Genomic DNA, 71100 nt, shown 5'->3' on the forward strand with positions numbered 1-71100 from the left:
GTGTGTGTGTATGTGCCTGTGTGCGTGTGGGTCGGCTGCTGCTGGACGATACACTTAGACACTGCTGCTGGGCGATACACTGATACTGCTGCTGGCCCTGAGTCTGCTACTGCTGGACGATACACTGCCGATGCTGCTGGGTCCTGGGTGCGCTGCTGTCATTGCTGATGCTGCTGGGCCCTGGGTCAGCTACTGCTGGACGATACACTGCCGATGCTGCTGGGTCCTGGGTGCACTGCTGTCATTGCTGATGCTGCTGGGCCCTGGGTGCGCTGCTGTCATTGCTGATGCTGCTGGGCCCTGGGTCAGCTACTGCTGGATGATACACTGCCGATGCTGCTGGGCCCTGGGTCGGCTGCTGTCAGACGATCCCCCACCACTGCTAAACCCGCCACTGCTGAACCCGCCACTGCTGAACCGGCCGCTGCTGTCAGACGATACACCGCCACTGCTGAACCCGCCACTGCTGACAGACGATACACCACCACTGCTAAACCCGCCACTGCTGAACCCGCCACTGCTGACAGACGATACACCGCCACTGCTGCTGGGCTGTGGGTCCACTACTGCTGGACGATACACTGTCGATGCTGCTGGGCCCTGGGTCGACTGCTGTCAGACGATACACCGCCACTGCTGAACCCGCCACTGCTGACAGACGATACACCGCCACTGCTGCTGGGCTGTGGGTCAGCTACTGCTGGACGATACACTGTCGATGCTGCTGGGCCCTGGGTCGACTGCTGTCAGACGATACACCGCCACTGCTGCTGGGCTGTGGGTCAGCTACTGCTGGACGATACACTGTCGATGCTGCTGGGCCCTGGGTCGACTGCTGTCAGACTATACACCGCCACTGCTGCTGGGCTGTGGGTCCACTGCTGCTGGACGATACGTTGCCGATGCTGCTGGGTTCTGGGTCGACCCTGCTGAGCCCGTCTGCAGTGCCTGGTCAAGGTGCCACCACAGTCCTCTCTGTCTCCCTTTGTGTTCTGACGGACCTGTACAAATAATTAAATGTCACCATTTATGTACAGTCCTTAAAGCGGGTAACTGAATATGACCACAGCGTTGTGCTAAAACATTTGACCTACCATTGGGAGAGTATCCATTGATTTAGCTCACACAGCTGTATCGGCGCCCGACCCATCAGCCTGCGCACATCACGCTTTGGGGTCGCCTCCTTTCAGTGCCACTGTGTCCCTTGCCTCCATGCACACCCTGTCCACCCTCTTGATCTTCTAGGTAGTGGTCCCCTTCTGGCGGTACTCAAGGGCCAGTTCTGCTGCAGCGGAGAGCCACAGGGTCAGTTGGGAGGACGAGGACTCAAACCTAAAGGGGGACACAGACGCAACTTTCTATGAGGAAAAGACAAACAATTTAAATCACACCATATGGAATCCATTTTGAAGACACACACAGATCCCTGGAGTTGTAATAATAGGCTATCACTATTAGTTTGATAGTGGTGTAGTCATTAACACACATAAAAAAATCAGGTGTTCTGTTTACATATCGAAAGCATACTTAGACTTAGAATTTCGATTTCACAATGTAGTAAAAACATCTAGAGTGTCTAAACATGCTAGCCAGATTATCTGATGAGGGCTTAAATACATTTACAGAGACCCCCAGCCCTCGTAAAAGTAGTAAACAAAGATAGTCCATTCATTCATCACTGTTTTTAGCATGGAATTCCCGGTTGACATGTTTACACTTCAAAAGCATGTTTACACCTCAAATTCCAACTCCAAACTGTTGTAACACCATCTCTATGGTCTTAAGAAGTGAGCTAGGGTGTCTGATCACGTTTTTAAAGTATTTCCAGTGATCGTCAGGTCTTTACATTGGCGATTGGTAGCTCATTCATTTTCAATGCTTTTAGCTGCTAGCATGCTAATCGTGGTTGATATTCTAACGCATCTAAAGCATATTTGCACTTTACATTTCGAGTCCACACAGTAGCAGTACATTCTCCAAGGTCTCAACACGTAAAACCAATAGTCTGATCGCATTTTAAACGCATTTCAGAGAGATCGAACCTAGCTACTTGAATGTAAACAAGCGGTGCTAGCCTAGCCAATTGGTGGCAGAGAATTAGTGTCAGTACGGCGCTAACAAGATATTATCACGTAAAATCATGAATATCAGACAAAGTATCCAAAAATATACAGAGTTTCATTCATTGGATAGAACATAATTAGACCAAACTTACCTGAGAGTAAAAAGTCAGTCCGATAAATGTCATCGGTAACGCCGACCACAACAACCGATTCAAAGATGGCTGCCAATATTTTTTAAAAAGCAGCTCAACAGCGCAACAGCGCCAAAATGCGTAGTGGACAAAAGCATATTGCATCCGTAGTGTTAAGAACTACCATAGAGAATGAATGGGAAAAGTTAAGAAAGTTAAGCTTAACTATCCACGGCTCCCGCTGATTCTGTCAAAGCTCAGGAGCGATTGTGTTTTGGCGTGTCCCAGCAGTACATCATAGGTGTTCCTGCAACAAGGAAGCCGAGTGACTTCAAACTCTTCCTTGCAAATTATGAGAACAAGACACAACTCTGTAAACTGCTACTTGAGGTGTGGGTCAGCAAAGCATCTGCATCACGGCTGGAGAAATGTGGAACAGCAGTGGTAGTCGTTGAAGGCAAATTCTGTAGCATGTAATGGCAATTAATGCTGAACAGGTATTGATACATTGTGACTTTGTAATACTATAATTATTTATGTCCTCAGAAAACTTGGTGATCAGTGGTCTGTGGAGCCAGGAGGACATCGAGCAGGGTTGCCAACTTTGGGTGATTGGCTGGAGTGAGATTTTGTGAAGTCATAGTGCATGTGCGTTAAATTTTTCCCTAAACCTAATTTTAAAAATGTCTGTCCCCTGACTTTTTTGCTATGTACAGTATAATCCCTGATTTAAGTTTCTTCAAAATGTACAATTAAATTATTGATTGCACTTGAAAACAAGACCAGTGTTTTAACCCCGTGGCATGGAAGGATTATGAGCCACTGGGCCCCTGCACAGACATGAAAAGGGCCCCCCTGCCCACCTGAAAAAGGTAGTAGCTCAGTAGAAAAAAATGAAAAATAACCCCTTAAATGATTACTTCTGGCGAGTTTTGTGGAAAGAAATGGACAGATTGAGACTTATGAATGTGTGTATGAGTGTACGTATGTATCAGGGATGGAAATAGCCTAAAATCTTTTTTTCCACCTACCATTGTGGCTGGTGGATTCCAAAGTCTATAGTAGAGATACAGTATGAACATTTGATGAAAAATCATGACCAAAATGATTACGGTTATTGGTATTGCAATATGATTAAAATGTGCTGACTTTTCTTCTAAACCTACCATCAATGTTGGACAGAACTCATAATTGGCCTGCCCTTCATGCCCAGTAGCAACAAATCTAATATAGCTGTTCTGCTATAGTGTCATAAAAGTGGTGTGGCTCCTTTAAGACCCAATCCACTGGTGTGAGTTCTGGAGCCATCCAACTTCTAACTCTATACTATCCTACATCATCTGATTTTAATATTATGTCTAGGCTACAGTATATTTAACATTTAACATTCATTTTCTATTTGGCCTGTTATGAAATTATGCATTGACCAACTGCATTCTACGAAAACGTGCCATTTTGCATTCAATCTAATTTTCAAAGTACTGTTTTTAAAATCTTGAAGCACCTATTTGGATGAAGTAGATTCTTACCTCTCAAAAAAACATGCGGTGCCATCTCAGGCTATCTTATTTATGTATTTATTTACTTTAACAAAAAGTCAATGGAGGTATGTGTGCTATGTCAACCCTGTTACCAAAAAAACCCATATATTATTATAAAATAATATGAGTGCTCTTGTAACTATTCATGAATATTATACAAATAATTATGTGTTACATAAATAATTCTGGTGTTGAACACATTAATTATTCGATTTTAGGATTGACAGTAACAGGGTTGACAGTAACAGGGTTGATGAAATATTGTTATTGGCAGCCATTACTAGCCATGTGGTGGACACCATGACACCACATGGTGTGCATTCAAGAGAGGTTAAAATGCTGTTAAATATTTACATTTAAATTTTCAATCAAATTATTTTTTAATGCATGATTTTGTGGTAAGAGCGTTGACAAAACGAGCTTGTCCCCTTCTGTCAGACAGAGCAAAACCGTAATAAAAGTCATTAAAACACTGTCATTGACAGTGTCATTTAGAAACAATGCTGTGGGCTAGTCTAGTCATCAACAAAAAATGAACGGATTGCAAAAAAAAAAGAATGGATTTGGCGTGACATTTCTTGAGTGTGCGTGAGAGCGTGAGATTGGTGCTGAAAGCGTGAGTGTCACGCCAGATGCGTGAGAGTTGGCAACCCTGCATCGAGGCATTTAGATTGTGTAATGTATGGCCAGGCCCGTGAAATCTGTGAACAACGTGCGCAGCATCATGCTGAAAAAAAATGATTGGAGAGGATAAGATGCTTACCACCAGATCCAAGGTGGATCTGTCCCAGCTCCCGCACTGCAGAGACAACCTGGTCCCACAGATCAACCGTGTCAACCACCGTCTGGCCATCTACAAGAGAGCAGCCACACCGATATTCTGGTGTCCTAAGCCCCATGATCCTGGTCAAGGCTGGGAAAAGACTGAAGAGGGTACCCTGGAACCAGTGTGGTCTTGTGGACCTATCCTCCCCACTTCACTCACTGACTTGCTGGAAGAAACAGTCGAGGAGATGGATGGAGATGGTGAAGAAGACAAGGAGCAAGAGATTGATTATGAAGACCTGTCGTATTATGAATAGACATCATTGCCTTTGACCTTTTGACCTTTGATTAGAATCACTCTTTTCTATTTCAGTTTATTCTAATGGGGATTTGTTATACCCTATATACACACATATTTGACTATATGAGTGGTTTTCTGTTTTGTTTCAATAAATATAATAACGGTTTGAATAGTAACTCCTTACTATGGGAGATGTTAATTTGGACCAACATGTGACAATATTTCAAGTAGGGATCATCAACATTTGCTCATTAGACATCTTAAAGACTGTAAAAATACAAAAGTTAGAAAACATATATCAATAGGGTCCATAGGGGAGGAGTTCCAGTGATCCAATGTCACCGATTTTTTAAAATTTTTGGTGTTTATTTAAGTTTTAATACCACCATACATCAACTAATCATGACAATCCTAAAATCTATCAATTCCTCATGGAAAAACGAAAAGAAATTGGGGTGGATTGTGTCTGTAGGATGTATTGTTCAGATTCTATGTAGATTTAAAGTTTTCATTTTTTACAGCCGAAAATCAAGCACAAAAGATGATACAAAAAAACACATATGGGACAATAATTTGCGTGGGGAACATCACAATTCCTTTTCTAGACACCTTAAAGATTACAAAAAACTAGGTTATATAAAAATACCTTTCGGGTGCAGGTGACCCCCTCCTTCCTACCAGACTACTCAGCCTATGGAAATATAATTGCACCTTGGCTTGAACAACAGCAGCTCGCCTGGGCCTGTTTGCTTGCTACAGTTTTTTACAACTGTTACACACATTTTCAAAGCTCTGTCTTTTTTACGTCTTTTTTATGTAGGTCTACTGTTTGCCAAAACCTAAAACTCTTCTGTCTTTCATGGGCTTATATTTATGGTATGGGTATGTTATGGGTTATTCAAAACCCATGTTATGGGTTTTCAAAAGTTTGGTTTCTGTCCAACTACGTGTGCTGGTTGTTTCAGTGTGTTGCAGATCTTGTATATGGAAATACAAGTGTTTACAGTTTTGAATGCTGTGTTTCATTTTGCAGGAGATATGTGGCATTTTACATTTTGTGAGAGCATCAACTGGATTTGTGTATAGAGTTTTGAGGACACAGTGCTTTGAAAATATCTGTAAGCAGTTGTATATTTATTTATCAAAGAAAAAATGAAAAGTAAATGCACAGTGGTGGAAGTAGCCTAAATAAATTACATTAATATTTTAACTAATAGCCTACATTCAGTGTCAGTAGTTTTCACATTTTGGGTGACATTGTTTCGTTTGTATAAAAAATTATAAACAACAACAACAACAATAACAACAACAACCCTCTACCCCCCAAAAAAAATCCAGGAATCTCATCCAAGGTATTAAACCATTCTCTGTCATTTACTATAGACTAGCCAGCATTGAGAATAAGATATTTCCTTAGAGATTGTCCTGGAGTGGCAAGAAGAACATGCTTCTTAAGGAACAATGCAGCCTTCTACCCTTTTCAACCAGCTGGAATGGGGCATTTTAAAGGGACAGTTTGAAGGATTAGGCTACAGACCATCTATTAGCAGAAATGGAATGTATAAAATACACTGTCATTAGTGTAATACATACAAGTTGTGTTTTTATAAGCTTAGAAAAGGTCCCTCATATAGGGAGTGGGTCTCTGGAGTCTACTATGTACAGTATCTACAGCTCAGAATGAACAAAGCAAAAGCCTTTACATGTTTGGCTATCATTTCTCTCTCTGAAATCTAATTCAGTTGCTTGCCACTCAGAAACCTCACCACTAGATGTCCCTGTAGCCGTAACCAAATCAGAGCCATATCTACATCTATTGCTATGAACCAAATCCTCAAGATGAGCTTCCACAGCCATGGAGGGATTTGGAATACTTTTTATACTTTGTAGGCTGAACAAAGATATACAGTTAATATTTGCATTAATTTATATTTTGTTAAATGTATCTCAATCAATATCATTATATTTTATAACATTTAAGCTTTTAAATATTTTTATAATATTTTTAAATACTATGTCTTAATATTTTACTGCTATATTTCCCTGGTAGGGATGAACCGACTCTGGGACCCTATCATCTATATTGCTGTGATCAGTGGCAGGTTGTGTTTCGGTTATGGGCAGGAGTTCATTGATCCTGGCACTACCACTCTCTTGATATAGCTATAGGGTGGTGTCCTCTTGCATGTGCCAACCAACCCTACATTCTCATACCAGTCTGTCCAGATGGTCAGCTGCCTCATTTGCCATCCATACAATCCTAGTCGTCACCATTGATAATCTAGACAGACACCGTGGACAGTCCATAATTTAGATCTTGATCTCTAAGATGCCCTCCAAACAAATTAAGTCAACGGTCGTCTGGTCTGCCTATGACCACAACATGCTCTGGTTGGTGAGTTGGCAGTAGCGGTCAGATGGGCTGCTTTTCTTCAGTCTTGCTCCAATCCTAGTTAGCAGCTAAGCTAATACTGACAGTGCAGAAAAGAAACAACCTATAAGTGAATCTCACACATAGACAGCTTCGAAAGCTTTCAATCCATCTTTTCCCATAACATAAATCATGTTTCCTGCTGATTCATGCCGGTGAGACATCTTCCAAAGGCTTTCTTTGAGTAGCTTCTTTTTGCTACTTCTTAATGCGTTCCTTAAAAACATCTGGTAAAATAAAACAAAAAACATTTAGTATATCAGTTCAGTAGTAATACAGCTATACATTACTAATAAAGTAGTAGTGAAGCTATAGATGTTATACCATCTAGAACTTTACCGATGAGAAGAAATGTACAGAAGGAAGTACTTACGTAGCTTATGGTTAAAAGGAGCAGCGATGCTGAGAGCAGAGCAATGGCCCAGACTAACTCTGAAAGATCATAACTTGGGCAACCTGCATAAATAAATAAAAACATGGCATGAGATTTTCTCTCTCTCTCTCTCTCTCACACACACAAACAGAGACACACACAAACAGAGACACTCTCTCTCTCTCACACACACACAAACAGAGACACACACACACACTTGCTCTCTCTCACTCTCTCTCTTTCACTCACCTTCGACTCTAAGGAAGACCTCTCCCTCTTGATTTTGATGTCCCAAGGGTGCAGCCAGCAAACAGATATATCTTCCTCTGTCACTTGCTGTCACATTGGGTAAGACGAGGTTTGATGAGTTCTCTGAGACAAACTCCACATGGCGGATCAAACCCTTGTAATATTCAGCTGTATTGTTTTGTGGAGACAGACGCTTCCTTACAAGGCCTCTTAAATTATTTTCATTGTCAATCTATAAGTAAAAGAGATAAGATAAGACTTTGATGGGACAAAAATTTAACATATCAACATTTAACATCTAGATAACTATTTGGATCTAACCATTGTCCTCTTTATGCTAATATCTTTCTGTAATATGTTTTTGTACACAGAAGACATATCCATATTGTATACCTATTACAATGGTCAATATATATATTATGGATTACTGCACTCATTGTGAGAAGGAGAATCTAGTCAACAACACAGTTATTGCTTCAATTACTATGAAAATATACAAACATAATCAAATACATAATAATGAATCATTTGATATCCCTTGCCATGGCTGACACACTGAACTGTATGACATCATCATAACTCACCTTGTACCATCTGACAGACCGATAGCTGACTCCAGGCTCTGCTGGAGCCATACATGCCAGTTCTGTGACACTTCCACAGGTACAGGTCGTCTCAATTGTATTCCCTCTGCTTGTGCCAGCAAGCTGAGCTGCAAACACATAAAAAAGGGAATGAGTACACAATACAAATGTTCAGTGTTTTGGAGTTGATAACATACTTTCAAGATTCCAAGATTCACACTTGTGTAGATGTTCTAAATCAAGTTTACTTTACAGTCATCATCATTACATCATAAACATCACATCATTAATTCATTAACAGTATTTTTTTTCTAAAATCGTGACTTTAATGCCTCGTAAATTCAAAGAGCAAAGCTGCTGTTCTGAATGAATGTCATAACACAATTGTTAAAAAAAAAGCGTTGTGCTTTTATGAGGCTATATTGTTTGAACATAAGTAGACTAGTAATCTTGGATTCAGTACAGACAGGATTACAAACTCCCAAAACAATGACTCTGTGACTTACCCAACAGGAGAAGGAAACAGATTCTCGGTACGCTCATGGTAGTAGCCTTCAAAACTTCACTTTCACATGAGAGAATGCGCGTATGTCTTTATATAAGCTACAACTGAAAGGAGAACCATGGTAGGCTACAAAAAAAAAAAAAGTCACATGATGCATGATGTCGGTGCCGTTGTTGTTTGTTCACTGTCAAACCCACACAATCAGATTGTTTGCGTTTACCTGGCGGATAACACGTCTTGCACACAGTTTTGTACACCGCATTAGCCTACCGAGCTCTTTTTGAAAATGTTACTTATTTTTATCGTTCTAAGTCTGTTTGGCAATCGAGGTGAGTAGAAAATTGTTACTAAAATAGCTTATTTGCATAGAGTAAATTCACCCATTTACTTTAACTCTATAGACCTGGTCCACGCAGGCTTTGCTTTGCAGATTTGTATGTAACAGGAGGAAGAAAGTAGGCTACAAGCGAAAACAACAGCATTTTAAATAATCTCCTAAATATGGGCTTTGTTAGTTGCTTGCGTCTGCTAAATAAATACATGTTATGTAAATGTGTAGCCTATGATCGACCATGTTGTTTAAAACTTCAGAGGTAAGGTATCGGTGGTACATTGGTTTCCCCCTCCACTGGAAAGTACTATACCCTACCCAAGGGAAAGTACCCTTGGAGGAAATCCCCGTGCGTCATCCAGCGTAGTATCACCCACGTGCTCGCGAAGCTAGCAAAACGTTCAAAAGTACGGAGCCCGGGAGGTGTCATTAGAGTGTGTGTACATTTTAGTAAATTATGGTCACGTTTTATTAAATTGTGCGCTCAATTTAGTAAATCTTGTTCATAGGCTATTTGATCATATCATGCGCATGTTGTACGCTCATTATCAAACATTTAAATAGTAGGCCTACAATTTAGTCAAACCTGCGCACAATTTGATTAGCAATTCAGCAAATGATTTGTGGATATACACAAAAAATATCTTGCAATGACCCCTCCAGGGTTCCGTGCTAATTTAAAACATTTAAAAATCCTATCCATATGTCAGTCAAGTCAACTGAAGTGAAGTTTATTTATAGCGCATTTCATCCACATGGTTAAAACAAATAATAGTAGCCTCAATAGTATGTGTTTCTTCATCGAAGTCACAGCATTTCTCCTTGCTTGTGAGTGTGATGTGCAGACTCCACCTGGGGTCACGGTTGGGTTGGGGTTGTGCAAGTGGCTGCAGTGTCCACACCTTAACCGGGCACGGTATGAATCCGACCCGTGGGCATATCCGCAGCCACATCCTATCCCTCCCCCAACCTGTCCTTTGTTTTTTTTATTATAATTGTTTGTATTTACTTTCAGAGATTACATTGGAGTCCCAATATGCATATCAAAACAAAATATTAGATCTTTACCATCATAATCTCTATTTACACAAATCACTCAGTCACACAATATATACATAGGCTTCCACCCATATACACATAACACACATCTACACCCATATCCACATTCCATACAACTACTGTACACACCCCCACCCACATAAACACACTTAACATATCTAGACAAAACATCCCCATCTACAACCACACTCACAAACACAAAAAAACAAACACCATCAGTCCGCTCGTGAATTTTCTTTACTTGCATGCTAAACTTCCCAAATATCAAAGTCAAAGTCAAAGTCAAAGTCAGCTTTATTGTCAATTTCTTCACATGTTCCAGACATACAAAGAGATCGAAATTACGTTTCTCACTATCCCACGGTGGAGACAAGACATATTTTACCAATTTTAAGTCCACAGACAAACATAACATTCAAGTAAACAAAAAGTAAGTAAATAAGTAAATAAGAGGGCACATATAATGAAAAAATAAGAGCAGCAAAAAATGGTTGAAATTGTGCATAGACAGTCAATAAAATAAAATACTAGTGCAAAGTCAGGCCAATAAGAGGCTGAGGTAGTTCTGTTTGACCTAAGTAAGAAATAAAGTGGCATAGTGGTGCAAGTTATGTAAGAGCAGCAGAAGTGTTGTGTTTTCAGGACAACAACAACAAGTTGCAAAGTGTACAAGTGTGCAAGTGGAGTGGTGCAGGCGGCCATTGTGGGTCCAATGTCCAGGATGTTATGTAGCTGAGGGTGGAGGGGGGAGAGGAGGGAGAGAGTTCAGCATCCTAACAGCTTGGTGTATGAAGCTGTTGGTGAGTCTGGTAGTGCGGGAGCGCAGGCTTCTGTACCTCTTCCCAGAGGGCAGTAGATCAAACAGATTGTGAGCGGGGTGACTTGCATGACTCACAATTTTGGTCGCCTTGCGGGTGAGGTGGGTGGTGTAAATGTCCTTCAGGGAGGGGAGTGAAGCACCAATAATCCTTCCAGCTGTGTTCACTATGCGCTGCAGGGCTTTCCTGTTGTATTCAGTGCAGCTTCCGCCCCACACAGCGATACAGCTGGAGCACAGCAGATACAGCAGATATGGAGCTGTATTATCTTGCAGCACAGGCATACACTGCAAAAAATGAATTCTAACCAAGTGTTAGTATGAAAAGACTTACCTAGCACCCTCTCAAAAGATCATTTTGACTTAATTTACGAAGACTTTACCTTATTTTAAGGAGTCTTATCAAGACAAATTTGCTCAACGCACTGGCAGACAAAATTGCTTGTTTTTAGGACAAATTTGCTTAACGCACTGGCAGACAAATTTGCTTGTTTTCAAGATGAGATGTCTTAAAATAAGTCAAATTGTTTTTAAATTAAGTCAAATGATTTCACAAGAAAGCTCTAGGTAAGTCTCTTTATACTGAAAACAATACCAACTAGTTTTTTTTATCTTGATATAAGATTAATAACACTTGGTTAGATTTTGTTAGATAAGCAGTTTTTGCAGTGTACTACATCAAGCAAATACTCAATGGTTCAGATGAAAGTTGGATAAACATATAACCACCAATTTGTGGCGGGCCACTGGTTTTTAGCTCTCTTTTCTAAGAAAAACTAAACATGCAGGTTTTGTGATGAACAGTACATTAAAAGCATGGAGGGAATTAAATGATAGTTTAAAACCACCTTGGAAAAATCCCCATGTCTTTTGGGGAAATACCAATATGATGAGTTGCGTTCACTTTCACTTTCACTTTCATGTCATGTCTGCAGGAAAACACAACTCTTATAGGAAGCCACCCTGTAGATGGCTGGGATTAGAATAGTGTCTGGGCGTGATAAGCACAATGGGTGATACAAAGGGTGATAAGCACAATGATAGCAATGTTAGTCATGTTCTAAGTACTGTTCAGGGGACCCTCATAGAACATATTATTGTGCTTTTAGCCCAGAGAAAATTCTAATCCCATAGTTCATTATGCCAACCATATAACTCTATACATTACTATGGAGGATTCTTTAAGTGCTGTGTCTCCTTATTAGAAAGTCTCTGACCCCCCCCCCCCCCCAAAAAAAAACAAAAAAAAAGAAACAAAAAAAAAAGAGTACACAGATTTCTGATTTCTGCTCCATCTCACAGCTAGTGGAACACCTGTACACGAGACCTGCCTGGAGTATCCGTGTCACGAGGGCTTATCGCAATATGACATAGCTGCGGAGTTTCCTGCCAAAGAGACACGATGTGAAGAAGTCTGGTCACTGAATGGAATGGTAAGTAAAGCAACCGTCCCCGAACATGACGTGTGCCTGAGCCTGGGTAAACTCAAAGTCTGATGTGTGGCCCATCTACCCCCAGCCCTTTGCAACCTACACAGATGGTAAGGTGGAGTGTCACGAGCCATGTGTGAGTTTGCATTCAGGAAACGTCAGTCTGAGCACCTGCGTGAACGTCACACTGACCCGCCTGTGTAGTTCGCAGGTACGTAATGATTCTTAATAAATACGGTGCAGTACATAGGCTGAGTGTATGTATAAGTATAGGTATAAGTAAGTATATATACTCTTTTGATCCCTGCATTTATCCCAATCTGTGAATTAGTGATGCACAATGGCAGTCTTTGAAATATCTTTAGTGTGCAGTATGTTCAGTAATTTCCTGTGTATTAGCCGCATTGTGTATAAACCGCAGTGCAAGTTTAATGCAAGTAAAAAAATGACAAACCATAAACCCATATTAATGCCATATTAACTGTCCCCATGTATTAACCTCATAGCTGAAGACATTTTGCAAAATCAATGTATAAACCTCAGCTAATAGCTGGGAAATTATGTTAATTTATGTTTTGTATATTCTACTGAGTTTAAATTTGGTTTGTCCTTGCTATGCTGTCTAACAAGTACTATTTTTTCCTCTTTTTATGTAGTTTGTGGAGGAGAAGAGAATTCATTTCACAGGTAAGATTCAACATGATACCACCACTCAGTTTAGTAATGTAGCTTTTAAGCACATACTTTTGTTTCACAACGATTCACCTGCATATTTGATTTCTTAATCAGGAAGAACAGTCCAACATGACCCTACTACTGTCAAACCATCAGTTCTGCCACACCAGGAATGGCTAAAGAGTCATCATCACTTTGGTAAAAATTAACTGAGCATATAATAATAATTATTTACTCAATTTGTGGATTTTGTTTTTTGATTTTGTATCTTGGTGATGTAATTACAAGGTAGATTGCTTCGCTTCGCCTTTCTCCAGGGCTTCTGGGGGGTTCTGCTCTTGTGCTTAGTGTTGCAGCTGGGGTCCTCCTGTGGAAGAAGTTCTGTGGCCAAAGTCCTGGAGCCTCAGCCGGAGAATTGGTTTAACTTCCCATCTGAAAGCATCCTGAAAATATGGGCATTTTTTAAAAGTGTTAAAATTTGCCTGGTTTCACCAGACTCACTATTTCGTTTCACTTTGTGGGTCGCATCGTAATGGGTGTAGATTGTATTTACCTTTGCTGTATAAATGTACAATTTCTTCCAACTGCAATTTTTCCATATATATGTTGTTGCTGCTACCATTTTCCACAGCCACTTTCAATTTTATAGTTATATTTTTGTATTATTTTTTCTGCTACTGAGACCTTGAATTGCCCCTTGAGTATCTACAGTTAAAAAACAAAAATATTCATACCCCTGGCAAATATTGATTTAATGTTGATTTTCTCTTGACCAATATGTTTGTTCTGCCTTAAAATAACACTGCCACATGCCAATAGGTTGTAAGACAATGTGGTAGAACCATGGAATCAAAAAAATAAGCGTTTTTATCTTTTTTAACATTTTTATGAAAAATGGTATGTCCACAATTATATAAATATAAAAACAGCTGGTGAGGGGTCAGTTACATATAGGGAGCCTTTATACTGTTCTCAGAAAGCAGGCTTAGATAATGGTGCTAACGGTAGACCTGGTTAGACCTCACTGATAGTACGAGGGCCCAGGGGGGAATATTATAAGTATAATATATAAGAATAATATATAAGAGGGTATTAGGGTGCTTAGCATTAGGGTGTAAATCTTACCTGTGGGTGTCTTGAAAGGTGCTTTATGAATAAATATTATTATTATTGTAATTTTAATTTCCTTTTCCCATGCAACCATGGTTGCACTGCTGCTATCTTCCTTGCAAACATTGTTGCACTGCTGCTATCTGGAAATAATGATTGTTTTTTGTATTATGTATTTTTTTGTATTTTTGTATTAAGTATTTTGTGAACATTTAATATATTTTTAGCCTTATAGAGATTTATATGAACTGTTTACAAAGTCTGTTGAGAAAAGATGTTCTAGAGGCCTGTCATTTCAGTTCAGAGTACTGAAAAGCCCGGTACTGCACCTAACACAGTGTCGTTGTATCAATGCTGAGGAGATGACATGCCTGTGAAGCATCCAGCTTTCCTCATTATACCATGTAAACAGAAATGGGGATGTCAGTGGCTTTAGTTTCATGCTCCTTTTAAGGACTTATGTATTATGACCCCTATTTATCTACCCAGCAGGAAAAGAAACATGTTATGAGCTTTCCCATTAAAGAAAAAGAATGCCTTGTTTTTGTAATCCATCCATTATTATACGTCTATGCAATTATATCGATTTGGCATTAAACAACCTTGGAAAATTGTAAATTGTGTATACCGGTATATTTTAATATAAATGTTTTGAACTTCTTGAACTCCCCTGCAAACGATGCGTTATTTAGAAGGAGGAAACTGGAGGTGACGCATTCAGACCATGTCATTACTGGATTATTTCTGTGTTCACCATTTACTTGTCCATTGTAAACCTTTGTACTTTGTAGATTGTACTTGTGTTTCTTTACAACAAAAATAAAACATTTTTTAACATACTGTATTAATGGCATGAGTCATTAAGTCACCTTGAATTGGCAATACGGTGAACTACACAAGGGGAATGAAATTTTTTTTAAATAGTATCAAACAATACATTGCAACATCACTGTATTCCCTACTATGGTAGTTATATGATCAGACTGAACATGAAACCAAAATCAACATAATTAAACTTATAAGTGTTTCACCAATTGAAATTGGTTGCCTGAAAGGGTTGAATCCCGTTCTTAAAGACAATCACAAGACGGATTACTAAAAAAGTGAGGGGGCGATTTTTTGGAAAAGGTAAGACAATGTTTATCTTAAACATGTTATCTCGGAACACACAGTACATGTACATAAGATGCTTTACAAAATTATTTACACGTTTTTATTTTGGTGTACCCACAGCATTGTTTCACTGATAATAAAATTAAACAAAACTATAAAATATGAACATTAGGTACTGGCTGAAAAAAAAGACGATTAACTTTTGCAGTGTAAAACAATAAAATGAGTTCCACATATGTCTGAACTGAGAACCGTGACGCCTTCATAACAATAACTGCTCCGGTCCAGTAGTCTTCTGTTTCTGCTGTTATTTTCCTCTTGTTGGTCCAAGCCTCGCTTCAAGTGAGCTGAACCCCAGAGCAACTGTTTTCATGATGTCGCTGGACTCCTGGTGTTGAGAGTTTCCAGACTGACCTAAAGCCCACTCTCTACCACTGCGGTCTGCTCCACTGGGGCCTCACATCTTGGTGCTTAGAGGACCCTTCACCAGACCCTGTTCTTTGCGCATGACAGGCGCGTGGATACTGCAGTCCCGGGCCTCACAGAAGCCTGGCACACCCGCCACACCCGCCATGCCAGGCTGACCCACCGGCCCGGGGAACCCACGAGGCCCCTGAGGACCCTCAGCTCCGTCCTTGGGTATAGCCGGGTGTCCAGGCAACCCTGTGTGTGTGTGTGTGTGTGTGTGGGTGTGTGTGGGTGGGTGGGTGGGTGGATGGGTGTGTGTGTGTGTGTGTGGGTGGGTGTGTATATGTGTGGGTGGGTGGATGGGTGTGTGGGTGTGTGTGTGAGTGTGTGTGGGTGTGTGTGGGTGGGTGGACAGAAAAGCCATAATATGTCACACTGGAATCTTACCAAAAGAATCAAGGTAAAATACAAGATTGTATTCTATTCTAGAAAAAGATTCTATTCTACTAAAACTATACAGTATAAATAAAAGGGACTTGACTTGACTTTTAAACCTATAGCAGTGCCTAACCTTGTTTGCTTTAGGATTTAATGACCTTTGGTTTATACTTTTTAATATTTCTCACACTGAAAAACATTGATTCTATCATCATTCTACTATCATTCTATCATAAAAACATTGCATAAAATCATTGCATTGTTTGGTGCTCACAACAAATCTTTAGAATTAATTGTTTAGTATAAGTATATATAAGTATATATACTCTTTTGATCCCGCGAGGGAAATTTGGTCTCTGCATTTATCCCAATCCGTGAATTAGTGAAACACACTCAGCACACAGTGAACACACAGTGAGGTGAAGCACACACTAATCCCGGCGCAGTGAGCTGCCTGCAACAACAGCGGCACTCGGGGATCAGTGAGGGGTTAGGTGAGGGGTTAGGGCGCTTCAGCCGTGCCTACTGGTCGGGGTTTGGACCAGCAACCCTCCGGTTACAAGTCCGAAGCGCTAACCAGTAGGCCACGGCTGCCCATTAAGTTATGTGTTGTAGCTAGAGGCATGCTTACTGTATATTGTATATAGGTTATAAAACACTTTGCCCTTAAAACAAATTGCCCTTAAAAGAAGAAGGTCTATCACGTTGACGTGACAGTGTGACGTGACGTGACGTGGGTGCAGGTGTAACTCTCTACCTCTGATTCCTTGGGGTCCGTCATGACCACGCAGACCACTCCCTGTGTCCCCTCTGTCTCCTTTGCGACCCTTTGTACCTGTCACAAAATACAAGATCCATTTAAAAGATGCAAAGGGCATTCTGCAAAGTAAGATCATGAGGTAAGGTCTGAGATGGGATGCTGTTTCCAGAGATGCGTTCAAATTCGGCAAACATTCACAAACGTTTGTGGCATGTTTGCCGAATTTGAACGCAGGAACATGTTTTCTCTGAAATTTGAACGATTTGGTGTTAACATTCCATTGTAACGGTAATCGCATTGTTGCCTTCGTCAAACTCACGTCCAGTTCCACTGTATACTCACAGAGAACTACTTCCTCACTGTTCACAAACATTTGCCAAAACTCAAGGCTAACGGAAAACTGTTTGCAAACGTTCGCCTATGTTTGTGAATTTGAATCCACCTCGGGTCTACGAAAGGACAGATGTGTCTATAAAAGAACTGTTGACACATAGAACTACAACCAACTACGGTAATCTATGGTATGTCAAGTGAAACATAAACAAATATGAGATGCAATAAAACCTGATGCTGGTTTGCCGCTTAAAACTTCTGGTTTGGTGAGCAACCCCTTGACCGCTTCACTTGTCCACCTCTCATTTCAATGCCAGACGGCCCTGACACCCCCCTGATCAGAGGGTCTGATAATAAAATGATGTGAGGTGCACAGCTCTGTTTACCTTGATCTCCATCCACACCCTTGGCTCCATCCACCCCTGTGGGGCCTCGGACTCCGCGGCCTCCCTTGGCTCCGGTCTTGCCAGCTTTACCCTGGTGGTGATGACACGTGTGTGTGTGTGAGTTCAGAGACAGAAACAAGTTTGTAAACCCTCATGTGGTGATGCACACGATGATTGTGTGAAGGGTTTTGACCTGAAAGTGTAATCAGTGTATACATCTTGGAAACAGGGACACTTTTCACTTAAAAGGTTGATACCAATGCAACTGACCTAAAACCTATGACCTTATCTATGTGTGTGTGTGCGCGTGTGCGTGTGCGTGTGCGTGTGCGTGTGCGTGTGCGTGTGCGCGTGTGTGTGCGTGTGTGTGTGTGTGTGTGTGTGCGTGTGTGTGCGTGTGAGTGTGTGTGTGTATGTGTGTGCATGTGTGCGTGTGTGTGTGTGCGTGCGTGTGCGTGCGCGTGTGTGTGTGTGTGCGTGTGTGTGCGTGTGTATGTGTGCCACTCACAGGCTTGCCAGAAGATCCTGTGGGCCCGCGGGGTCCTGGGGGCCCGATGAGGGTGCGGTTGTTGATGGGGCATCCCTGGGCACACTTGGAGCGTATGGAGGCAGCGTACTGGGAGATCTGCGCAGTGACCACGCCCTGGCACAGCTGCAGGACCTGGTCGTCTGTCAGGCCGGGGCCCTGAGAGGAGACCAGCGTTCGTTAGTTAACATGGTGGGGATGTCAACACACCAAACATGCTGCACAGGTGCACTTAAACCATGCAAACTACCGGTGGACGTTCATCTCCTTGACAGACTGATCAGATCTGTCAGTCTCTGACTCAGTCAGATATAGTCAATCACTTGTACACTGAAATACGCACTCACCTATTCAGTTTAATCATAACTCACCAGTTCAGTTGATCACCAAACCAATCAATCAAACCAAGGTAAGTTGGATCAGATCAAGACAAGTTTGATCAGATTAAGTTATGTCAACTTGTTGTTTCTTTTTCAATTGAAAATAAATTGACTGTGTTTGGATACGCACAGGTTCACCTGCCACACCCTTTGGTCCTGAGCGACCTTTGACCCCTGCGTCTCCACTGGGGCCGGAATCTCCTCTTTCTCCGGGGATGCCTGGAGGTCCCACGCGCCCGACCTTCCCATCAGGCCCTTGGCGACCCCTCTCTCCTTGCTGGCTCGGGTCAGGTGACAAAGAAACGTCTCTTGAGTGTCACATTCACTTTCATTGTCCATCTGATAGATTTGTAATCATCCATCTCTTTCATATTTTGTTTACATTTTTAATTAATCTGATTAATCACTATGGCATCATCATCTTGTCATGAGGATCAAGGAAAGAGGAAAAGGCCAGTGTTGTCATAATGTCTGTTAGTCGTAAACAAACCTGTCCTTTATCTCCGCCTGCACCAGCACTTCCCTGTAGAAGAGAGGAAGTGAAATTGTGACGAGAGAAATCATGTGCAATGGAAACTACGTGATACGATCGAAAGAAAAATGAAATGTCAGCTGAGAACACATGATCGATCACTTTACCTTCTGACCTTTCACTCCCTTAATGCCGGTCCTTCCAGTTGCACCCTAAAACGGGTTAGAAATGGGTTAGAAAAAAATGTTGTTATTTAAAAGTTAAATATATGATATCAGAGTGTGTGTGTGTGTGTGTGTGTGTGTGTGTGTGTGTGTGTGTGTATTTTCATAAAAATGACCTTCAGTCCATCTGCTCCGGTTTCCCCTTTGGCTCCCTAAAAACAGAGTAAACAGAGGAGTTTTTGCTGATTATTTGCCTAGTGTAGTATAGTGTAGTATAGTGTAGTATAGTGTAGTATAGTGTCTGATTATTTGCCTAGTGTAGTATAGTGTAGTATAGTGTCTGTTTCACTTCTGCTCAATGGACATCCGAATAGTAGACTTCATTGCAGTTACATATGTGACATCATAACATGTCCTAAGACTGTTCCACTCATTGTTCCGCATTGTGCAGATTTCATAAGTGATATTAGTAAACAATGGTAATTTCATCACACACTATTTCACATCTATGATCAGCATATGATAACAGCCAGCTTCTAGGGGCCTTCATAGAGAGCATTACAGACACAATGGACAGGAATCTCTGTGTACATTAAATTTCACACCAGTGGAGATGATAGAGATCAGCGATGTACATACCAGCTGGCCAGGCAAGCCCTTGGGTCCAGGCTGTCCTGGAAGACCAGGCTCTCCACTCTCTCCCCCGGGGCCCTGGAATGTAAAACACACCGATAGCACTACACATCCAGCAGTGTTCTAACTGCTTTAAGCTGGACATGGTATGTGAGGACATGAAGGAGGACACAAAAAGGTGACACAAAAAGGTATGGAATTGTGAAATCTATTACAACTATGCAATAGGATAACGGGGCTAATTTTTCAATGCTAAATGCTAAATGTGTTTGGTCATTCAGTAATGTTTATGTCGTTCAGTTGTTTTCATATCAGCTATAAATAGATATCTGAACTATCAAGACTTCCTCAACAGTGCAGTGCTGGGGACTTCCCCGATAGTATTACTTCCTCAATCAAAAGGCCAGGCTACATTACAGCCACACACAGAATAGAATCTGGTGCCATCATGGAATCTGGGGTTTTTCAGGTCATAACAAGTCCTACTTGGCATTTCAAGTTTACCACAGTGTGTTTGTCTGGGGATAAAGGTGATTTCACTTGTTTATCACAGGTTCAATAGGACTTCCTCATTTCAAAGCTATAGGCCACAAATGAAGAAACAGCACGGCTCGACAGTGGTGAGATCACGGTGGAGTTAATGCAAACGGACAGCTCCTCACCCCAGCGCCCACTCTTCCACGTCGCCCCCTTGGACCACGGTCACCTTTCACACCCTGGGAAAAGACGCAGACCCATCAGATAAGTCCTGGGTTGGGAATTAGTGGTGCCATATAAGTCCTATACGTGTGACTCATCCAAGTCATATCAGTATGAATTAGAGGTATTTCAGATGCAGACACATCATATAGTCCTGGTCATATAGTCATATAGTATATGTCATATCTAATGAGTTCATATTGTAGTTCACTGTGCAGTCATGAAGCTACTGTAAAGGCTGAATGTGTGTGTCTGAAGTGAATACAATTAATTGTTATTAATAATAATAATAGTTCATATATAATAATAGTTATTACATTAGTATTATATAATAATTAATAATCATTTACTGCACCTTAGGTCCAAAAGCCCCTGGTACGCCCATGACCCCAGGAACACCAAGAGGACCCTACAACAAAGACCCCAAAACAAACCATGTTAAACAAATCTATACATGCATGAATAGATACACTTGTACTGTTATTTTATTCTAAAGTTACTTACATCCTCTCCAGGTTCCCCATCACTTCCTGGTAGACCTCCAAAACCCTGGTCTCCCTGTAACAGAATGAACAATTAACATCTATTCAGAGGGAGAGCATGCTACTAAATCTTAGACATATCATGCAACTGTTCAAGAAAACCACTATGCTTAGCCCTACTCTAAGAATGGCCACAGATTACACACAGTTATTAAAGCAACACAATGCTGTCCTTTCACCTTAAAATAAAGGCTTCCAACTCATTTTGATGCTATGACTTATAATACGGAAATTAAGTCTCTTACATAGCCAATGCATGCTTGGAATGCTTGATATTGCACTACGTAACGTTGTTGATCGGGTAGGATCATGTGTTAGTTGGGTTTTTGACAAACTGGGTACTGTCTTTGTACTAAATGGTGTTGAATATTGAGGCCAGGGGGCATTATTCCATGTTGTTGTTCTAATGCTTATAGAAAACAACTATTTAATTTGGCCCCTTGCACAAGCTCTTTGGAAAGTACTGTGCTCAACTCGGTTCACAGATCAGTTAGTAAAGTCCTCATCTCATGGCTGCATACCTTGGGACCCGGCTCTCCTTGGCTACCTGTTTCTCCAGGGTAACCCTAAAAAACAAATAACAGTCAGGTATTCATGATATATGTGAATGGGACACAACAACAGGAGTGGTGTGGGAGGATGAGGTCATCTCTTACGTTGTAGCCCTGCTCTCCATGGTCTCCTGAGAATCCAGGGGCTCCAATCTGGCCCTGTACAATCACCGAGGAGAAATCACAATTCAACTGGCAGAGTGGTTTCCAATTTGACAACAACAATAACATTTATATGTGATAATTTATAAATGATAAAGATTTCAAAATGTATATGAATGCTTCCAGTAACACTTTGCTTGGATAGTTCACCTACATAGATTTACAGCTGGTTTGTTGAAATTGAAGTTCAGTTTTTTAAATTATTGTTGAACAATTACTGAGCATCACTTTAACCAAAGCCAACCCCTAACTTTAACCATACATTATTGTTATCACAGATAGTTTGTTTGATGAGCTGGGCATCCGTTTATAGTCTTTAAGAGACCATCCAAGTAGAGTGTGAGCGGCTTGTGGCCTCTGTACATTCTCAACAGTCATGTGTGGAGGGGTTTGAGTTTGTGGTCCAATTTCATGCCCAAAGCCTCCCCTCTTTGATGGGCTGTGCAGTGACACATTTAGCATGCATACTAGTCAGCCAGTGCTATGATCATATCACATTTTGAAATGGCATTTCCAAAGAGTCATGCAAGAGATGCAAAATCTACAAAGTCGTCCCCTCATTTGTAACATGCAAAAAAGTACAAGGGACACACATACCAGGCATTACTGCACAATGTGCACAACGCTCACACAGACTCATCTCAGGGCAGCCCACTCATTTCATGGGCTTGCTTTGAGCAGGTGCTCTGAACATGTAGTCAGTTACACTAAGCTCTTCGTCTCACCTTGAATCCTTCTCTCCCCTCTGGACCCTGCTTGCCAGTTTTACCAATGGATCCCTGTGGACAGAAAAGTGTCTAATAAGCTTTTCATTCTAGTTAATCAGGTTGTTGTCTACAGTAAATCCAATCAGTAGTTTTACACTTAAAAAAAAACTTAAAAGTGGACATTTGAATTTATAACTGACAATAGTCAAGAAATTCTATCCCATATGTATAAAAGGCTGAGGGGTAACTAGCACAAAGACTCATCTTAAAGACCTCACATGTTAAAATGTCACCGTTCTGTGGGGAGGATGAAGTGTACTGATCAGATTAACTATATGTTGAGAATAGTTGATGTATGTGTATACCACGACCACCATGACACTGACCTTAACACCTTTAGCTCCTCTACTTCCAGTGGTTCCAGGTGGACCAATTGGGCCCTAAAATCAGAAGAAGAGAAACTAGTGAATCACTTCATGACACGTTAGTATGGCAAAGCGTGCACCTGTTGTTACAAAATAACAAACTTCAACTACACTTTCTACATTAAATGGAAGTAGTCTTGAATTTGAGTCATCCTACCATGCCTCTCTGTCAGGGATATATATCAATTTAAAAGGCTGTAGTGCTTACCACATCCCCGGGATCACCAACACCTCCCCGCGGGCCTTCTATTCCGATGTCACCCTACAGACCAGAGGAAACGTGCCGACAACACAATTATGGCTTCCAAATGCTTAACTGTTATGTAATTCCGGCTTTTATGGTCACTGGACTGGAAACTGTTGATTGAGAAACTCCAGAAATACAATATACTGTGAGATGAGAGATGGCTGAAAAGGCTGTTTTGGCTGTATAGTAGAATTCCTTACCTTCAGGCCAAAGATCCCAGACTCGCCCCTGTCACCTGGTGGACCAGGCAGACCCTGTGACATAGCAGAGGACAAGGTGAGAAAGCATTATAAATACTGGCAGAAGATTAAATACATTTAGTCCTCTGAGTAAAGGTTTGCTATATGACTATCTGGTTTGCTCACCATTGCTCCAGAGAATCCAGACTCCCCGTCATCACCATCAGGCCCGGAATCACCCTAGAGGAAGGTCAAAGGGTCACCAGAGATTGTCTAATAAGACACTCAAATATTCAGATACATACACACACAAACATAGAAGCTCATGTATTGGATTTTAGAGTGTGCAATTTAAACTCAAATGTGCGGTGAGTGACCTACCACAGGGCCAGGGTCACCTCCTCTTCCTCTCACTCCTTTGGTTCCCTTGTAACCCTGGCAACACAGTAATGGAGCATGTCAATAAACAAGAGAGGAATGTCACCTAAAAACCAACGAGCGCTGTCAAATTAGCACACTGACCTGACGTCCTTGAGCTCCTGGGAATCCTGTCTTTCCTTGCAGGCCTCTGGAGCCCTGTGAGAAGAACCTACAGTTAGGCAGGTAAACTGGGAGGAGGGCTATAGAGGTGATCAACATCTTGTGGCCTCTTGGGAAGAATTCAAGCCAGCTATCAAACCTGGACTGCCAGACAGTTGTGTTATAGATGCATGGCTAATGGTCAGTTGTACAGTTGTATTAAAGATGCATGGCTAATGGTCAGTTGTACAGTTGTATTATAGATGCATGGCTAATGGTCAGTTGTACAGTTGTATTATAGATGCATGGCTAATGGTCAGTTGTACAGTTGTATTATAGATGCATGGCTAATGGTCAGTTGTACAGTTGTATTAAAGATGCATGGCTAATGGTCAGTTGTACAGTTAGTATGGTCTGAACACTTGTATGAGATCATCCATAACAAAGAGGTCTTGGACCCTGTGACTGTGGAATAGCTTCTTTTATTCGTTATCCAAGCAGCACTACACTGTGCAACTGTGCATGCATCATGGTTCATGTTCCATCCTCTGCGATCTTACCTTTGGTCCAGCGAACCCAGCGAATCCTGGCTCCCCGGGCAGACAGTCGCACTCCGTGGGCCCCTCCTCTTCCAGCGTCTCTTCGCTTGATCCGTCGTTGTCGTAGGGCACCTGGGACGTCTCGATTTTGTCCTCTTTTGCGTAGTCGTAGGTTTCGGTGGTGGTGCCATAAGGGTAAGGCTCCTCGGTCATCATGGTGACCACGGAGGGCCCAGGGGCGTAGGGGTCATATGCTGAAGCTGTGTTCTCCTCCTCATAGGTGTGGGTCGGTTCTGGGGGATATTCTTTATACAGGTATCAGACCGAAATGATACAGAACTTGCCAAAGAACAAAGCTAACAAAACTAATTTTGCTTTTGTGTAAACATTGTGATGTTCTGTCATGATTTAACATCAACAAAAACTGTCAACAAAATTGTTGCTTTTTCTCCTAATGGTTTTCTCAACAGCACAATACATGTAAGAGATGTTTGTTCAAACTGAAGAAAGATATGACCCTTTCATCACCGAAACCTGTTTATATTAATACATAGAATAATTCAGCAGATGTTAACATATGATTCTGGACACTTAAAAATCATGGTAGACAATCAGCTCATTACAATGAAAGTGTAAATTTTATTTCATTCAGACTATATGTGAGAGTAGTTGTTGTGTTTTACCTTGGCTTGGGTATGTGGAGCGATCATCGTATCGGTCAACCAACGAGCCTTCATAACCATTTTCCTCACCTTGGTAAGAGAGGAATAAACAGGGCAATTGAACAATGTTTTTGACAATAATGGATAAACCTGATATTAGTGCTCAAAATGTATCCAGTTGGTCAGTCAATGTTATCAGTCAGTATATATACTATTTTGATCCCGTGAAGGAAGTAGCCTGGATGAGCCAGTAGCATAGCATAGGATGAATTTTGAATTTAGTTGATTTGCATTTTCAAATAGTGAATATACTACAAATGAAAAGTATCGCTGACATTTGTTGTAAGTAGGGGAATCCTGTTGTGTATATTTAATTTTTTTGTGATTCAGTGCTTTGCCATTTTTTCCCTCTTTTGAATTTGAAAATGTGAATAGTGATAGAATATCAAATGCAATTTGTTGTGCAGCACTGTACATTTCTAATTGTATCTGCTTACCTTTTTTGCAATAGACACAGCACCACTTTGAACAAACATGTTATTAAAATCTGTAAGTGTATGTAGCAAGTTCAGTATGTCGCCTGTTTATACGGCTTGGAAAAGCTGCATCAGACCTGTACCAGTGATCCTGTGCCTAAGCCCTAATTCACATCTCCAGGATAAGAAGTCAATGCAGTGCTAAAATGTCAAATGTGAATCCAACAGTGGTCTGATTCTGTTGTGCAATGCAATTCTAACTCCCGTACCTGAGTTGTACCCAGAGTACTCGTCCTGAGCGTGGCAGTGGAGGACGCACAGCAGGAGAACACACACCCACGATGCAGTGGACACCTGCTATGAACCACAAACAAACAAACAAACACACACAACTCTCAGATAAGACAGTAAGTATCCTTTTTGCAGAAGGTAGAACAGTTCAAGAGAGTTGCACTTGGAGCCCAGTGTGGACAATATGTGTGTTTGTATAAAAATGTAATACATTGAACAAAAACAAACATCCTCCATGTGTAATTGAGGTTGTATCTCAATGGGTTCAGGAACAAGAGAGCATTGTCTCCCCCTAGTGACAGGGGGAGACAATGTGGTGCAGTCATTATGGTGCAGGCCTGATTATTATTCAGAAACTCTCCACTACTTTATAATAGCACACTTACACTACTTTATAATAGCACACTCACACTAAAATTTGATGACACTGACGATGATAGACTTGCTCATGGAAAGAATAACATTTCATTTTAACATTTCACCTTTGGAAGATATACTGTACAGAGACAGATTACAGCCAGTTATGTTATACAGGTGTGCCACATGGGGGGTAGTTATGTAGCTAGGTGTGCCACATGGGGTGGGGTGGGTAGATAGGACAATCCCAAGGACCCTGCACTGAGGGGGATCCTCAAAGAACACTAGAAGCACCATCATTTCATAACTACTAGAACTGTTATTAAGCAGTTATTTTCACCCTTAGATTTTAAACTCTATATATTCAGCCAGCAAGACTGTATTTTTTCCTTAAACAAAGTAATTTTTACATCCAACTTTTTAAATGGTCAAAGTGACCGCCGCTGCAGTTCTAGTGTTAATGATTAATATTATTATTGGGAGGGTCTGATATTACATTTAGCCCAAACCCTTCATTTGGGACCAAGAAGCTATGAATATTTGGACTCAACAGCCAATCAAGATACACCCCTTCCTTCCTTCCTTCCTTCCTTCCTGTTTGGCTTCACTAGTGTATGACTGCATCTGAGCCCCTTTGCTTTGTTTCCATTTATTTACACACAGACTGGATTGATAACGTGAGGAATGTTGTGATTTCTTAGCTGAATTCGACAGCATGTATAATGGAACATATAATCAAAGGCCCCACCTTGGCATGAGGCTCCCTGAGCGTGACCTCTGACCTGTGACTGACTGGAAGATAGAACTAATGATGGGAGAAACCATGCTGACATAACCTCTCTGCAGAATCACGCCACACACTATGATTACTTTATTACTGTGAGATATCTTCAGTTCAGAAGAATTTCTGACAATACTGTTAATGTGGAACTTGAACATGAAATAATCATTCAGTACAGTAATCTGGGTTGACATGACAATGGAATAAACTCCAGGGAACAGTTGGGAGATAAGATATCACCCTCCCTCCACCATAGCTGAGCTGTTGAGAACTGAAACATAAGGTAAAACATGGGGGAAAACCCTATTTTCCTGAGATGAGCTGAGTAACCACTGTCTGAGTTGGAGTACTTCAGTTTTTACTGCAGATGTCAGACTGTGAGTCAGTCAGTGGTTTGAGTTGACCTCAGCTTCCACTTTCCTTTTCTCTTTCAGTTCATCTCACTGGGGAAAACCCACTCCCTCAGAATGGACTGGGAGGCTAGTGGGGATGAGTCATACTGTGGTGATAGGCTTCAATCAGGCCTTTGTGTGAGAGCCAGGCATGTACAGGCCTTCCTGAAATATAGCACTTCTCAGGCTGGTCCCACATTCCGGAATGATCCAAAATTCTCTCCTCCTGCTCGCTTTGAGGTCTTTGGAGGAATAGCTTCTTCCTTCTCTTTCGCTCAAAAGCCCTCTGTGCTGACTTGTGTGTGAAACAGAGAAATTCCTTGACCTTAGTTTCACAGAAGAGAAATCCGGAGTACCCAAGTTTTCCCTTGAAGGAGGAACAGGTTTTGGAATAGTCCCATATTTACAGAATGGGAAGTGGTTGCAAACAAATGATCTTCCATTTAAGCGTTCCTGATCAGCTCCTCAGTAATGGAGAAGTCACTCTTTGATTTCTGGCTTAATGTGCGGTGGGTTTTTGGAAGCTTTGATATAGTGAGGGCGGAGCTATGCTTGATAGACAGTAGGGGGGAGGATCTTTACAAACCCACAGGCCCCCAGGGCCAGCGAGGTGCACCATGGCATTACAGTTGCTAGGATACACCTGAGTAGCATTCAGATACACCAATCAGCACTGTATTGCCATTCACTGAATCAAATGAGTAGAATGTTTGTAGCAATAAGAAAGAACTGTCACTATTAGGAAATGAGTTAGCTGTAGATTTGCTAAAAGGAACAATGGAGAATTCCGCCAGAGCATTCAATGTCATATACAGCCATAACAACAATGTAGAAAATAATTCAGAGGCATAGTCCAACTGAAAAGCCCTGTATTTGCCGTAAGCATCATGCTGTTTACGTGTGAACCGCTAATGATCGATGTCTCGGTGATTACCTTCTAACTGTCATCTGGTTAACAAGAGAGGTCAAACACTGGCAGGGGGATTACAACCAACAGAGGCTAGTTTGGGGATCACATAAGCAGCCTTGCTTCGATGTCACATCAGCAGCATTGCTTCGATGTCACATGAGTGACATTGAGACAAAAACTACCCTTATTCTCAAGGCAGTCAATATATCCTCCATACCATATATAAACAATATCAGTATATCATTAACTTGACACAATGCCAAAGAGAACACTCAATATACAACTGCACACACCATTAAAAAGCAAATATGTCTCAATCTCGACAGAAAGCCAAAGCAACCCCTGTAATGGCATTAGTGTCCCCTGCTGAGCACAAGCCCCTGAGCCCTGTTGCATTTTGCAGCCAGTGTCCCAAATCTGCGCTAACTCTCCCAGAAGCACCAGCACCCAGTGGCACAGCCCCACTTACCTTAGTCCTGTGGACTCCCATGGCTGCCGTTTCTGCTTTGTCCAGTCCAAACCTGACGGGCCTCCACTAGCCCTGTGTTGAGGGAGCCCAAAAGCTTCAAGCGGGGCAAAGCTGTCTTTTTTTTCAGTAAATCTTTTTGTTGGCTCCCCCCGGTGTGTGTGCTAGTGTGTGTGTGTGTGCGAGTGTGCATGTGTGTGTGTGTGTGTGTGTGCGTGCGTGCGTGTCCCTCAATGCAGTGGCTTCTCACAGCGTTCTCCCTGCCCACCGTGCTCGGCCTTACTCTCGTCAACACCCCATACGCGCACCAGGGCTGGGCTACCACCCTCTGCTCCCACCAGCTCCGAGGGCCATCGCAGAGCTGGGGCTCCAACCCCTCCCCTCCCCTCCACAGCCAGGTGAGAAATACCTGAGCCCACCCCAAACAAACACACCAGCAGCAGAGGGAGGTGCAGAAGCAAGAGAATACTGGATTAACCATGGAGAAAGATTGGGTCAAATGGGAACTTTAATCCTGTTCCTGTTTTTTAATCCTGTTTATTCTGTTGGAAGCCAATGCCCATCAAGATCATCATAATTTAAGATGATTGAATCATACTAGTTCATCTTTACTGAATTCTGTACCCAAAGTATAGTCTCAGAGACATCAATAGACAATACACATTAGACATCGATAAAAATACTGAGCTCTAATAAGTGGGTTAAAGAGATTTTATGACCAGATGACACTCAATGACTTGCAAATTCACAACACATTCAAAATGATAGAGAGGTAATGGATAATGGCCAGCTCATATCCAGTCCTTTGGACTAATTGGTTTGGGTAAGTTGGTGTTCTGAATGCAAACAGGAATCCACCAGCTCATTCTTGACAAAGCAAAAGCAGGCATTTTATCAGTCATTTGTGACCTTTTGGCCTACTGGTAAAAACGTGCAAGGTGTGACACTACAGCTACAGATTCTTCCCAATCAGAGATCTGGAATGGGAGGAGTTCAGGACTACAGCTACAGATTCTTCCCAATCACAGATCAGGAATGGGAGGAGCCCAGGCCAACCTGTCTCCTTGCTTCACCATGCTACTCCCAAAGATTGATTATGGCGGAGCAAGAAGAGCAAGCTATGTACGTATTGATGAGCGTACGTAGCAACCGGCCAACAGCAGCAGAATAAATAACAGGCGCACACCTGATATAAGGTCGATTTTCTCCAGATTGGAATGCTCAAAATGCTAAAAATGTACCTGAAATGGTCAACAGGGTTAAAGGATCATGAAAACGTGCCCAAAATTCACATTCCTACTAACAAAGACCTTAGCGTATGTGGTGAACAGTTGCTGCCTCTGGACTGCATAAAGGGGGATTTTGCGAGATCCGGGATCCCGGAAGTGGCTCCTGATGAAATATCTTGCTCCGCCATATACAATCTTTGCTACTCCCGAGCATGTAAGGAGGAGCCTAACTTAACTCATTAACATGATGCTTTCTAACCCTTCACCAGGGCTGATCAGACAATCACATTTTATTTTCATACCTGTTTCATGTTGCCAGCGTTGGGGTGCACACTCAGAGAAATAATAATTCTTCTAGGGAAAACAAGTAGGCTGGTTTCTTTGTCATTCAATTGTTGCAGGCGTGATAAGACAGACATGTTTTGACAATTTGTCATCCTCACTGTAAGAGTGATACACACATGAGAAGGAGAAGGTTACACTTGTAGAAATCACAGTGAATGCTGAAGACACAATACTTAGATCAAAGCAGTGCACTTTATTTTATTTGTGAACACATACGTAGATGTCCTCATAGATATCCTCAGACTCAAAGCTAAAACAAAAAAAAGACATTGGCAAAAGAACATGTTTACAAGACTTTTGTAATATGGCATATGGCCAACAGGAGGCACTGTACACACACCCAGGGACTACTCTTTCTTTTTCTTCTTCTTCTTCTTCTTTTTCTTATGATGACGTCTCTCCTCTGGAGAGTTTGAATCCCTAAAAAAGACAAAGGCACTAAGAATGAGACTTAAATTATGATAAACATTAGAACATTTTTGCAAAGAGTTTATAATAGTATTTATCAATAGTTTGTCCTTTGTCTTTTCGCCAAATAGAAGAACCATAACAGGAATCTCCAGACACACAAAAGCCCATTGATCCTGCCTTTACCTCTTCTACTGGACATTTCCGGAATGAAACCATTCCACCATTGGACTCTTTGTTTGCAGAGAAAACAATGCACAATGCAATCGCTTTATGTGGCATTTTGTCCGTGTTGAGCAATTTAAGTGTGAGTGACTTGCACATAAATTCACACAAACGCCACTGTGTTAAAGTTTTCCAGATCATTAGTGGCATCAGATCTGGGTCATTATACTCGCACAGCGAACCAAATAGCGACTCAGTGCAACATCACCATTCACCTCTACAGAGCATCATCCAAAGAAACTCCGTGCAATATCACCATTAATCGAAAGACAAAAGACAACTTACTGTCATTATGTGACAGACAATTAAGTTTTTTGAACTCTTTAACTCTCCATCCCAGGTACATCTCCCTTCAGAGCACCATCGCAGGTACATCTCCCTTCAGAGCACCATCGCAGGTACATCTCCCTTCAGAGCACCATCGCAGGTACATCTCCCTTCAGAGCACCATCCCAGGTACATCTCCCTTCAGAGCACCATCCCAGGTACATCTCCCTTCAGAGCACCATCCCAGGTACATCTCCCTTCAGAGCACCATCGCAGGTACATCTCCCTTCAGAGCACCATCCCAGGTACATCTCCCTTCAGAGCACCATCGCAGGTACATCAGCCTCACCTCCTTCCTCTGCCGTCATCATCTTCATCTCGGCTGCGCTCTCGGCTGCGCTTGCGTTTGTGGCGAGAGCTGTGGCTGTGGCCGTCTTGGGCGCTGACAAGAGACTGGTGGGACTGGCGCGACTCCACCGACTCCACGGAGGCCGAACGCCGATCCTTAGAGTGCCTCCTGACAGACAGACAGACAGACAGACAGACAGACAGAGCAGGTCTAAGTCATCACTAATATACCGGCTATTAAACACATCGTGAAATAGATCAATGTTGGATGCCTCTTTTTTTAATGTGTCTTTGAGTGTCTTGAAAAGAACTATGTAATTTAAATGTATTATTATTATGTCAGAAACTCTCAAGAAGTCAATCAGATACTTAGCCCTCCTTAACTCTGTCCCACATACCAACAAGTGAAGACAGATACCTGCTAAAACACCTGTAAAACTGTTGCTAAAAGAAAATTGCATTCCTGTTGCATCTAAAAGTAGAGCAAACTTGCCCTTTTAATATTTGCTGTGGATAAGTTGGCAGTTAAGTCACCTGTGAGAGGAGTGTTTGGATGCTGTCGCCTCCTCCACCTCCTGCTGCTCCTCCTCCCACAGTTTAGCAAGCTCTCCAGAGTGAACATCAATCACCTCCCGGATCACCTGGGCAACAGACAGGAACACAAGGGCATGAAGTCAAGTACAAGCAATTGTTTCCAATCTGATGAGGGCCCATTCAAACTCGTATAAAAGACATACATGCAGTGACAAACAGTAGTCTAACCTCAGTGTAAGACTTCTTAGTGATGTGGACGTTTTTAGCACGGTATGACTGGCGTCGCCGCTTGTAGTCCCTCATCTCTGCCAGGACCTCCAGGTGAGACTTTGGACCATTCTGACCGTCATCTGTACACAGCCAAACTGCATTACTTATCAGGTAGCAGACATTGTGATTCAACAGTCTTGCCATATTTGCACAACAGTTAATTAGTTAAGAATTAAGCAAATTTTTCCAGTATGAAGTTTGCTAAAATATGATAATCCAAGAAGAAAAATACATTATAGATCCTGAAACCTTATCTATCCACGTCAAACCAGACTATAAGCAGTATCATAAGAACACCTTTATTGAGCTTGGCAACCAGATCCACATAGAGGTCCTCATTGTTGGTAGCGTCTTTTTTGGCCTTCTGCTGGCTTTCTGTCTCTTGGATCACATGATCATAAAGAGCCAATCGGTCAGCCGCTGTGAGGTCACATATAGCTCTCTTATGATTCTGAGGGACATCCGTGGCATCCTTAGAATAGTCACCTGGGAATAACAGAATAACATAAATGCTCACCCACACTAACACACGCAGACGTGAATCTGCTCAAAGTCAAATTTAATTTAAGACTAAATTGTACCCCTGTCACATTCAAAGTAAATGATTAGTTGTTTGTGTGGAGATATTACCGTATTACAAATTAGACTAAGTTAAAAACAAAAAGGTTAGAGCAATTCCCTTATTCACACGGCGGACATTCTAAACCAAAACAAGGCTGTGGCTGGTAAACAAACCAGAAGACTGTTGTGTTCTATGCATTCACCAGTAGGTGGTGAGAACGCGTATGATATAGTCAGTGTACCCCACAGCTTAGTTTTTGTTAACAATGGCCGCCGTGTGAATAAGGCAAATTAGGCAACATGGAATATTTTTGAGGATGAGGATAACAATGATTTCAAAGCACATTTCGTAAACGTTCCCCGACAGAGAGGTAAATCAATTCCCAATACGTAATGGGAATCCTGAGATCCTAAGAAAAAGAGAAGTGCCGATCTGAGGAAAAACAACACCTGCTCCTTTGAAAGGATATCATAAAAAAGGATACTGCAAGTAATCAGGCAAGCCTGAGAAAGAATTGTCTATATCAGACCTCCCCTCATACTCACCCCTGTTACAGGAAAGAAATAAACACAAGCATATTTTTAGGAATTGAATTTTAGCTGTGTATTTTGTACTAAATGCACTTGCAAATGAGCAAGTGTATTAATCCGCAGTGCAACTAATAATCTTGTTTCATCTCACATACTTTGGACATCTGTGGTGGTCTTACCTTGGCTGTACTGTCCCTCCAATCTCAGAAGAGGAGCCTTTGCTCTTGCTTGTCGGAGGACTTGCTGTTGTGACTTTTTATCTGGGAAGGCAAAATTGACAGTTAAGGGAAAAGACAACACAGTGGGAATATATCTGGCTATCCCAAATCATCTAGAACTCACCCATAATTACACAAGGAATGCTGGCTCTCTCATAACAACCTGATGGGTCATACATCTCTACCTGATACAGGGGGGAAAAAACAACAATACTTAACAGACTCACATTATTCATGCTTTTATTTTAGATTCATTTTGAAACAGTGTAGAGTTACCTGTTCGTCTTGGGAATAACCCATCTGATTAAGCAGACATTTCATTTTGTGTTTTTCCATGCTTCTGCGAGAAACCCGATGGTTTGGGTCGTAGGGGCATGTTTCCATCGCCTCCTAGGTTACCAAAGAAAAACGAAATCAAGTCTACACAACAATAATTTAAACAGCAATCGGTCCTTTTTTCCTCGTTAATCGGTCTAATCGTTAATTGTAAGTTAGCACGTCTAACGATTGGGTATCCAAATTCAAAGCAGATTAGAACAATAGGGCAACCATTTGCGAGCTTTGATAAGGGAACGATAACCGAGACACATGCTTTTAATCGTCAACAAACCAAACAGGTCGGCACAAGATAAGTTACCTTGCTGATACTTTCGTCCCATTCTTTGTCCCATTCAAGCGAGTCGAATAATTCTTGTAGCTTCGTTTCACAGTTTTCTGTGAATTCAGTGAGTTCCTGTAAAGTTTGCAGTCGATCTTGGAGGGGTTCAGTGTCGAAGGTCTCCGACATTGTAAATCATAACCAAACATATATTACAATTCCTTCATACAATTATTTTGGTGTACATTAGGATGCTGTTAGAAACGTTCAATCTGTGGGCTTGTAGTAATGACGTATACGTCGCACATTGATGGCGACATCATCAGCTTTAAAGGGCGCGTCCTTTACTTTCTATGGGTGCGTCCCTATGGTGCGTCCAGGGTCTGGCAATATAATAATAATGACACTGCATGAATCCAAATGCACCCTATGTTAAAAGTGCAAAGAGCGAAGTAAGATATACAGATGATGTAACTAAAGGGGCTAGAGGGAAAACAGTAACTTATAAAAAAAAAAATACTGTAAATAATAACATTGGGGTGTGGGTGTTGTTCCAATCTTTTGGATTGTGTAGCCTAGACTCTGGTGTGTGTGTGTGTGTGTGTGTGTGTGTGTGTGTTTGTGTGTGTGCGACTTGTGTTTGCGTCTGTGCGTGTGTTTGTGTGTGTGTGTGTGTGTGTCTGATGTCTGGGCCTGCGCAGAAAGACACACGCTGCTGTTGCAGGTACAATTCACTTTAATATCACCTTACATTGTGTACATAAGAAACAATTGGCAAACAGACAATGCTTTTAAAAATCTATGAAAGTGATGATACAGATAAAGCAGTTAAAGAAGCAACTGATCTTCATGAGTCAGTGTAGGCCCACTCTCAGTCAAAACCTGCTGGGACAACATGTCCGGCCTGAAATACAGAAGTCTATGGGTGATTCATGTTCATGATCAAATAATATCACAACACATGAAATCCAGAACATTTGTGCTAATCATTATTTGAAGACTTACATGACTGGCTCTTCTAATACCTCAGTGTCTTCAAATTCCAATTCTTCAACAATGTCCACTTCAACTCCAACCAGCAGTGTCTTGCTCACTATGTAAAAAAAGAAACAACACCACATGAAAACAACAATAACAACAACAAAACAACACCTAATGTAACAGGGTTGATAAGGTGTTCCATGCCCTGAAATCTTGCATAAAGCTGGAAGAATGATAATTGCTGTAGGCAGACCAGGGGAGTATTCCAAGTATGTAGTTTAGTGACAAACTTGGGTAAGTGGTAAACCTCCTAATAGAAGAGCTGTATGGCTTAATTCTCCAACCTGTTGTAGGTTTACCACTTACTCTGAGTTAACTTACCCGGGTTTGTCACTAAACCACGTACTTGGAATGCACCCCAGGTGTTCATTGCATCCCTGTTTGTATTTGCTGACCCATACAGCGGGCAAAGACACTGTTTTCTCCACCATCCGGAGTCCTCCAGTCCATCAGTGCAGTCACACACAAGGCAGGTTAGACTAATACAGTGTTTTTCAACCTTTTTTGTGCCACGGCACACTTTTGACACTTAAAATGTCCCACGGCACACTAACATCCTGTGTGAAGAAAAAAATAAACATAGCCTACCATAGCCTAAAACTTCAAATAATACACAGATATGGCCTTATTATGGCTTCTATGCAAGACCTGCTCAATACAACAAGTGCCCTCTGTTTCATTTGTAGGTGATTATATCTAATTTAATTGTTGTTATGAACTGGATATGTGATGATTCTGTGAATACTGGATATGGGGCCCCCGTTGTACAATGCCTGGATACCACAAATAGTGCAATCATACAATCAATGAGAGCATGTGGTTATACATTCTTTGATGCAACAGTTGCTTTTCTGGACCAGTGAGTGACATTTGGGTAATTTTCTGCGGCACACCTGATGATCTCTCACGGCACACTAGTGTGCCCCGGCACAGTGGTTGAAAAACACTGGACTAATACCTCTCGCCATAATAATGGTAATGATAATGAGGTTCTATACACGATCACAATTAAGGGCCCCTTGTATTTTAATACCAAACTAAGTTTGGTAAAAAGGTTTAGTATATTAAATAATTGTCTTAAATTCTTACCACCAAGACAAGGGAAAGGTGAACAGGTCCACTGTTCCGAGACACCTTCACAGCTTTCCGTTGGCCTATAAAGACATGAACAACCATTTCCCTCACTTCTATGGGAATAGCCATGAGGGTGGTGTACATCATGGCTGGTAGTGTGGTCGCAGTAGGGGAATATGTGCCCAGTCCATAGTTCAGGAGCATTTCGATCTTCATCCAAGGTCCCGTGAATGTAGAAATCTGACGGGTCTGTGATGACTGACCCAAATACATCTCCACTGCCTTCACAAGGACAGCCTCGTGGTCTGTATAGATGTGTGGCTTCATCACCATCTGTTCAGGGAGGGAAAACAACAGTGGGTGTGGTAGTTGTGTGTGAGTGTATTTTAAAGAAACTCAAGGATGATTGTGAAATATAGGCATCAAAAGTGACCTCTGATGTACATCAACATCAACATTCAACAGCATCTACCCCCTTTTCCACCTAAAATAGATACAAATCCTCATGCAGCATTTCCCACTGAAAGCCAGACAAATGTCTGAACAGTTTAAAGCCTAACACTGTTTAGTGGATCATTTTGTGGAAAAAAAACAACCTCACTATCAACCTCTAACACCATGGGTAGATGTTCATGCATGTTGTCATATCTTTGTATGGTGTGTGTATTTACGTGTGTATGTGGGGTACATGTGTGTGTATGTGATCATGTGATGGTGTATGTATGTGTGTGTGTGTGTTTGTGTGTGTGTGTGTGTGTGTGTGTGTGTGTAGGTGGGGCATCTCTGACTATTATGACATCATGTGGCTCCTACTCTGCTATGAGCCAGGAGGCCTGCTGTGTTGGAATATGGCTCTGTGCAACAGGACATCTGCTAACGTTGGCAAGCCTTAAGCTGGGTGCAGAGAGACAGAGAGACCTTACACCACAGGAGTCTGGTGTTGAGCTAAAACGTATATTCATACGTATTCAAACGTATATTTCTATTTCAAAGCGAGACAACTAGGAACGACAAAAAAGGTGAAAACTATGAGTAAGGTTGGAGCCTGTCTGCCAATTCACTACACTAAAAAAACAGGATTTTCCGTTCAAATTCTTCTTCTGTACTGTCATGGTATAAATATATTTATTACTTATGGAACAAAGATTTCTATTATGCAGTATTTCTTACCTGTGAAGTAAGAGCCATTTGGATTCTCCTCAGCCCCCAACACATTGTCATCCTCATCTTCGTGCCTCAGGGGACGACAGGTGAAGCTGTTCTGATCTCTTCTACACTGCCGACAACACAGAAGAGCTGCGCTGGACATCGAACAGCCAAGGTTCCGTTGATCCATCCTCGAAACACATCAGAATGAGAAGTCACACAGAAAAGCCATTAGTGTCAAGTGCTTTATACACTCTGTGACTGCGTGTTGGGTGGTGGTGTGGGCGTAGTACCTTTGCTGCGGACCATGGGCACCCCCAGACTGAGCTCCAGATCAGGACTTCCTGGGCAGATATGGGAGGAGGCACCTCCCATCCCTCCGCCCCACCCTTACCTGGTGGCTTGCCCTTCTATTTATATGTCATCATTATTTTATTTATAGTTTCCCTGACCTCTTAACATCTTAGTTGCCTGGTTGAAATATCAGGGAAATGGAGGACAAAAAACAACAGACATGAGGTTTGAGAGAAAGTGGAATAGAACATTATGTCCAATATTCCAATATATGGTTTAATGTTCTGCATTATACCCAATATTCCAATATGTGGTTTAATGTTCTGCATTTCTCATTAGTAGGTCACTTTGATACTAAAAGTATGATTCTATGTAATGACTGTATATCTGTACTGTCCCTGTGTATATCTGTGTGTGACTGTATTTAGAGATTTTTTATTTTTCAAATGTCGGCTAAGCCTTATACCCAGCACCTGTTTACATTTTGTAGATGTGCGTGCACTCCACTCATTGACCATGTAGGCTATTCAGTTTTCATAATAGGCAAAAAACAAAGACTTGATTCTAAAGCCAAGCTATCGGGAAAATGATTCACCTTTGGTCTGTGACAGTGGAAGTCTATGAGTGATTAAAGGAAAGGATTCACGCCACCTTGTGTACAAATTATAAAAACGTCAAAACATCGAAGGACGTAGCCTAGTAACGCAATCTTCATAGCCTACCGGTGTGTGCGTCTTTAACCAGGAGACACGCCCATAGGAGGGCAGGTTGTTAAGTAGGAAGGGCGTCCGGCATAGATCAGTTGTGTTGGTAGGCTACATTATACTTCAACAGGAATTTTCAACTATGAGCTACCCAGGAGGACATCCCGGAGGGGTATGTATAAAACATATTTTTCCGACCACTTTTAGATTACACATTGCTTTGTCATATTTTAAGGAGCAGCATAGCATAGGCCTACCCTAGGCTGATTTTTGTTGTCAACAGAAAACATCGAATGGGGAAAACGAAACGCGCTAATGTTCATAGTTTACTGTATTTCCTGAACCGAGCCCCATTTTGCACTAACCTTCATTTGCACTACCTTCGTTCACAAAGTAATTTCTTGTAGTAGGATTATGCAGAAAACTAGACATAGGCTACACAGCTCTTTTACACACGATAGCAAAGTCCTACTACACATTTAATTAGATCGGTGTGTGTTGGGATGGGCACGTAGGTCTCAAATTGCGTGAATGACTGACGCCGGTTTTTTTCCTCATCTCATCGTCTCGTTTAGGCTAATTGAGCGAAATTACTTCCCTCACTGTTGTGTTGGCTTTACACATAATAGGCCTAGCCTAGGCTACTGCACTTTTACATGTCCAAAACTTCATTAAATTACTAAACAGATTTGATATAAAGGCAAAAATAGGCTATTTTGTGAAAAATAACATCGTAGCCTAAGGTGATTGTGGTGTTTCAGGCTATATTTCTTGCTCAGTTTTCCCCTTGGTGTTTAAGCTTACATTCCGTTTCCATAATTACAATGTTATGCTTTGGACAGGATTCAGACATAGTTTAGTACTGCACAGTTTTACTGGTAAACTGGTTAACCTCTCATTGAACTGTTAGGCCTAGTAATAATCTAATGCTGATTTCTAGAAAACTCAGAAGTGATAGATGGGGTGGTCTCCCAATTTCATTCCAGACAGATTTAGGGCTCTATTTTGATGATCAGAAACTTATTTTTATTGCAACCCGCTGCTTATTCTTATCTTACATTCAGTCAGTGGCGAATTTTGGCCATGCTCTTCACTTTTAGTAAGCCTTGCGCCCAGGGGTGTAGCAGAAGGTGTGGTCAGACGCATGATCCAAAAATCGCTATCTCACACCCTCTAAAAAACATTACACCACTGACCAAGAAAAACCTGGGGCCGTTCACTCTTAGCGAGCTACGAAGACTCCAAAGGTAAACCTTTATAGTCGTGGTTCCCAAACTGTCCCTTAGGAGTCTTCTTATGAAAAGCTCCTTATGCCCAACGTACAAGGCACTGTCCACCCTGAAGGTACTGAATTGATTGATATCGATTGCCCAGAAAATTGATTTTTCACTTCACGGGGAGGCATGACACCAGCTATATAACCCCCTAACACCTTTACCCGTTATGCCATCCTTCATCACTCCATATATAGAACTTATTTGAATTAATAGAATTTTTATTGTTTTTTAATCACAGCTGATTGACCAGCAGCCTCATTTAATTCAGAATTCTGTGCCATTGGTTAGCAATAAACATAAAAGCAACCCCCCACATGTAGAAGATGGTGGGGGGGAAAGCAAGACATAAGATAATAAAGCTTTTAATTATTTTCAAATGCGTGCACATTTTATTATTTGTGTGAAAACATTTCCAGAAACAATTTTCTTAATTAGCCTACTTACATAAAATCATTGGCGAATCAAAACAGTGATATTGTGCCATATGAGTTGCATGAACAACAGATATGTCTAAAGATTGCTGTAGGCTACAGTGGTGGTGACTAGCGTCGCGAGCCGAAACATTGCTAAGGTGCAGCTAAGAGAGTTCTAAGAGTGCTCTAGAGTCCAGACCACTTTTACCAATGAACGACGTACAGAAGACATTCGTACCTTTCGGGAAATATGTAAAATGTTAAGGTTACGAACTACATAGCGTTAAGAAGGCTTTGGGAAGGGGGCGCTGTGGCGCAGCAGGCTATAGCGCCCGTACCATGTACGGGTCCGAGCGCCCATGGGGACCCAGGTTCGAATCCGACCTGCGGATCCCGATTCCCACCCCATCTCTCTCTCCCACTTACTTCCTGTCACTCTTCACTGTCCTATCCAAATAAAGGCAAAAAGCCCAAAAAATCAGCCCCAGCCCCTGGCGAAAGGCGCATGTAAAGCACACGGTTACGAGATGTAAGCAGCCCTTAGCAAGCAGTCCCAAACAGCTTCTCTGCAGGATAAATAGCCTTCAAACATTCATTCAAACATTACTGTATTGGGGTAAGGGTTGCTTTTTCAGGCTTGTAACCCCTTGTCAATCAATAGTGAAAGTAAATAACTGTGTAGAACTGTTTTGCCTATGAGAACACGGTGATGATGGTGTCACTTTGCCTTTTGTGTTAAAAAAAGCGATTGTAGAATGCATGTAGTCACAAACAGGTTTCAGTAAAGCAAGGTTTAGTGGAATCCCTGTGTTCTATACACTGTCTCGCATGCAAACAGATTCCTTCAAATGTGCCGCTGACTGGCAAAATACAGATGCGCTGTTTGAAGTTGCGCTGCTTGCTGTTAAAGGGAACATGTCACTCTCATTGCTTGAAAGGATGTTATGCCAAAAATACACCTATGACTGATTAAGAAACAGAAGAAAAAACTTTTTGAACAATGTGCTCGACGTTTAATAACTAAACCGTCCCAAATGTGAATTGGACACACCACTAAATGTATTTAAGCTTTTCGCCACTGACCATTCATTTCAGATCGTCAAAATAGGCCCCTTGGAGTTCAAGAAGTTTGACCCCAATGAAATGCCACTCCAAGTCAGAGTTCCCACTTCCAAATTTGGAACAAGTCGGAACTGAAGTCCGACGCCCAAGTTGTCTGGAATGCAGCACAATAAATGACTGTCCACTCTGAGATAAGTGCAATCAACAACGCCAGTTATGCAACAGTGGTGCTGACCTTTGCATTCTAAGCATCTTATTGTGCATTGCACCTGAAGCACAGAATGGAAAGCTTGCTTGGGCAAATTCATTCTCTGGACAGTCCCATAAGTGGTTGGTGTTTGTATTGGCCACCATCAGTGTTGTAGCATACTGTGGGTCCTATTTTCCCGACGCAAAACCTGGCGCAAAGCGGATTATTATTCCAATGCAAAGTTTATTTATCTTACTGTCGGAGTTTTCGCCATGCGCTGTACTTTTATTAAGCTTTACGCCCAGGGGTGTGGCAGAAGGTGTGTTCTGGCGCATGATCCAAAATTGCTATCTTACACCCTTTAAAAATCATTATTGACCAAGAAAAACCTGGTCAGAAATCCTTGGCGAGTTGTTTATATGTTATTTTAAGAGCGCATAATCAACAGTGATATGGGTGGGTGCACAACGCACCCTGCTTCTCTCATCCACAGGAACGCGCACCAGCGCACATTCATGCAAATTACACGATTACAATGGGAAACATAATGAGTAGTTATTCACCATCATTTGCAAATTGGTAATGACGGATAAAAGTGATTAGGCGAGAGGCACATATGAAGCACAGCAACTTCTCTGCAGGATAAATGTCCTTAGGTTTCTTATTCAGTCATTCGAACATTATTGGGGTAAGCGTTGCTTTTTCCAGGCTATGTTTTCGATGGTAACCCTTTGTCAGTTAATAGTGAAAGTAATTAACTGTGTATAACTGTTTTGTCATTGACTATGACACCACGGTGAAGTTAGTTTCACTTTTCTAATGAGTTCAAATAAGAGTACAGATGCGTGTATACTCTGCTAAGTTTTAGTGAAGCATGGTTTTTTTGGAATACCTGTTCCTAGGGTTGCCAACCGTTCCGTAAAATATGGAATCGTCCCATATTTGAAAGGAAAAAGATGTGTTCCGTATTGAACTGATAAGGAACACATTTTGTTCCGTATTATTGAGAATTAACTCAGTGCAAATCCATGACAGATCAGTATAATAAGTTAGACTATGAACGAAGAATGCACGATTGGTATGAGATAAAGGGAAACCTTGTTGCAAGTCTATTGGGAGTTTGATCTCTTCACATAGACAACATCAATACAGTAGCTCCAGAGCAACTACAGTCTAGCAGCTTTGGATAATGTAAAGGTGACACCTGTTAAACTCACCTCAGCATGACATTTACTGAAGGCAGAAAATGTATATAAACCCAAAGCTGAAAACCCATTATAGGATGGGACATGAAACTACCTGTAAGAGCTACGTGACTACATGCACAGACTATGTGACAGTATACACAAAATGAAAGCAGCCATAGAACCACAGCCTTCCAATTTGTGTGTGTGTGTGGCTTCCCACAGCCAGAACCACAGCCTTCCTATTTGTGTGTGAGTGTGTGTGTGTGTGAGAGAGAGAGAGAGAGAGAGAGAGAGAGAGAGACTGTATATCTTGTCACTAGTCCTCTAACTCCTCTAACTTACAACTGCGTGACTACATACAGAGACTGTGACCGCATGCACAAATTCAAATGAAAGTAGACATAGAACCACAGCCTTCCTATTTGTGTGGAAATAAGTACATTATATATAATCCTCACCACATTTACATTTAATAATTTTGCAGATGTTTTTATCAAAAGCGATTTACAAGGACAATTCTCATCAGAGCAAAGTACGATGGCTAACCAGTGCAAACGACCTGCAATTTATGACAACACATGCAAATAGACAAAACGCTAGACAAAACACAAGCAACTTAAGAAAATATATCAATACCCCCCTCTACTAACTGAAGTCACTATCCCGGTGTACTGACTGAAGTGTAACCCCCCTGTTCCTTATTTTCATATCAGAAAGTTGGCAACCATACCTGTTCCATACGGTCTCACGTGCTAGCAGATTCCTTCAAATTCGCCAGTGACCATCAAAATACTGATGCGCTGTCTGAAGTCGCGCTGCTTGCTGTTAAAGGGTATGACAGATGCCACTCTCATTGGTTTAAAGGATGTTACGCCCAAAACACACCCAGGACTGAATAAGAAACATAAGACCTACCTTTTTAAAAAAAAATCTAGTTCTAAAAATACGGTACGGTATGTACTTTAGCCTATGCTTTATGAAGTGTTTTTGTTTGTTTGTTTTTTTACACACTATTAAAAGCATTAAACAGTGCAATAGTAACAGGTTACAACAGCATTAAACAGTGCAATATATGTTGCATGACTGGAAAGGAAAATTGCATAATGTAAGAACATGCCCTATCATGACATTCTAAAGTGCATCGTCACTCGTCAAAAGTCTATTCAAATTTAGTAGGATATCCAGTTCACATTGGGAGGGGTTTCATTATCAAACGTGGAGCGCATGGCGCAACAAGGTGTTCCTAGGTTTTTTAATCAGTCATATGGGTGTGTTTGGGGCGTAACATCATTTAAACCAATGAGAATGACATCTGCCATTCCCTTTAACGGCGCAAAGCGCGATATGTCAAATAAATGCATCGCTATTTTGCCATTCAACGTCGCATTTGAAGGAGACCGTATGGAATAGTCATTCCTAAACCATGCTTTACTAAAACCTAGCATAGCCTTCACACATTTGCACTCGTCTATTATTTGAACTCAGGCATAAAAAAAACATTTCTTGGGTTCCGGTTTCCGACCGACCCCGTCAATTTATGTGCGACCCAAATTTATTTTATGAGCTTGGGGAAGAAATAACACTAAATAGTCTAGGCTACATTAAATAAATCCACAAATAAAAGGCGAACTATAATTACATTAATTACCCCTTGCCTTATGTATAGGGATGAGCGTATTCTCTCTGTTACAAAGTAGCCTATGCACAGCTGTTCACAAAGACGATTGTTTTCGTCACTTACCAAGGCACTCGCAATTTTGTCCAAACACCGCAATTTTTTCGCAAATTTGACCAATCATCGTAGTTTCACTGTGAAATGTCACCTACCGCAACAGTCGCGCAGAATATTGAGCCAGATGGCACACTTACTTCTGCACCTTCTGCATATGACACCAAAGACTGCCCTAAGTGTTCATTCCTCTGCAGTTTTGATGACAATAAATAGAAGGCTAACGTTAATGATCTGCTTACTTGCATCTCAACCTGGTGTTGCTAACCTACCTAGGCTATGAAAGTAAGTTAATTAAGGCCTACTTGGTTTACTGACATTTGAGTAGGCTATGCAACCCATTGGCAAACGTTTACCTGGATATGTCCTTAGCTTATGTCATGTTTATGTCAAGCTTATGTTTGCTAGCTTGTGGGCTTAGTTTGAGTAGTGCTACCAAAATCATAGAAATTAATAAAATTGCAAGACATTTACCTCTTCTATGATCCAAGAATGATTTCATTCGAGTTGTTTTTTTTAACATTTATTTTAACTAATGACATAGAAGACATTCCCAATTGCATCCACATATGGTAATGCACTATGCAAAAAGTGATTTACACTCGTAGCCGAACACAGTGAGATGCAAGCCTTCCAATCCACTCAGAAATGTAATTAGGCTACTCTCACGACCTTAAAGGGGCAGGCAGTCAATTAGACGTACACCACCAATGTAATGACATTAAACAGAAGTGTAGTCAAATAGTTTAAATCAATATGAAATTACTAGATACTTACTTGGATATTAGTAATTATGCAGGCCACAGACTATGAATTATTAAATATATGAACTTAATATGAATTACAAAATATATAAATGTATTGAAACATATGACATGATGCCATCTCTTTAGGTGACTGTCTTTTTTGGATAGTTCTACTATACTGCTTTGTGAATTACCTCAGTCAAAGCATTTTTACAAATAAAGTAGGCCTACTTTGATTTTCTGTAATCCTTACTGTTTACCTTTGATTATCCTTTTTAATAAGCATCAAGATTATCAGTGTGATTTTGGTCTTACTACTGTAACCTTAATTGCCCTAAATTTAAACTATTTTTGCCATTTTCACTTCCTCCCGCAATTTCTCCACAAGAAACAGCTAAAATCACCGCAACTTCCATCCAGGCATTTTAGGTCACAACAGTCTCAAAAAACCTCGCGAAATCCTGGAGGGATTGATTTTCTACCTATCCCTTACTGCCACTGAAAAAAAATAAAAATAATAAAAAAAAACAATTCCCTACCGACCCATGGCCTCAACTGACAACCAACAGGAACCAAACCTTTTTTTTTATGCCTCATTGGCAAAGTGAAACTAACTTCACCAAGGTGTCAGTCAACGACAAGACAGTTATATGCAGTTACTTTCACTATTGACTGACAATGGGTTACCATCGAAAACATAGGCTGGAAAAAGCAACACTTACTCTATTGCTCAAATGACTGAATAAAACAACATTTATCCTGCAGAGGAGTTGCTTATATCTCGTGACCGTGCGTCTTCAGCTGTGCTCCATACGTGTCTCTCGCCTCTCCCCTAATCACTTTTAACCGTCATTACCAATTTGCAAATGATGGTGAATAACTACTCATCATGAGATGTACAGTATTTCGTAATATCTTTATTCTAATTATGTTTCCCATTGTAATCGTGCAATTTGTAATGTTTTGCATGGACGTGTGCTGGTGTGCATTCATGAATGATAGAAGGATGGTGCGTGCACCTGCCAATATGACTGTTGACAATGCGCTCTTAAAATAACATATAAACAACTCGCCATAGACTTCTGACCAGGTGTACTATAACTTTTTAGACAATGCGCCAGGCCCCTCCCTAGGTTGTTAATTGCCACACCCCTGGGCGCAATGTTTAAAAAAGAAACGTGCAAAATACCGAATTAAACTTTGTGCGGGTGGAAAACGAGTTTTACGCCATGCGCTGGTGTGCAAAATACAGCCCCCATACTCTCATATGACTTCAGGCTTGAACATATTGCCTGCGTTGCAACTGCGGAACAGCTCCATTTCAGCTCAATTCGGTAACCGTGTTTATGTTTCACAAATACACAGACAATCAAGTTAGCCTCCACCACTCAACCAATGTTGATGCATGATCCATTATTTTACTGTTTGGCGTCATGTTAAGCTGGAAAGAGAATACTGGAACTGTAGATGATGGATCAGTATTAAGCTGGAAAGAGAATACTGAATCTGTAGATGATGGATCAGTATTTGGCTGGCTGTCCTTTACTTAATTTATAAACTGCAATACTGATATCGGCCGGTAATATTGGCACACTGATATATCGGTCAGGCTCTAGTGTTGATGTGTGCACTGATCCTGATGAAGTTGATATCCTCTGTGTGTCAGTACGGAGGTGCTCCTGGAGCCCCAGGCTATGGAGGCTTTCCCGGCCAGCAGCAAGACCCTCTCTATGGATACTTCACTGCTGTTGCCGGCCAGGTAAGTTGAAGGTCTGTGTGCTTCTGTGTGTTTTTTCCTGTTTAGTTGCCAGTGTAGTTTGGAGTTGATGAGGTGTGGACTTTGAGTTTCACCTCTGATTAGAATGCTTATTATCATTTCCCCTTTGCTTAGATGTTGTGTTTGCATTTGTTACTGTATGCATTGAGATGTGTATCTTTGGTTACATAGGATGGCCAGATATCAGCAGAGGAGCTTCAACAATGTCTAACCCAGGCCAATTTCTCTGGGGGATATAAACGTAAGTGTTTACGTCGACTTCTTTTATGACAGAAAGAACAGATTTGATTTGTACAGAAGCAGTTTAGCTGAATCAGACCAAGGTTTGAGAACCTAATGATTCTGTGAAAATGTGAAATAATTTTCTCTGTTTACAAGTCAAAGAAGGACTATTTAGTAAATGAATGGATTTTTAGAACAACTATCTTGCTTTGATTGTCAGCAGTAATGTGAACCTTTCCTAAGATCTATGTTTGTATTATCATGATGTATTGTATTATCATGATTATCATGATGCTTACTATTGTTCGTCTGACTTCCAGCTTTTAACCTGGAAACATGTCGACTGATGATCAGCATGCTGGACGTATCTTTTGTAGCACCTCCACACAAACACAAGAGAGTGCACAGACCACATGAAAACAGTGCACCTCCACACGAACACAAGACAGTGCACAGACCACATGAAAACAGTGCACCTCCACTCGAACACAAGAGTGTGCACAGACCACATGAAAACAGTGCTGGTCATTGTCTTCCACTCACGCCATGTTTAACACTAGAAATGCTGTGCTGTTTTTAAAAAAAAATGACTTTCTTAAAAAAGGAAAATAGTTCTGCTGGTGACATTTTGAGTTTAAAATGCCTTGGTAGTTGTAGTAGTTTTGAAATTCTTGGCAGTTCTGGTTTTAACTAATACACGTCAACCACCATCGCTGCTGCCAATCAGCAGTGTTGGGACTGCTTAGAGTTTCCTACTCCTGGGAAGGGACTTATTTTGCCCTTGTGAAAGTGATCGCACAGTCCTGGGTCAGCAGGGTGTGATGCTAGTACTGTCAATTTCCTTGGTTCCCACTTCTGCATGCACAGAAACTGTTTAGATGCCCTCGCTTCTACTTGTCCAAATGTCCAAAATGGGAAAGATGATTCTCAGTCTGTGAGTATGCTCCTTAACAGCGCTTTGCTCTAGAGAGACATGTCCTGCACCATGGGCTTCAACGAGTTCAAAGAGCTGTGGATGGTTCTCAACGGATGGAAGCAGCACTTTACGTCCATCGACAGAGACCAAAGTGGGACAGTGGATTCTCAGGAGATGAATCAGGCGGTCACCTCTATGGGTATGGGCCACCTCCACCTGTTTGGCTAGATAACATGTTATGGTAATGCTATGGCTTATGGTGTTTGGCTAGATAACATGTTATGGTAATGGTATGGCTCTGGTGTTTGGCTAGATAACATGTTATGGTAATGGTATGGCTCTGGTGTTTGGCTAGATAACATGTTATGGTAATGGTATGGCTCTGGTGTTTGGCAGATGCTTTTGTCCAAAGTTAACAACAGTGTATGAACATCACATTATCTAAAAATAATAGCATAGTTTCAAATAAAGTTGAAAAGGCCTACATTAAGCATAATAGTAATAATAACAACAATATCAATAAACAATGGAAACAATGAGTTTTTATATTAACAAAAAACATAAACATACAAACCATAATTCTGTAACGTAATTAAATTATGTTCTGTGATGCTGAGGTTCACTATAGAGGACAAATCTATAATATGTGGAGGTTATTTTAAACCATATATTGAATGTTTTATACCATATGGTGTATGTTTTATGTCACATGGATGGCTCTGGTAGACGCCGGTGTTGTTTGTTGACACCAGTGTTGGTTGTTGTGTCTAGGCTACAGACTGAGCCCTCAAGCCATGAACAGCATCGTGAAGCGTTACAGCTCACATGGGAAGATCACCTTTGATGATTATGTGGCGTGCTGTGTGAGACTCCGATCCCTGACAGGTGAATATGACCTATGCTTTAATTATTCTGTGATGAATTGGCTTACTGCATAATCTGAAATGGCTTAGGTCTACTGTAGCACTTTTAGTAATGTTTCACAATAGCTGGTAAAATACCCATGAAAGCCCACATTGATATTTAAAGGTACACAAAAAATGCCTGAGCCTGCGTAGTGTACCGTTAACCAATCTGCGTTTCACATAGATCTGTTCCGGAGGAGGGACCAGGCTGGTCAAGGGGCGGCTACATTTCAATATGATGACGTAAGATTCCATATCAACTCCAATTTCTTATTTCTTTATTTGAAATGTGGGTAAGGATATAAACTGTAAGTGTTGTTTTATTTCTCTTTTTCTGCAGTTCATCCAGTGCACCATGACTTGCTGAAGAGGCTAAGCATAGGACTTTTTGTGGCATTCCGTGGTTACGGCATGCTATAATACCACTGACCAATATACTAAGAATATTAATCATGCATGGGAAAGCAAGGTGCCTGCTAAATGAATGATGTGTTTTTTATGTTTTTTAACCTTTCCATTAACACAAATTACTTTTGTAAACAACTCAGTTTTTTATGTCTTCCATCACTTCCGGTGTCTATAACTGGATTTAATGCTGCAGTGCAGTGAATTGCCACTCTGACATGCCTTCAACAATGAATCTAACCCAAAGCATATGGGAAACGTATGAAAAAAATGTATGAAGTATATTAAAGTAATTCTAAATAGAATTCTGTTTGCCTAATCCATGCACACTCCACTTTGTGGACTTGTTTGGGTCTACAGTGGCTTTTGTAGCCATTCGCAGTATCTCACAGTGTATTTTAGTGCTCAAAAGAGAAACTAGAGAAACACCCAACATTTGTTGCCAAAGAAACTAGTCGGGTATGATGCAACTGATAACGTTTTGTAATTTGTAGGTTATGTTTAGTTTTTTTCATGGGCTATTTACATTGTTCATTTTAAATCGGATTATGCTCAAAGTAGTGTATTCTGTGAAACCGTGTATATTATTTAGGATATTAGATGACATAACTGTAGTGGTTCATTTATAGCCACTTTACAGACTTCTATTCAGAAAGTCAAAAGTAAAAGTAAGAGAAACTTTTTCACATGTAAATTGGGAAATTAGTTCATAACATTCCACACTTTGAAAGGAGGGAAACTGACTGTTGATCAAATGATACTTTTACCTCTGAAGGGTTTTTATATGGAGTATCCAGATGGGTAAGGTCTTGTCACATGGGGAGTCTCACCCCACAAAGCCCTTTCTTGACGAGTATCCAGAACTGCTGATGTATCTCTCCACTCCACCCTAAGACTACAGTTCACTCAATGCTGGATGTCAGGTCTTCATGAACACTCCACTTTTGTGAAAATTCTGGAGGATCGTGGTAAGAAATGGGAGACCTTTTCAGGGAAGTGGATGGTCATATCGAGTCAGCCTTATGATGGGAAATCTGGCATAAAATGGTTGGTATAATGCTTTTTAGGCAATCAGTAGACTTGTAAACGCAAAATAGACTGGCTGTAAGGTGAGATGTGAAATGGTGGCAAAGCTGTAATATTTAAACCCCCATCTACAGGCTTAATTCTCCTTATTCACGCAGCAGCCATTGTGTAAACCAAAAGGAGGCAATGAGGTACACTGACTATGGGCCCTATTTTGACCATCAGAAACGCAGCGCATAGCGTATTCTTATCATGACTCAAAGTTTATTCTTATTTTACACTCAAATTTTTTGCCATGCACTTCTCTTTTGTTACACATTGCACAAAAAAGTATTACGCCACTGACCAAGAAAAAGCTGGTCTATAGCGAAAAGTAATATAATAATGAATTATGACTTTATGAAGAATAACACTTTCTTTTAAACTCGTTCATTGTCTCTATTTAGTTCATCCTGAGTTCTGTACTGTGAACTTTCATAATTGCCATGGAATAGAGAGCTACCGGTAGTTTTGTAGTTAATGATCAACAATTCAGCTTTACTCATTGGATCAGATCTTTGGAGTAAAGTAGACAGATTTCTTTTCTTTTTTGCTTTTTCCTGTGATTGCTATGGCAACAGTAGGAGGAATTAATTGTGTACATAATATTGAAGCACCGGTTCCATACAGTCACCAGTAGGTGGTAGCAGTAGATAGCGAAAGAGTCCACATGTTGCTTTGGAAAACAACTCTAAATATCTCATTGTTTATAGATGGATTAAAGAAAAACTCACCACACTGATGTTGTAATAATGTTTATTCAATGACAATACAACAATAATAATGTAATAATTGAAAGAAAAATATAATAGTAATGATGGTTGTTAATAAAAAAAATAGAAATTAAATAAAGTAAAATAAAATAAAAAATCCTGTCTGAAGTTGAGCCTTGGTCTTTCTGCTCACTGAAATATGAAAAAGGCTAATGTTAGTATACAAGCACACCAACTGGCATGACCATGAAATAAACATCTCAAAAAACAAAACAAACAAAAAAAACACATTACTGAATACAGACCTGACTAGTACTTTGCTAAATAACGGAGATGCTCTTCTATATCCTTTCATTTCTGCAGATTTTCTTGCTTTTTAGCCCTCGCCTTCTCCTTCTTCTTAGCGATCTTAGCCTCCCAATTTTGCCAGGAGGCCTCAATTCGTTGTCGTGTGGCCTCTTTCTTTAACAGCTCCTCTCTTTTCTGCAGCTCTCTCTCTGCACGAGAAATTGGGCAATCAAAATACCCTAAACAAACAAACAAATGGAACCGGTTAGTTACACAAAAGACAAACTTTGTTCTAGAGATATTAGATTTTTTGGGAAACTGGTTAATCTGATATGCATGAGTGAAATAACATGAACATGTTGAATATCTTACATGGGTGGTAATCTTGGTCTCCTTCCTCCTCTTCTCTCACATGTGTCCGTTCAATTTTCTTCTGGTAGTAGTTTTTTACGCGTTTGTTCACCCACCCAAAAACCCTCCTTGGCACACTTTTGGCCTGTCTGGTCCCACTGTCTGCGTTTGCTGCGCTACTGAAGTCTGTGGCACCTGGAGTTCTGTCGTCCTCAGCTGAGGTCAGGAGAATGCTCCCAGACAGCTCCTCCACCTCGTCATCACTCACACCTGCCAGACTCAGGGGATTTCCGCTCAGGGCATGCACTTGCTCTTCTGAGCAAACCTGGGGCTCTTCGTGCTTAATTTCTCCTCTCCATTCTTTACCTCTGTCCATCTTTCTCTCTGGTTCTGTTGTCCTGGGCGTCTCCACCACAACCGTTCTTTTTTCTTCCATCTCAATTTCTCTCTCTTTTTCAATTTGTATCTGTTCTGTTGCTTTTTCCTGCTCTTCTCTCTTTTGTTCCTGCTGCTGAGCCACCTCTCTTTCTGCCTCCAATGTTCTCTCAGATGACATGATGTCCTTGTTGTTTCCATTAAGAGTATCATCAGAGTCCCTCTGCCGGAAAGGTGTTGAATCAGGCAGAGTCTCCACTGGGGCAGGTGTTTGGTCGACAGTGTTCTGTAAGGATGACTTAATGCGGCGTGGTGTTGGCCGGTGATTACCAGTAGCTTGGACCACTGGCTGATACAATCCTCTTGGACGTTTCCTTCTTGCAGCGTAATGGATTGCTACTTTGTCTGTACTGTTTTGGCATTCAGACCTTTGCATGCTAACCTCCACAGGTTTATGTTTTTTCTGGATTGGAGTTTTTGCTGCCATATTTGGTTGGTCTAATTCCTGATTTTTCACATCATTCTGTTTATATATTGCATTCTGCTTGTCTCTCTCAATAAACCTTTGGCTTTCAATCTCTTTTCGCTTTTGAATTCCAGGCAGTTTTTCTTTCTCCGTTTGCCACTCTCTCTCTCGTCCTCTCTGCCTTTCAAGCTCTTTATCTCTCTCCATCTCCTTTTGCTGCCTTTGCTCTGGGTCCTTTTCCATTTCATCCTGCACTTCCTTCTGTTGTGCGTTCTCTCTCTTGTGCTGTTGTCTCTGCCTCAGCTCTTTCTGTTGTGCGTTCTCTCTCTGTTGGTTTTCCTCCAACATCTCCTCGGTTTCCTTCACTGTAAGGTGTGCGTCACATAAAGTTAATGAGCTGTTGTTGTTGTTGTCATTTTTGTTGTCCTGCTTTTCTTCTCCTTCTCCCCTTCGTTCCTGGGTGAATAGTTCTTTATCCCTAATTTGCTGCCCCTCTTGCAAACTCCCTCTCCTCCCTTTCACCACTCTCTGCTGCGGTCCACCCAGGCAGTCCATGCCCTCGTTTCCGCACTTCTTGACCTCTTTTCGGCCCTGTTTATTCAGCTCTGTCAGCTCCGTCAGGGTTTGCTTTGTGGCATACATCGTTCTGGCCACAGGTCTTCCTCTTCGTCTGACCACAGCACATGTATTAGTTTCTGTCTGCTGCCCTTCAAGACCCTGTTTGTCCAGCTCCTGTCTACTGTCCTCCCTGCTTTGCAGATGCTTCCTGCTGATCTCACTCCATTTGTCCTCACTCTTCATTAGGTCCACACCTCCAAGCCAGTCATCTCCCAGTTCCTCATGCTTCCACTCTGTTTCTGCCTGTCCTTGTTTGAGCTTACACGTCACTGAGGTGTCCTGCAGAAAAGGCTGGTTGTTGTGCGGGGAGAGAACTTTGATTGTCTCTCCTTTCTGCCTCAGTTCTGCCAACCAGCCGATCCCTTCAGTAGTTGGTTTCCTCTGCTCTACTTTTGCTATTTTGTCTTCATTCTCAGTTCCTTTCTCTTTCACGTTTTGTTGTTTCTTTTCCACTTCTTGCTTGATTTCTCTCATCCGTTCTTTACCGTCATCCATGTCTTTCTCCAGCTCTGGTTTCCTGTGCGTCTCCACTGCAGTTACTCTCTTTTCCTCCCTCTCAATCTCTCTCTGTCTTTCCACTTTCATCCATTCTTCCTCTTTATCTTTCTGCTGCTTTTCTCGCAGCCTCAACAGCTCCTGGTCCTGCAGCTGAGCCGCCTCTCTCTCAGCCTCCAGCTTTCTCTCCATCTCTCTCTCCCTCTCCTCCCATTCCTTCTGTCTTTTCTTCTCCATCTCCCTCCTTCTTGCCTCTTGTGTCTTTCTCTCCATTTCTCTCTCCATCTCAAAATGTTGTTCCATTTTCTTTAGCTCTTCCTCCATCTCTTGCTGTTTCTTCTGTTCTCTTTGTATCTCTTTCTCACCTTCATTTTGCATCCTTCTCTCTGCATTCTCTTCCTGTTCCTTCACAGGGCACTCTCTCCCTCTCTCCATCTCTGATCCCATGTCTTGGCATTCCACCTCCGCCTGCTTCAGCTCAGTCTGCATATCCAGGTGTCTGTCTTTTCCCATTTGTGTCTCTGTGTGTCTCAGTGCCTCCATTTTCTGTAAGGCCTCCTCTCTCCTCTGAGAGATCTCTCTGTCTTTTTCTATCAGACGGTCCATCTCCAGTAGCCTGGCCTGCTGGCGCATTCTCTCCATCTCGCTCTCTCTTTCCTTCAGGTGCTTGAGTTCTTGTTCTTGCATCTCCAGCTGTCTTTCTTTTTCCACAGCTCTCTCCATCTCCATCCTCTTCACTTTTTCTTCAAGTTCTTTCTCTTTCTCTTTCTCTAGGGTTCTCTCAGACCACTCTTTTTCCACGTCTTTCTTTATCTCTGCCTTTTGGCGTTTCAGCCCCTCCAGTCGCCTGGACCATTCCTCCTCCAGCTCTCTCGCTCTTCTCCTCTCTATCTCTCTCATTCTCTCCATCTCTCTCCATCTCTCTTGGTCTCTCTGTCTCTCCATCTCTGTGACTTTCTCCAGTTGAGCCAAGCTGCCTGTCTCTGCCACGGCCTCTCTGCTTTGCTCCGTCTTGAGGTTGCTTATCTTGTATCTGCTTGTCTCACTGCTTCCTGGTATTACCTGCCGTCCAGTGCCTTCCAGACGCAACTGAAATAAACAAATGCCATGAGATTTAATACATCATCTCTGCAGTCATGTAACTTTTAGTTGTGAAAGGACAAGAAAAGATGGCCATTGATGCAACCCAGGCCACCAATGGCACAGACATTGATTCATATGCCTCTTCTGTTCTGGACTGTATCCACTCCAACATCAACTCCATCAAATCTAATGGCCACTAATGTTAGTATTCTTACCTTATCTGCCTCATTCCTGGGTTTGGTCTCCTTGTCTTCCAGTTTCTTGATCTTTAAATGTATAGAATCCAGCTGTTTTCGGAGCCTCTGCAATTGCTCAATCTCCTCCCTCCACAGCCATTTCACTGGACTTCCTGTGCTTCCATATTGGTGTGGCTTGCTGAGAGTCTCAGAGCTCCTCATGTCCAGCTGTTGCTGCTCCAGGTGGGGCCTTCTGTCCTTCTCCCTCGGCCTCTGCTGCGGTCCTCTCTCATCCCCACTCTTGTCCTCACTCTCCGTGCAGGTCCCTGTCTCCGACATGGCCTCCTCCTCTCGCAGCCTCTGGATCTTAAGATGAAGAGCGGCCTCCTGTTTTCGCAGCCTCTTCAGCTCCTTCACCTCCTCCTCGGTCAGTCTCCAGGTCTGCGAGGCGACTGTCTTGGCCCACTCCTGCCGCACCACCTCGGTCAGTCTGTGCAGCTCTCTTTGTTTCAGTTCGTCTAGTTTCCTCATCTTCTCATATTTCTTTACCACCTCTTGTATCTGCCTCCGGCCATCTTGGCTGATCAGGTCCATCTGTCTCTGCAGCTCCCTGCGTTTCTCCTCCTCCTCCATCCGTCGGAACTCATAGTACCTCTGATCCGCTTGCGCCCTGATCCTTTGCTCAGTCCTCCGCGAGGTGTAGCATCCACTCAGCATTCTCTGGGCAGCTCCCCAGCAGCCGGTGGGCTCTGCGTCACTGTCGGACAGGTGCTGCTGCTGCTGCTGCTGCTGCAGGTGAATATCCAGGTGGTCGGCCATCTTGACGGCCATCTTGTGCTGCGTGTTATTCATGTCGCGGTGTTGCTTACTGTATGCATGTGTTGGGTCCATTGGTGTCTCAGAGTAGGCATGTGCACGGCTCCTGCCACCCTTTTTGCCTCGTCTAGAAACTCCTGAATTCTTTGTGCTGTTAATAGTAAAAAAAAATGATCATCATCAGTTTGAAATCCATAAAATTAAGCTAAACATTATATTTGCATGCCCATCAAATAGGGAATTCATGATAGCAAGTGTTGTTGTCTCACAGGAGCTCATACCTGGAGGTAAAGGGATTACTGCCACTTCCTTCACTCTCACCCTCATGTTGTGCTGCACTTGTCAGGATTTGGTCGAAGGGTTTATCATCTGATCTCCCTTTTCTCCGAGATCGACGATGATGGGATTCGTCAGGAAGTCGGCCATGGACCGTCAGCAATGCTGACTGTATCCAATCAGCCATTTCCTGGCTCTGTGACAGCATTTAAGAATGGATTAAACATCAGTGTAAGTTAAGTTGCTATGGATTGCTAACAGGATGTGACTATTTGCAGTTAAATACACTACATTTATATTTGAGCACATGTTCACACATTGTTGTCCACACATCTACAACCATATAATTCCCATTGTCTTCATTCTGCTGTTAAATTTCAACACTGCGTTACATGAACATATTTTTAAATGACCAAATTCATGCTCTTCAACAGGTCTATAGTCTGTGGGAATTTCTTTAGAGGCATATAGACTAGATAATCATATAATAGGCCCTATATAGGCTATATCATATAACAGAATATCATCTTTTGTAGACTACTAACATTTACTGATAAGAAACAGATATTCTCATATACAACACTAATTTTCACATTTAAACATTATAATACAACACAACCCTACCTGTCAAAGCACTTCAATCAGAAAAAAGGTTATTAGCTACAGTAGTCAACTCAGTAAGAGGTGTTGCTCGGTCCATCTATAAATCCAAATGAATGTTTTACTTTCATTGATTCATAGGGTTCCCTTTCACCATGGTAACCCTCACTATTACATTTAAAGATTCTTTGATGAACTGTCTCTGTTTCATTTGGAATCATAGCAGCATTATGACGCCACCCAAATGGTTGATGCATGCCCTTTTATGGTTATGGTGGTATTTAGCTGAATCTTTCGTCCAAGAATATGAACATTACAATGTTTAAAATTAACAGTAAAAAGATTTGTAAAAAGTTGGTTAGCCCATATATCGAATTAGTAATAATAACAATAAAATCAATACGATATCAAATAATGTGATCCTGTTGTGAATTGAAGTTAACCTATTAATCGGACTCTGTGTAGACGGGGATATTAAATGATTATTCGATAAACAACTCATGTAATCAAATATGTTGTTTAGAATAACAATAGATAATAGTCGAATACTTGATGTCCATGTCTGTGATGTCCATTGTCAATTTTTTTTTTCAAAAACTAAATTGGACTCCTGATATTCCGTAGGCCTACAAATAATAGCCTACCATAAAGTCCTCAATACGACTGTTCGCAAAAAGTTGTAGCTTGCTATTTCTGATGACTGACATTGTTCTGATTATGTAGGCCTAATCGTTATTATTTTCTATCGCTAAAACAAATCGAGTAGTCTATTACAATGCACTGATAGCTGGCCTACCTGCTCAAGACCATAGCAGATTATTGAAAATGCAGCAGCACATCTGGTCTTCAATCAGCCGTAGCTTACAGATGTAACTCCTCTCTGTAGGACAGCGATTATTTTATGATCAACAAAACCTCGTTTAGGCCTATAATTCACAGTTATGTTTATGGATATTTGTTATTATGACGATTTTATATCGTTATTATTCTGTTTAGGCCCATTGATAATAACAGTAGTATTTTAAGTGACTACTTATTTAGGCTATTTATTATTTATTTATATAGCCTATTGCAATCGCACCTGCCGTCCACACAATATGCTGTCTATATCTGCTTATACCTCCCCACATCCAAGAGTGGCATTAGCAAAACAGCTGTGTCTAGCACAGAAATGCAAGAATGCAGACGAATAGACAGATAGTCGAATTATTATCCCTTTGTTAGGCCTATACGATTGTTTAATAAACACATTTTAAATGTATTTCATTATTAATCAGCCTACACTACCAAGTGATCAGCCTATGTTTACCTCTTAACAGAGTGATATTAATATTAACTAAAACAGAAGCCTATTACTTAGTTATCTATTCATCCATTGATTACTGCCAAGTCAATTATTCGGCGTATCATTCATGTTTTGATTTCTTTTGTAATTATTTCTATGTAAGGTAACCTATACGTAGCCTATGTCAATGAAGACATTCAGACCATTTTAACAAGAGAGGACTTTATTTCTTTCTTCTGAAAAGTCGTCTCAACAGAAGCCTGAAGGGGAAGCAGCCGGAGCCAGAGGACTCCTCCCGAGGTGGTTGCCCCAGAGCCGCTTTTGGAGCGGTCCGATTCGCGCTGGCGAGCCTTCTCCAGTAGCTTCTCCTCTGGGTCCTCTGAGTCTGGGACCTGCTGGCAGTGTCCTGAACACCTGGTGCCGGGGTCAACAGTCCCTGGGTGCGCTCGGCAAGGGCAGCGGTCTCAACATCACCGACGAGCAGGGCCTCACTGAAGGTCAGGTCCTGTCCTACCGATTTATCTTTAACTGTAATCTGAAGGTTTGGGTCAAAGTCATCCAGCACCTCCCTCTCCACATCCACCAGGACAATGTCATCCTGGACGACTGCCTGGGATGACACCACAGGGAGTGGGGCAGGAAACTCAGCAACAAGGGGGAGTCTGACCTGCTCAGCCTCCTCTGGAGTGACATCCTCAACCACAAGGCTGTCGTCCAAGGTAACGTTGCCCAGGGGAATGATGGGGGTCACCTTGACAGGGTTGGGTTTAGAGAGGGAACTGGATACCTGTGGATGAGACTCCTGGATCTCCACCCAACAAAGTCGTGGGCTGGGTGACTTACACTCAGGAAGTGGCGACGTATCACATCTGCTGCAATCCATGGTTTGTACTGTGAAGTGTCTCCTGGAAATAGTGATAGTAGGCTAATAAAAGTGACAAAATGACACCTTGCAGCTCTATTTAAAGCCAATCTCTACGTGACGTAATTGACAAAACCCGACGTCACAATTGAACTTTGTTGGTCTAGGCTAGTCTAGGCTACTTTGTAAAAACTATGGAAATATGAAATATTTCATATTTAAACATAAAAATGGTAATATAGCTCAAAATAATTGTAGCAGAAAAATGTGAATGCGTCTGTTGAATATTATGGCAGAATTAGCCTAGATGGCGAATTCACCCATAGGCCTACTATGGAAGAATGATTTTGCGATTTCACCCTTATTTTATGTAAAGATAAATACCATAAAATGTGTAAACATAGCCTAAACTTTTGCATAGGTTACGTATGAAATGAGATAGGCCTACTAACGCCTTTCAAAAACGAGTAGGCCTAGACCCATTCGCTGAAGCTATCATGGGCGATGTGTGTGGTAGCCTACAGGTGTTTCACGGGTGTTGCACCGAATTCTGTTACTGTCGGATTTTGTGACTCTAGAGGGCGTTGTTGTATTGGAGTCTATGGCTGATTAAGAGTGGGGAAACATTTTGACAGTTGGCCTATATCAAATGCAACAGCGTAAAGGATACATTTGTTCGTCTAAAACGGGCAATATAGCCTATGTCAGCAAACGCCGATTGGGACAATTTACCCGAAGTGACAATGAAACGGGCTCCCAGACAGCTGTCTACTGAACAAAATATGAACAAAATATAACCAGACCAAATTTATTATGTTAACCTGAGTTGATCCACTGCGTAATGTAGGCTGACACTGCACTAAGGTTAAATGACAGCCTGCTACTCCCTAAATATCTCTAGGAAAGTAGTAAGTTTGCTAGTCAGTGAGAAGCTAACCAATTGAGTTTTATTGAGTTTGCTAGTCATTGGTCAGTGAGAAGCTGACCAATTGAGTTTTATGGAGTTTGCTAGTCAGTGGTCAGTGAGAAACTGACCAATTGAGTTTTATGGAGTTTGCTAGTCAGTGAGAAGCTGACCAATTGAGTTTTATGGAGTTTTTCTAGTCAGTGGTCAGTGAGAAGCTGACCAATTGCTGACTGCTTGTTTTTCTCTTTCCTCCCTTTTTTGACTTGTGGAGAAGCTGGAACCTAAAATGAGGATGCTGGAACATCTTGAATAATCTTGAGTCTAGATTATTCCACTTTTTTTAGAATCTGACCACAGACACTTCATAGCTGTGCAATCTAAAATAATCATTAAATAAAGAAATGTTTTCACTTGGTTGCATTTGTAAACACTGAAAGAAAATGAGGGGAGAGATCAGTGTGCAGCAGTGCAATCACAAGATGGCGCCAATGTGTTGTGTATCTTAGCTTTGCCAGTTATTGTTATGGCAACTGTTGGTCGGAACATGTGAAATCTGAAATAAATAATAGTGAAACATATTTTTCCTTTTGAGTCCATTGACAGTCCACTAATTGGTTGAGACCTCAGGTTCTCCATTCCAAGTGAGCTTTTCTGAAGGAGTTATGTGCACATGGTAACCAATAGGTGGCAGTAAGAGATCAAGTGCCTTGTGGTGATATGAAAACTTCCCAGTGCATAGATGACTTCTGCACAGGGCAGCTTGTTTGTAAGTAGACAGATAGTCTTTCAAATGTGTGACTTCAGTGTGATTTCTACACATTAAGTAGGAAAACATCTGGAACTTGTAAGATAATCATGGCACTAACATTTCCAGTAAAAAACAATCAACTGGAAGAAATTGAAACAAGAATAACATTAAAGAAGGAAAGCATGGTGAATAATGAAAGTAAATACATATATCATACATACCTAAGCAGTATGCAACTCAAATACATACCAAACAATATAAAATGTACACAACAATGTTTACAAAAATATGAGAAAATGTAATGGAAAACAATTAAATAAAAAATAAAAAACATGCAAAGACCAAAATGATTTGGAGTGCGATTGTATTAAAGGAGTCAGTTTCTAAGACATGTTTAACATTATAGTTACATAAGTATTCTTATCTTATGGTCTCTCCTATTTAGCAAACAAATCAGACCAGCTCTGAACTTCCAAAGAATTGCGGATAACCCCCCCCCTCAAGCGTATCCTCTGCCCTTCACCATCCCAGTGACTCCATCAGCCCTCATTCTCACACAAGATGGTGTTGTGCAACTCTGTACAAGTGTCAAATTAGTGCAATAGGGTCAGAGCTTTTGAGAGAGGTGTCCAGTGCTGGGCGGCCAGGTCTGTTAGCCAGGTTACTGAGGTTATCTTTGGACACAAAAGCACAATCCACCACTGCGAGAGTCCGATTTGTGTGTCTTTCTTCTGCAGAGATATCTCTGTTCAGCCTCTTGAGTAATTATGGTCTTTTTTGTTGACATAATGAGGAAATGAATGTGGCTGTGTGTGTGTGTGTGTGTGTGTGTGTGTGACTGTGTCTGTGTCTGTGAGTCAATCTGACTACAAACATAAATGAAGAAGTTGGAATGCCTGAGAGAGTTTCATAGAAGCTGAAATTAAGACATGGAAGACAATTTGTCCCATAAAGTTAAACGAGTCGACTGACCAATTTCACCACCATCTTTAATCAAGAGGTAGCGTTTGGGTGTTTACAGCACTCATGTGTGTCCTCAGCAATCACCAGCACTACACTGACCATTGGATGTGAGCGTGGTTACATATTAACTGCACCTTCATTACATGTTGCACCCCTTCCTTCTCTTTAGATCTGCCAGGCTGGTGCCTCAGCGACTCCTTCCTTTAACTGTCCGTGGTCCCACTGCCTGGGGACACTCTGTTTGAAGACTCCTCTCGTTAAAGAGCAGGTTATAAACAGCTAAGCGGTCAGAGCCATGAGTTTATTTGACTTCCTTTGCAGCGCTGCCCCCGCCTTTATAGATCTAATATTTGCTCCTTAAATATCACTACTGCGCCTACTATCACTACTTCTTCTACCTTTCTGTGCTGACTAGAAAGTGGCAGTCTGCTTTGCTTGTCATTTTATTCCAAGGTACAATGTGATAAATGTCTTGGTTTCAGTGTGATATCAGTTTCTGAGCTGGATTGTTCTCTAGTGAAAGTATTTGATGTCTTTGGAGAGGCGTTTTGAACTCGGGGCAGACTGCTGGGGTGTGGAGGTCACCCCGGATGGCAGGGCAGAGGTTCTTCAAACGGAACGCAATAGGCCGGCGTCTTCTGATCAACTGTCAATCATCTCCTCATTGTGACAGCGTCTCTCTGATCTGTGGGCGTGGCTCACCCAGGCGATGGGAGGTGAGGAGGTCATGAGGTGCACTCACCTTCTCTCTTCATCTTCCTCAATCAGAGTGAGCATCCTTCTCCTCTCTCTCTTTTCTCTCTCTCTCTTTGTCTTTCGGTGTCTTCCCCTGCAGTGGTGTGTCCCTCATCACTTGTCCCTTTCTTTCTCCCCCTCTCCTCCTCTCTAGCCCTCCATGCCTGTCATCGCTGAGACCTCAGTGTCCTGCTGACCCCGGAGGACCCACCCCCCCCCCCCCAACTCCCCCACCCCCTTCAGAGGCTATCAGAGTCATCAGCACCTCCGTCAGCAACTTCATTCGTCACTCGGCCCCTCTCTGCCAATCAGAGATCGTTTCAGACAGGAAGCATCAGCCCCCTGCTCCGCTGTGTCTTCATGTCCCGGACTGAATCCGTAACATCAGATACCTCAGTGACTCACATGCAGAAAAATTCACATCCAAACACAACTTGCTACGCAGAAGCATTCACACTCACGTGAGCGGGAGCGTGTGCGCATGTACTGTACGCAAACAAATGCCTGAAGGAGGCAGAGCGCAGTAGTGACACGGGCAGCGGTAAGAGCCCTGCCGTTCGTCACGTTCCCGAGCGGCTCTTGACGTCATGTCACCAGCGGAGTGGCAGCGTCCGGCAAACACACTGAGAGAAAAAGAGAACAGAACGATATATTAGCCTCGTGAATGCATCATCAAACTGTCACATCGGCTTGCCGGGGAGGAAAACACAAGCACACGGACAGCCCTGTCTGAGGGGGTAGTCGAGCTGGATTAAAACGTGCCAGAGGGGGGGTCCAGTACCCTCTTGAATTACTCAAGCTGCAGTAAATTACAAGGCAGGCAGTCCACAGCAGGCGAATGGAGACAGGGCCTGCTCAGTCTCTGGAGAGTGGCATGCAGACATCACCAGGCACTAGGATGAAAACCCAGTCTCTAGTTTTATTCCTCCCTTTTGCTCTGTCTCTCTCTCCCTCTCTCCCTCCCTCCTTTTTTATGTCCCCCTCTCTCTGTCTCCCTCTCCTGACTGTAAACAGCTCAAACCCAATAACAGCCTGCGGGTCGACGGAGTGTTTATTAGGTGAGAGTGAGAAAAACAACGCAATCGTTTCGGGAACCCAGAAGAATGTGTGTGAGTGTGTGTGTGTGTGTTTCACGTTCTATTTCGAAGAAGCCAGATCACAGGAAGAGGCCAGCCAAGCGAGCAAGCATCCTGGCATGCGTTACGGTTACGAGAGGACACTTACGAGATGTGGCCCGCTGGAGGCCATTGCGGTTTTGGCGAGAGGGGGGACGGGGTGGAGGTGGGGGACGGGGTGTGTGTGTGTGTGGGGGGGAGGGGGGGCATGAGTCAGGTCCGGCAGCCCTGGTCTGGCTGCAACACTGGCAACACCTTTCTGGGGAAAGGAGCTGGAGTGAAGAAATGCGTCCCTATTGGATGACCTGTTGCGTCCCTGTTGGATGACCCCTCTTGCCTTCCTGAGCCGGTGTTGTGTTTCTCTGGGGTGCTCGCTCAGGGGGGTCAGAGGGGCGGCCATTAGGCCATGCGGTCACTCTTGACAGAGGCAGCAGTGGTGGGGTTGGAGGGACGGTCAGACCGGTGTAAAGAGGGTGGGGTGTGTGTGTGTGTGTGTGTGTGTGTGTGGAGGGGTGATGGTGCAGGCAGAAGGGCAGACGTCGCCATCACTCTTCAGCACGGACTCATCGCCCAAGGGGACCTGAGTGGCCCCCTAACCCCCAGCCCTGGCCATTACCCTTACCGTCACCCTTTCATGGACAACCACCCTGTGTTTACACACACACACACACACACACACAGTTAGACATACCTTTCTCCAGATAAAGATACCCATATATGACACTACACAAAGACCCATTCAGATTTGTATAATTGAATCACAATGTTCAGCAACTAGCAGCAACACTAGAGGATTTTTTTCCAAGTTGCCTGGTAACGGACACAGACACAGTGGAGACACAGGGGAGTGTTTAAGGTTGCCTACTGTGGGCCTGATGAACATTAGAGGAGCAGGCTTCTAGCACATAGCTAGCTGTGTTTAACGTTGCCTACTGTGGGCCTGATGAACATTAGAGGAGCAGGCTTCTAGCACATAGCTAGCTGTGTTTAACGTTGCCTACTGTGGGCCTGATAAACATTAGAGGAGCAGGCGTCTAGCACATAGCTAGCTGTGTTTAACGTACTGTGGGCCTGATAAACATTAGAGGAGCTTGCTTCTAGCACATAGCTCTGTTTAACGTACTGTGGGCCTGATGAACATTAGCTCTGTTGTCTACTCCAGGGGCAGTATTATAGATCAGCTGGATGTAGAACAGGTCTGGTGCTGATTGGGGCTGGACTTGTTCCAGCATCAGCTGCTCCTACTTAAAAAAGAAAAAACACATTTGAACTTGCAGGCATCTGATGCAAATTGACTTTGAAATCAAGAATTTGTTGTTTTAATGGCCCATTACTTTTGTGTTGTTTTGGTTGATTACCCTGAATTACAATAATAAGATGTTAGAAATACTCATTTAGAGTTGGTACTTGGTAAAAAGTTGGTACTTGGTTTCCCAGAGGAAACTTTTGCTTCTCATTTGTATCCCTTCTGTTGCTAAGGAGGCAAAATGGTGATTCTCTTTTAAGGATCATTTAAGTATTACTTTTGTCACAATTATTTCTCCTAATTTTCCCTTAGGAGAAATAAAACAAGCAAAAGATGAGACACATAGCAATAAGACAAGTAGGAGTCACATAAGAGATATTAGTTTGAGAAGCAGGAGAAATACAGGAGATCTCTTATATGTTTGAGTGTAGTCTCACTTACAACTTGTTTCTCCTTAGGAGAAATAATAGAGCAGATGGAGTCACATAAGAGATATTAGAGATATTAGTTTGAGAAGCAGGAGAAATACAGGAGATCTCTTATATGTTTGAGTGTAGTCTCATTTACAACTTGTTTCTCCTTAGGAGAAATAATAGAGCAAATGAGGAGACATTGCAATGAGAAACTGTTGAGAAGTAGGAGTTACAATTGAGATATCAGTTTGAGGGTCAAAAAATAGGGCACTCCATAGCATTTCAAACTTTTATTTTATAAAACAAAGCAAAACAGTTGTACTTTAAAAATGGACTTTAAGCAATGGGAGCTTGCACAGTGTATTCTTATTTTTTATTTTTTTGTGTGTGTGAGTGTGTATGTGAGTATTATTTTTAAAAGCTGCACAAGCAAATTGCATTGTACGGACCAACTGCACAATGACAATTTAAGTCTATCTATAAATCATACAACATGGAGAAATGAACTAATAAACAATAACATAAACAAACTGAACTTGTGCCAAAGCGTGCCATACTGTGTACAATGGTGGATGAAAGCGTGGGCTGGTCAATCTGCGTCTTTTATCCTGGTGGTGGAACCAACCAAAGGGAGGAGGGAGAGAAGAGCAGAACATAGAACATTGTTAGTTTGTGAGCCACTCAAAAATACAAAGTAAGACATTTGTTTGACCGTCTGCTTTCATAACTGTGGGAATTTTGATACAGCACAAAGATCAGACACACCTTATTAATCACTTAAACACAGAATGGGGGATGTGATAGCTACCACTCACATTTGCTATATGTTGCCCAATTGAAAAACAGATTGTATTGATATATTTGTCAAGCTTAAACAAGTTTGTTGAATTCCCTCACCTCATCTAGTGAGTAAACTGTATTGTCAGGCTAGGATTAACCCCTATCCAGCTTACCACTAGGCAAAACCTTGTTTTGGTTGGACTAAGCCTATTCAGTGTAAAAAAAAACTGGGCATCTGAAAATAGTTTAGTTCAGAGTCCTGATGTCAAAAAAGTAATTTGGGCAATTTTTTTTGTCATCTGGGAGCTGGCTCCATAGTCAGAACGCATAACAACTAAATGCAGCGTTGCCTTGTTTAGTTCTGATAGTTGGTTTCAACAGGAACATTTCTCCTGTGATCAGTGAGGTTTAAGTGATGAGTATTGCTGGAACATGTCACACAGTCTCATTGAAGGGCAAATCTGGTGTAAACTGATTCAAAGCCTTGTTGTTCGAGCTTACCAGGCACTGTCCAAAGGACAAAGAACAATAAAATGTGTCATAACCTAGACAAGTTATGGACAAGAAAGTAAAGCTGACTCAATATGGCAAAAAAGCCTTCGGTATCTTCTTTCCATTACAGGGTTTCCCCAGGTTTGACCACCCCAAATAACACTTTTTTTAAAGACCTTTTTAAGACCATTTACATGAAAATTAAGACCTACATCACACCCATTATGCGGTTGTAAAACACCAGATCAAATCCATAATGACAATTAAAACAACACTTCCCCATGATGTGCTGTCCTCTCCTTTCGACTGATTATGTTGATTCATTGCTGGCGGTGCGAAAACCCAAAGTATTGTTTGCGCATATCCTAAGAAATTAGACTAGTGTAGTTGCCACGATACCAAAATTATTGTTTCGATACCGATACCACATCAAGAATTGCGATTTCGATACTTCTTCGATAATTCTTAAAAAATGTATTTGATTTGGGGGCCCAGACCACCTTGACATCATCAGTAATATTGAATATAGTGTTATCATTCACACCAGTGGGCATCCTAGATTCTGCTTGACTCTTTCCACACACACGGAAAATTATGGCTTATTTCATATGTTTCTATTTCATATACCTTCGAATTCATATAAAGCGACAGATAATGTATAGTATTTTTTAATCTGCATAATTATGGAAGAATATTAGACTCAAAAGTTTTGTACGCGTGTATCACGTTTTGAAACTGTAGAAATTATTTGTAACTGTAAAAATGATCTGTACAAGTAATTGTCAATATCACAAATATGCCCTACACTTACAAATCTATTCTACGGGTACGGATCGGTTTTACAGCTACAAATAATCCTACAGTTAAAAATATTTTACAATTACAAATATATTCTACAATTACACATCAATATTCTACGCACAAAAAAGCTGCTCTACAGTTACAAATCTTTTCTACAGGTGTACAGACTTTTGCAGCACCTTAGGGATGAGAAGTGTCTCATATGTATTATGTGTGTGTGTAACAGGATTTGTAACTGTAAAAATGATTTGTGATTTAACAAAATAACACAAACAATTTTAAGTATTACTCATATGTCGTTCACTTAAAAATTTATTCCACCGGTATTAAATATTCCACAGTTGCTGTCTTTTAATTACGAAACTATTCTGCCATTACAAATCTATGGAAGCCCGTTTGCGCCACATAAAAAAAAATTCTGATCTATTATATCTCATTATTGTGAGATACTATGTCATTATTGTGAGATAGTATCTCGTTATTGTGAGATAGTATCTCGTTATTGTGAGATACTATCTCACAATAATGAGATACTATCTCACAATAACGAGATACTATCTACCTATCTCACAATAATGAGATACTATCTCACAATAATGAGATACTATGTCAGAATAACGAGATAGTATCTCACAATAACGTATTGTGAGATAGTATCTCATTATTCTGAGATAGTATCTCGTTATTGTGAGATAGTATCTCGTTATTGTGAGATACTATCTCACAATAACGAGATACTATCTCACAATAATGACATAGTATCTCACAATAATGAGATATAATAGATCAGAATATTTCTTTTTATGTGGCGCAAACGGGCTTCCATACAAATCTCTGCTGCTCGCACAAGTATTTTCTACAAGTACACAAATACTTTTGAGACTGTTCTGGCGCTTCCTGTTGAATAGCCAATGGCGATCCTTAGGTTTGGCTAGCCAACCATGAATCTCAGTTCACTAACCAATCACAGAGCAGGAGCAGCGCCGTCGTTGTCTGTGGGCGTAACCAAACTGGGAGTCTACGCTTGGAGCATGCTAGTTTCCTGTATTCCTTGAGGTATGTTGGTAGCCTACACCCTCACCACACAAACTTGTTCTATGTCCACTATTCCTTGTTAATACAGCCAGTGTACCTGATATACGCGGCAACGAGGTGAGATCAATCAATGGCAACTAATGTGGGCAACAGACAAATAACTAAGCTACCGCTAGTTAGCCAAATCCCACTCACTCAATCTCAATGTAGAATAGCAATGGTAGCTAAATTTTCAGTTTAAGCAGCATACAAGTGCGAACGGAAATGTAGTGTGTGGATGGATGGAAATAAATAACAACACTCAACATACTTTTGAAGACATTTTGTTTCAAGTTTGTAACAAATGCGGTCAAAGTTTTAAGGGAGTTTGTCAGTCATAAGGTAGGCTCAGCATTATTATCAAGAGGTGTGCTAACCATTAGGCCTCGTATGCCAGGTCTACCTCCAGATTGTGAGGTGCTACTTCGGACTTGACGAACTCTTATAGTAGGCAACAGAAACTCCTTACTGCAGAAAAAACGTAGTACTGTAGGTTTGATGCTCAACAGATTGCTCTGGAGTTAGTTATAAGTTAATAATAAGTATCCATTGATATGTGTGACAAAACATACCAACTGGTGTCAACATCAGCTAGGCTATGTTGGCATTTTCTGATGGTTCTTCATGACTGATCATAAGGTACAAAATAAATAATACAGAAATACTGTTCTGGGCATTGGTAGACACATTCATCTGTCTATGTATCTATTTCTTCTGTGTAAGCAGGTTCTTATGTTGCTGCCTCCTTCTGAAGCACAGGTGGGTCATAAAATATATTTTACTGTCTATGAAAATAGGTCGCCGCCCGATGTGAGTTTCAAAAAGCATAACTTTTGAACTTGTTGACTGCAGTATTCTTCCTTAAAACAACATCCTCGGATGTGTGTTTTATATTTTGTAAAAGTTAAAGAGAAATCACTACTATTCTATCTTTAAAAGTCAGTTTATTTTCAAACATTTTTGTTGGTTCCTGTCAGTGATAGATCATTATCTATGATAAATTTATCTACACTGGCAGGTTATTAGAGAGGCTGAAAACCAGACTGGAACAGGCTCTTCAAAGGCAGCCTCTGGACCTAGACTATTTATCAATACCCCCTTTAGGAAGCACCATTAATGCTTAATAACTTCCTTTCACCTTCATTATTGTATTTGGGTGAAGGGAGAAGTATAATTCAGATGTTTTTTGTTTTCACAGTGCAGGATTGTATGTTTATGAAGCACATTTGAAAAAAAATATTGACTGTTACCACATACACTGGGTCCCATTCAGAAGTGGCCACTTCTTTCGCACTTTCTGTGATTCATGCAGCTGTGTGAAATGTATTAAAACTTATCGCCACAAGGTGGCAGTTTAAGTCCACTGTAGCATTTGTAAACAGGGCAGTGGAGTGCATTCAAAGGCGTTGCAGTGGCAGTGAGACACTGTAAGCAGAACGAAGCTGAAGATCACCTCGTTGAAGTCATACAGTAGACTATGCTAAATCTGCGCACTGTTTTTGTTGCAGATGATTTTGAAGAGTGGTTTGACCAGATGAAACGGAGGTTGACGAAGATGAAATGGAAGACTCATGCCGTGTCACAGCCTACCTCAGACAATACGTTGTAAGTGGTATGACAAATATTTCCTAAGATCCCCCCCCCCCCCCCCCTCCCCGATTTTGAAACCTGGCTCATCAGAGTGATTTGGATTTGATGAGAGATCTGTACTTGAACCACTCGCAGACTTAAAAATATGTGAAAGTATCCCAATCTGTGAATTGGTGAAACACACTGAGCACACAGTGAGGTGAAGCACTCACTAATCCCGGCAGTGAGCTGCCTGCAACAACAGCGGCGCTCGGGGAACAGTGAGGGGTTAGGTGCCTGCTCAAGGGCACTTCAGCCGTGCCTACTGGTCGGGACTCAAACCGGCAACCCTCCGGTTACAAGTCCGAAGCGCTAACCAGGCTAGCATTGTATAACAAACAAACTACTACTAAAAGTATTTTCTGATATTGTCTTTTAATTCTTACAGGTTCTTTAGAGACATTGAAAGACCTGGTGGTCTTCTGGACGGGACACCTTCAAAGAAGCTATGGATGCAACGCTGAAATAAAGCAATTATGGTTTTGGCTTGATCTAGTGTTGTTTTCTGCAAGTTCAATGCAGTATAGTCAACAATTTCAGTGTTTCAGACAGTGACCAGAGTTCCAGTTGTTCAATGAATAAACTATGCAATGAGAAACTGTATGCCGATTGCTATTTTTCCTAGTTGTATATTTAACTACAATGTGTGCACCATATGCAGTAGCCAGAAAAGTTGTGATTTTGTTTCTCAGCTGCCACAAGGCACCTACGTGTATCCCCAACTTGCTCTGAGAAACTGGCTCTGGTAAGAATTGATATCTAAGTTGCTTTGGATAAAAACGTAAGCCTAATGAATAAAATTATTTATTAAAGTTCACATTAAATTAAAATGCAATTTTAAATTTATCAGACAGGACAGGGGAGAAGTCTACAATAATGGTTTTCAAAGACTAGAATACAATAGACCTAAGAAACACATTTTAAAGAACAAATATAGGAGGGAAGGAGATGTATTTTCTATTCAGTGGTAGGCTACATATTCTCCATGCTGATGTAGAGAATGGTCCAGTGATCCAGTAGCCTAGAAATCTAGACGCACCCTAGCGGCGGCAAATTAATTTGCTCAGCTTGTACGTCTAGTATCGAACCATAGGAATTTCTATTGGCTTAACACCGTGGATGACGGCCAATCACAGCGCTCTATTTCGTTAGAGAGTCTTAAGGCGGGCTTAACAGGATAACGACATCCTGCGACGGTGAACAACAAGGAAGGTGGCTATGGC

At 41.6% G+C, this 71100-nt stretch overlaps 5 protein-coding genes and 2 long non-coding RNA genes across 8 annotated transcripts in view; 2 read left to right on the forward strand and 5 right to left on the reverse strand.

Moving 5' to 3' along the window:
• The window catches only part of mios (missing oocyte, meiosis regulator, homolog (Drosophila)), an 18493-nt gene extending 13376 nt beyond the window's left edge, over positions 1-5117 (reverse strand). The window contains exon 1 of the mRNA XM_076280674.1: positions 4499-5117. The gene's annotated coding sequence lies outside the window, so the exon portion shown is untranslated. The remainder of the gene's footprint in view (positions 1-4498) is intronic.
• A 789-nt stretch (positions 5118-5906) lies between these two features.
• Positions 5907-9054, reverse strand: cd83 (CD83 molecule). The gene is made up of 5 exons (XM_076280679.1): positions 8945-9054; positions 8439-8566; positions 7855-8086; positions 7606-7688; positions 5907-7459 (listed from the first exon to the last, which is right to left on the reverse strand). The coding sequence occupies exons 1-5, from the start codon at positions 8979-8981 to the stop codon at positions 7310-7312; spliced, it is 630 nt and encodes a 209-aa protein (XP_076136794.1). The 5' UTR covers positions 8982-9054; the 3' UTR covers positions 5907-7309.
• A 6290-nt stretch (positions 9055-15344) lies between these two features.
• LOC143119657 (uncharacterized) lies at positions 15345-25028 on the reverse strand. Its single transcript, XM_076281276.1, has 23 exons — positions 24992-25028; positions 24570-24841; positions 24013-24066; positions 23872-23925; positions 23677-23730; positions 23512-23565; positions 23273-23326; positions 23026-23079; positions 22658-22711; positions 21876-21929; positions 21741-21785; positions 21182-21235; positions 21033-21086; positions 20641-20694; positions 19985-20056; positions 19522-19557; positions 19349-19393; positions 19200-19232; positions 18840-18986; positions 18312-18488; positions 17804-17894; positions 17082-17159; positions 15345-16141 (listed from the first exon to the last, which is right to left on the reverse strand). Exons 1-23 carry the CDS (start codon positions 25026-25028, stop codon positions 15936-15938), a joined length of 1833 nt encoding a protein of 610 aa, XP_076137391.1. The 3' UTR covers positions 15345-15935.
• A 5602-nt stretch (positions 25029-30630) lies between these two features.
• Positions 30631-34697, reverse strand: snrnp48 (small nuclear ribonucleoprotein 48 (U11/U12)). Its single transcript, XM_076280680.1, has 9 exons — positions 34457-34697; positions 34096-34209; positions 33944-34004; positions 33781-33861; positions 32807-32995; positions 32468-32589; positions 32240-32346; positions 31707-31874; positions 30631-30877 (listed from the first exon to the last, which is right to left on the reverse strand). Exons 1-9 carry the CDS (start codon positions 34604-34606, stop codon positions 30805-30807), a joined length of 1065 nt encoding a protein of 354 aa, XP_076136795.1. The 5' UTR covers positions 34607-34697; the 3' UTR covers positions 30631-30804.
• A 438-nt stretch (positions 34698-35135) lies between these two features.
• LOC143118443 (uncharacterized) lies at positions 35136-38060 on the reverse strand. 2 transcript variants are annotated; one of them, XR_012986147.1, is made up of 5 exons: positions 37972-38060; positions 37703-37869; positions 36548-36865; positions 35423-35510; positions 35136-35321 (listed from the first exon to the last, which is right to left on the reverse strand). It is a non-coding gene; the product is annotated as an uncharacterized LOC143118443 (long non-coding RNA). The 2 variants fall into 2 exon arrangements; XR_012986146.1 differs by having other exon boundaries at positions 37703-38007.
• Positions 38061-38738: 678 nt separating this feature from the next.
• On the forward strand, positions 38739-49810 carry sri (sorcin). Its single transcript, XM_076280681.1, has 8 exons — positions 38739-38848; positions 46947-47039; positions 47229-47298; positions 47600-47643; positions 48247-48394; positions 48967-49080; positions 49285-49343; positions 49441-49810. The coding sequence occupies exons 1-8, from the start codon at positions 38819-38821 to the stop codon at positions 49465-49467; spliced, it is 585 nt and encodes a 194-aa protein (XP_076136796.1). The 5' UTR covers positions 38739-38818; the 3' UTR covers positions 49468-49810.
• A 19962-nt stretch (positions 49811-69772) lies between these two features.
• Positions 69773-70368, forward strand: LOC143118445 (uncharacterized). Its single transcript, XR_012986148.1, has 2 exons — positions 69773-69853; positions 70266-70368. It is a non-coding gene; the product is annotated as an uncharacterized LOC143118445 (long non-coding RNA).
• The last annotated feature ends 732 nt before the right edge of the window (positions 70369-71100 follow it).

Source organism: Alosa pseudoharengus, unplaced genomic scaffold, assembly GCF_046254945.1.
Source record: "Alosa pseudoharengus isolate Yale_2024_CS ecotype anadromous, Long Island Sound unplaced genomic scaffold, YU_APseudo_1.1 YU_APseudo_1.1_scf_12, whole genome shotgun sequence".
NCBI lineage: Eukaryota > Metazoa > Chordata > Actinopteri > Clupeiformes > Clupeidae > Alosa > Alosa pseudoharengus.

Excerpts from the sequence above, each read along its gene's own strand:
- snrnp48 (XM_076280680.1), bottom strand. The coding sequence starts at position 34,606 with ATGTCGGAGACCTTCGACACTGAACCCCTCCAAGATCGACTGCAAACT. Across the intron at positions 34,005-34,095 it reads GTTATTCCCAAGACGAACAG|GTAGAGATGTATGACCCATC; the intron begins GTAACTCTACAC and ends CCCCTGTATCAG. Across the intron at positions 32,590-32,806 it reads GGTTGCCAAGCTCAATAAAG|ATGACGGTCAGAATGGTCCA; the intron begins GTGTTCTTATGA and ends GGCTGTGTACAG.
- cd83 (XM_076280679.1), bottom strand. The coding sequence starts at position 8,981 with ATGAGCGTACCGAGAATCTGTTTCCTTCTCCTGTTGG. Across the intron at positions 8,087-8,438 it reads GGTCTGTCAGATGGTACAAG|ATTGACAATGAAAATAATTT; the intron begins GTGAGTTATGAT and ends TTTTACTTATAG. Across the intron at positions 7,460-7,605 it reads TCCTTTTAACCATAAGCTAC|ATGTTTTTAAGGAACGCATT; the intron begins GTAAGTACTTCC and ends TTATTTTACCAG.
- sri (XM_076280681.1), top strand. The coding sequence starts at position 38,819 with ATGAGCTACCCAGGAGGACATCCCGGAGGG. Across the intron at positions 47,644-48,246 it reads TGATGATCAGCATGCTGGAC|AGAGACATGTCCTGCACCAT; the intron begins GTATCTTTTGTA and ends GCTTTGCTCTAG. Across the intron at positions 48,395-48,966 it reads TCAGGCGGTCACCTCTATGG|GCTACAGACTGAGCCCTCAA; the intron begins GTATGGGCCACC and ends TGTTGTGTCTAG.
- LOC143119657 (XM_076281276.1), bottom strand. The coding sequence starts at position 25,028 with ATGTATTGTGCTGTTGAGAAAACCATTAGGAGAAAAA. Across the intron at positions 20,057-20,640 it reads GTGGAAGAGTGGGCGCTGGG|GGCCCCGGGGGAGAGAGTGG; the intron begins GTGAGGAGCTGT and ends TTTACATTCCAG. Across the intron at positions 17,160-17,803 it reads GGGTGTGGATGGAGATCAAG|GTACAAAGGGTCGCAAAGGA; the intron begins GTAAACAGAGCT and ends ATTTTGTGACAG.